The following is a 52,093-nucleotide window of genomic DNA, read 5'->3' as shown; positions in this document are numbered from 1 at the left end:
AAAATGTGGCCCTGCAGGGCCGCCTGTGGCCACTAGAGGGCACCAGGTGCTCGCAGGGCCGCGCACAGGTTCCTGGCCTGGGGCAAGCTCATTTCAGGCATCTGGTTCCTTCCCCTCCTGCAGGGAATTCCCAGGGCTTTCGGTGTTTGGAGAGGAAAGGATACTGGCTGGCTTGGCACTGAGGAGCCTCGACTGGCACTACTTATCATTTCCCGGGCGTGTTTAGCAGTTTGCAGCTCATGGTGTCCTTTGTGTTCTGGTCACAGATGCTCTCAGAGCAGCCAGAGTGGGCGTCCCTATAACAGATGTGGAAACAGAGGCTCAGAGAGGTGAAGTGGCTTTCTCGTGGCCTCAGGGTTAGCCGCGTGCAGCAAGTGCCCCATCTTCTGATTTGGGGCAGGAAGGGAAGAGTCCCCAGAGGCTGGTGGAGAAGGCTGCCTGCGGGGGAGGGGGGGGGGGCAGGGCTGGTGGACGGTGGTGAGCGCTGAGCCTGGGAGCCCAGAGTGCGCAGCCCCTTTTCGAGAGGGTGGGGGTGAGGGAGAAGGTTGAGACCCGGCACAGGGACACAGACGTGGGAAAAAGGCTGGGAATCCCGGCCGAGCCGAGCCCTTTGCCGACGTCATTTCCCCTGCCCCAGCCTGAGGGGTGGGTATAGAAAAACACAGAAACCCTGAGCTACGGTCTCAGGTGCGCAACATATGACACTGGGGAAGTGACACTGCCAGGAAAGCCACCGAGTGGCCAGGTGACCTGGGCATATCACTAAACCTTTCTGAGCCTTAGCCGCTTCATTTATTGAGAGAGGATCATAATATCTACCTCCAGTGGCTAAGCTAGAGACTAATACCCTCTATCTACCTACCTACCTCTGAGGATGACGTGAGGTTGCATGGCCATCGTGCCTGGCACGTGGGCATGCAGTAGAGAGCCCCTGCTGCGGTCCTCCACCAGCCCCCTCCAGTGCTTCTGCCATCTCCTCTAATGGGAATTCCCTCCTCCAGCCTAACAAACTCCTGCTCACCCTTTAATACCCAGGCCACTAGGACCTCTTTATGAACTCTTCTCTACCTTTCCAACATCTTCCAAGGCAGCCTCTTCCAAGCAGCCTTCCAAAACCCTCACCTCCACGCATGACGATGGCAGATGGGTCTGAATGTTCCCTCCAGCCGCCTGTGGGCTGCAGTCAATCCTCCATTAAATGATGACTTCTGGGCTGCAATCTCTGAGCTCATTGTTGATATATGTAGACCTGTTCCTGCCTTCCTGGGGTTGATAATCAGTGAGAGAAGCCACCATGAATCCAATAAACACATGTTTGTCACGAGCTGCGGTGGGCACAGTGAAGGAGACGTTGCAGAGCTTGCAAAGGGTGTCACAGAAGGGTCGTGTCCAGTCCGGGAGTCGCATGTCACAGATGGGTCGTGTCCAGTCCGGGGGCCCAAGAAAGGCTTTCCCAAGATGTAACATTTAGGAGGAGCTCCAAATGCTGGGAACTCATCTGTTTTTAAACTGTAGTTTGGAATTAAAACTGCATATAGAGGTGTTTTTTCCAGCATAGTTAATAATATGTTAAATACTGATTGGTATTTCTAAGTATACCAATAGAAATCAGGCATAAGCTCGAGTTCTTTATTCATCTTCCTTTTAACTAATTCTGTTTTTGAAATGATGGTTGCATATCTTAAATATTTTTAAATATCACGTTCTGCTTTCATAGCCACATTTGTAGTATTCGCTGCAAAAATAAATTCTATTTTGAAGAAGAAAAAAAAAGAGGAAGAAATAAGGGTGGGAGCCCAGGGAGGCCCCACCAAGCAGCGAGAACAGCATGTGCAAAGGCCCTGAGGTCAGAAGTGGCACAGGTGAGGAGCTGAAATGAGATGAGTAAGCAAGAAGGGGTGGGAGCGGGGCCGAGAGGTAGGTGGGAACTCGTAGGCCACAGAGGGATGCTGGTCTTTAATTGAAGAACTATGGCAGGCTGCAGCAGGTGTGCAGTTTGAGAGTGACTCAGGCAAGCCCATGTGTTTTATGTCCCTCTGCCTGCAGACTTGTGTCCTTGTATCCCCCATACCCAGGCCGGTACCTGCCACAGAGCACACACGCAACACATATTTGCTGGAAAGAAAAACTGCCCTGCCAATCATCTTTGTCCAGACACGGTCAGCCCCCTCCAAAGCTCCCCTCTCCTCTGGGATGGGAGTCACAGGCCTTAGTCCCGCAGGCCTGCCCACTAGGATGTGGCCATGCCTGCTCCTTCTTGTAGGTCTGTGTGCCACCTCCCTACATCTTCCCACCCTGCCTGGATGCTCTCCTTGCTCCTCATCCTCTCCCACTCCCACCACTTCCCTCCAGCATGTTACTCAGTCTTTCAGGGAAGGTTCACCCCTACTCCTTCTCAGAAGCCTTCCCACGTCACATATTTGTGGGCTGACTGACCTTGTGAATAAATAAGTGAATGAATGAGTGGATTTTGATTTTGACATAACCGACACTTCCTAGATGCCTATCAAAGCCTGACACGACACAAGTGCTTTCCCCATCTCACTGGCCCACAACCCTTCCGGTTGGTGTGACCATCCCATTTTACTGATGAGAAAACGGAGGCTCAGGAAGATCACACCAATTGCACAAGGTCCCACAGCTAGACTGCCACAGAGATGGGAGCACACACAAATCCCCTGAGCACTTGTGGCTTTTATTTGTCCCATCAGTTCATCCATCCATCCATTCAACAAATATTCACTGACTGTCCTCTCTGTGCGGGGACAAAGAGGGGTTTTAGGGGTTTGTGAATATAGAAAGATCCTTGCCCTTGCAGAGGTCTCGTGTTACTCGGGAAAGGCAGGAAATTAACAATAGGTGTGATCAAGAAATAAGGACATACCAGCCTGGCCAATATGGGGAAACCCCGTCTTTACTAAAACTACAAAAATTAGCCAGGCATGGTGGCATGCACCTGTAATCCCAGCTAATTGGGAGGCTGAGGCAGGAGAATCACTTGAACCTAGGAGGCGGAGGTTGCAGTGAGCCAAGATGGCACCACTGCCCTCCAGCCTGGGTGACAGAACAAGACTCCGTTAAAAAAGAAAGGAGAGGAGAGGAGAGAAGAGAAGGGACATTAAGTGGAGTGGGTAAGGGTGACTAGAGGTGCCAGTGGCGCTGGCAGGGGTCACAGCCAGCCTACCGGGAGGCTGAGACAATGGGTTTTATGGTTCTCTCCAAGATCTCTGCTGCACAGTCCTCTGGAGTCTTTAGCCTGGGAAATGCCCGTGCAAATGAAGGGGGCCAGCCCCTCCACACTTTTGGGTAATTCTCATCAGGTGGGACGAGAGACTGAGAAAAGAAATAAGACACAGAGAGAAAGTGTAGAGAAAGAAAAGTGGGCCCAGGGGACCGGCGCTCAGCATACGAAGAACCCGCACCGGCACTGGTCTCTGAGTTCCCTCAGTATTTATTGATTACTGTTTTCATTATCTCAGCAAGAGGAATGCAGTAGGAGAGCAGGGTGATAGTGGGGAGAAGGTCAGCAAGAAAACATGTGAGCAAAGGAATCTGTGTCACAAATAAGTTCAAGGGAAGGTACTATGCCTGGATGTGCACGTAGGCCAGATTTATGTTTCTCTCCACCAAAAATCTCAGTGGAGTAAAGAATAATAAAGCAGCATTGCTGCCAATATGTCTCGCCTCCCGCCACAGGGCAGTTTTTCTCCTATCTCAGAATAGAACAAATGTACAATCGGGTTTTATACTGAGACATTCAGTTCCCAGGGGCAGGCAGGAGAAAGAGGCCTTCCTCTTATCTCAACTGCAAGAGGCCTTCCTCTTTTACTAACCTTCCTCAGTACAGACCCTTCACGGGTGTCGGGCTGGGGGATGGTCAGGTCTTTCCCATCCCACAAGGCCACATTTCAGGCTATCACATGGGGAGAAACCTTGGACAATACCCTGCTTTCCAGGGCAGAGGTACCTGCGGCTTTCCGCAGTGCATTGTGCCCCTGGTTTATTGAGACTGGAGAATGGTGATGACTTTTACCAAGCACACTGCCTGTAAACATTTTGTTAACAAGGCACATCCTGCACAGCCCTAAATCCCTTAAACCTTGGTTCCATACAACACATGTTTTTGCAAGCTGCAGGTTGGGGCAAAGTTACAGGTTAACAGCATCTCAGGGCAAAGCAATTGTTCAGGGTACAGGTCAAAATGGAGTTTCTTATGTCTTCCTTTTCTACGCAGACACAGTAACAGTCTGATCTCTCTTTCTTTTCCCTACAGCAAAGATGGACTTGATGCACAAAAGAGGGATTCACCCTAACCAAGAATGAGGGTGCCCAGTGTCAGAGGCCCAGGATAGATAGGCTGCCTTGGTGTGGTCCAGCTTGACCTACACGATACCGAAAGCCTCTGTGCAGCCTCCGAGCAGGGGCCTTTCTGCCTCTTCCAGCATAGGCTGGGTGCCAGGAGTCTGGTTTGCTATCTGCCCCCACTCTGCCTGCAGCATTGCCTGCCTGGGCTAAGGTCATTCATGTGGGCGCACGACAGAAGTGACAGACTGGTGTGTTGGCAAGGATGATCACAGACGGGAAGTCCTAGTTCCTGGCCCTGCTTTTCCCAGACACTGACTGTGTGGCTGGAGTAAATGCCTTCTTCCTCTTGGGCTTCCACTGCCCATTTGTGCAATGATGAGGTTGCCCTGGATGCCCCCAGAAGACCCTTCTATTTTGGGCAATACTTTGACGTTCACATTGGAAATGATAGAACTGGCTCCAAAGTTTTATGTATAGTCATTCTCCTATGCATTTGTTTAGCCGATAAATACTTACTGGGAATCTACTATGTGCCAGGCTGTGTTCCAGGGATGGAGAAGCCAGGATGGACAGGAGAGACAGGGACCTTGTTCAAGTAGTGCTGAGGTCACATGGCCTGCTTCCTCCCCATTTTCTAGTCTCCCCTTCAGAACCAGCCAGGAACACGTATCCTACCCTGCTGAGTCACCACGTCAGTGCTCAGGTGTTCCCACAGGGGTGCAAAGCCAAGGTGCCCTTTCTGTTTGGGAAACCAGCTCTCCGTGAGTGCTCAGTTTCTCAAATTTTATTTACTCCCAAACCACTTTCATGATTAGGACTAAATTCCCCTCTCTTTTGTACATTATTTGCTCAAGGCCTATCCTTAAATCAATTCATGTTAGGAAAAGAAAATTTGTTTAAATAGAAAAATTAATATTGCAGTCATACATAGAAACTAGCACAACTTGCCACAAGTAGAAAGTAAAAATGCACACAACAAAACTAATTCAGTGATTAAATTCAACCAAGACTGTCACAGATTGCAGGTTCCCATCCTGTGGTTTGCTCACCCTTGTTAGAAAGGAAAGTCAGCAAGTCTGAGATGGTGGTAAAGATGGGCTGGCATCAAGCTGAGACTCACTCCTGGGGGAACTCAGAATGATCAAAAGAGAACTGGAAGAGGGAGGACTTTGCCACTGAGTGATTCCACATCGTGGGCAGAAACCACCTGAGATTGTTTACCTTGTGAACAGAGCAGTCATCTCCCTGATCCCTGGAGACCTCGGCCAAGGTTGGAATGTTTTCCTGATTTGTGTCCTTGACTGATTGGCTTTTCTTTCTTCTTTTTAAATTTTGGAATAATTTTAGCTTCACAGAAAAGATATGAAGAGAGTCCACTGAGTTTCCATGCATCCTGCAACAGCTTCACCTAATGCTAACATCTTCCATGACTGTGAGACGTCGGTCACAGCTGAGGAACCAGTGTTGCTAGCTTACTATTCACTAAACTACAGAATTTATTTGAATTTCACCATTTTTTTAAATGAATTTTTTTTTTTCTGTTCCAGGATACGATCCAGGATACACGTCACATATAGTGGTCTTTTATTTTAAAGACTTTGGAAAATGCGTCAGGTGGCTGGAGGTTGGTGGGAAGCCCTGGAGTTAGACAGGCTGAGGTCAAATTCACAGCTGTACCATTTATTTGGTTTGTGACATTAGGCACATCCCTTAGTGGCCCAGTCCTTAGTTTTGCATCTCTGTGATGTGGGAATAGTAATACTGATCTTTCAGGGTCTTGGGAGAATTCAATGCTATAGGTTACATGAACTCACTTGGCACCTGCTGGGCACGTATCCATAGAGTATTGGCTTTTAGAGGCCTCCAGAGCGGGAAGGGTAGTCCACTGGGTGGGCTTCAGTGGAGAGTGAATGTTCTTCCAGCACAGACAGATTTTCCATAGTTGTTTTCTTCACCATGATGTGAACAGAGGAATCACACATTCCTGGGCAAGGCAGAAAAAGGGGCCCTCCAGGATGAAGATCCCTGCTTGGGCAGGAATCCCATGTGTCCCATGATGTTGAAATAATGATCTCTTGCCAAAAAAAAAAAAAAAAAAAAAAAAACCCTGGACTAATTAACAGACAGACAAAACTCCTCAAGGCTTGGGGTCCTGTCTGGATCTATCTCCCTTCCCTATCTCCACCCTCAGCTTGGTTCAGATTCCTAGAAGTCAGGGGATCACACTGGGCAGGCTAGGAAATGAACAATGTTGCAGCAGAAAGGGTGGCAGGGAGCTGCACTTCCTGAGACAGATCCATGGTGGGGACTGTGGATCTCAGCTGGGGAGGCTTCTTGACAATCCGAAGGGTACCCTGTAGCTAAGATGGCACTCCAAGGGTAGCCTTGAGGCACCCAATCTGCTCCACTGTTAGGAGAAACAATGGGTGAAATATTAAAACAAGTATTGAAATAGAAAAGTACAAAGATGTAGCCAGATTTTAAAAATAGTATGAATATCTCCAATAAACCAGAAATGGAGCAGAAGCATAACAATGTGTGAGGCAGGCAAGAGATCCTGTAGCCAGAGTCCTAAGAGGATCCCAGAAAGGCCTGGACATAGCAGGAGAGGCTCCATGGAGGAGTATGGACTTGGGACAAGGCTCCATCTTGATGGGCCCATGGGGATCTACTCTTGGCTGGTTGCTATTCCAGCAGCCTTGGTTTTATGAATCTGGGGAGAAATGGGTCTTTACTTTCAAGGTGGCCCTCAGGCCCCAGGAACTGAGGACCTCAGGGCTAGAGGAAACCCTGAAGAGCTTCTCTCTGGGGCAAGGACAGAGGGTGGAGTGAAGGGTGGGAAGAGGAAGCACACAGCCCTCCCCACTCTCAAGTCTTCTCATCTTTCCCTGGAAAATCTGATTAGGTAGTTCTGCATGGGACCTGGGAATTTGCATTTTAATGAGAGCCCAATTAAGCTTGGTAAGTTCCATACTTCTTTAGGCTGCCTCTCTGTGTTTTACCAACTATGAGTCTTTACAAAAGTCCCTGGGTGTGGGTGAGCCAATAGTGCCCGGCCCTCAGGGTTCCCAACATCCCTCCCACTTGCTCCTTCCCATGCAATCTGCTACCTCTCTCCCTATTACTTACTGATCATAGTCCTGACCCTGGAGGATGCCTCACAAAGTCCAGACTGTCTAATCAGGGAGACCGACATATAAGAAGATAAACTGCTCTGGTTTGCTCCAGGTGTTTGTAAAGGGAGGGGCAGACTTTCTGTGGGATCTAGAGAAGACTTTGTGCAGTGGGTGATTTTGAGCTGGAGCTGGCAGGATGGGAAGGAGTGTGTCAGGCAAAGAGAGTGAGATGGGTAGTCCAAGCCAACTGAGATATGTGTGTAATCATAGAGAGTAGAGGAAGAAACAGCAGGATGGCATTAATTTCAATTTATTGTATTTTGATTTTTATTTAGGTACAGTTCACATAAAGTACACAAATATTTCTGCCCACTATTTCTTCAAAATTTTCTGTTCTCCACTGTCCCTCACTTTTTTTTGCCTAGAACTCCAATTACACATATGTTAGACTATTGATGTTGTCCCACAAGTCACTGGGACTTGTTTTTTACTATTATTATTTTCCAGCTTGCTCTTTAATTTGAATAGTTCCTATTGATATATTTTCAAGATCACAGATCTTTTCTTCTATAGTACTAAATTTGCTGTTAAACCCAGCCAGTGAATTTTTCATTTCAGATATTAAGTTTTTAATCTCTAGAAGTTTGATTTTTCTCACATTACAGTAACATTTTTATTATTTAAGCATATTTTAAGTAACTGTTTTAAAGTCCTTGTCTGCAAATTCCTTAATCTCTATTATGTCTGAGCCTGTTTATATTGCTTAATTTTTCTTCTGGTCGTGGGTCACATTTTCCTAGTCCTAGAATGTCTAGCAATTTTTGATTGGATGCCGGACATCATAACATTACAATTTTGTTGTCTGGATTTTGTTGCCTTCCTTTACAGTGTTTGACATTTGTTTTAACAGGCAATAAGTTACTTACAGATCTGCTTGAGCTTGTCAAGGCAAGTTTTTAAGCTTTGTTATGGTGGGTCTAGTGCAGCTTTAATTCAAAGTTAGTTTAGCCCTAATGCCAAGATGTGATACTTCTGGGTCTCTACTGAATGCTGCTCCAGGTCTCCCCACTTTGGGTGGTCATAACCTTAATATATCCTTGTGCTTTGTGAACTCTGGAAAATATTTTGTTTATACCTTCACAGTAGGTTTATTTTTTCGTCTGTGTGTGTGTGTGCGTGTGTGTGTGTGCATGTGTGTGTGTATGTGTGTGTGTGTGTTGACCAGCCATGTGGAATTTCATTTTACGCATGCAGAGCTTAGTACTTAGCTTTGGACTTAAAGAGACCCCTATGCACATTTCTAAAGCTCTCCTCTAGTACTTCACTGAACAACTGTAGCTTCCTCAGTTTTCTCAAACTCTAATGTCTGTCTCCTAAGCTCAGCAAGCCTCCCACACCCTCCTTGGGTTTTCTTCCACACGTCCAGAAAGTGTCCTTAGGCAGGAAATTGGGACAATTGTAGAGCTTATCTCATTTTTTACCTTCCCTGCCTGTTCTCTAATGTCTGAATTGTTTTATATATTTTTCGAGTACCTCAATAGTGTCATAAATTTTGTCCAGTTTTCTATCTGTTTACAACTGTTTGCAACCAATATCAGTTACTTTGTTTTTGCCAAAAGTGTAAGTCAACTCAAACTTTACATATATCCCTGTGTAACTTTACCTTAAGTAGCTACAGGACTTTTCATCACCCTGAGTTCCCCTTGCTTATTACCAGTCAGGATTACTCTTCAGAGGTAAATGGATTATTTCATTTTATTTCAATTCATTTATTCTTTTAGCAACCACTTACTGGACCATGAGTATTGGCCAAAGAGTGGGTATACAAGTAGACAAAATTAAGGTAGACAAGATCCCTGATTCATGAATTGTTCAGTCACACAAATAAATGTGAAACTATGACAGTGATAAGTGTTTCACTGAGAAGTTGATGGTACTATAAAAATAGCTGCTAGGCGAAATTTTTCTTATTTGAGTGGTCAAAGAGAGTTTCCTTGAGGAAATGACACGAACTAGGGCCTAAATAATGAATAAAAATTAACCAGGGAAAAATCAGATGAAGAGAGTTGGAAGGATATTCCAGGAGTAGAAAACAACAAATATCAAGTGTGAGCATAAAAAAAAATCAGCAGAATGGGCTAACATGGATGTCAAGGGCAAGGGGCTTCATGATCCGTGATGAAGTTAGAAGGGCCAGCAGAGCCCAGGCTATGCAAGTTAAGACTTCAGTGTTTACTTTGGGAAATGGGAAGCTATTGAGACATTTTAAATAGTAAGTGACACAGTCAGGTTTGAGTTTTAAAAGACTATTCTAGCTGTCATGTGCAGAGTGAATTGGAGGAGCAGGACAGGGTATGCAGAGAGAGTGGTTAGGAAGCTCTGTGGTAGCCCAGGCAAGACACAATGACAGCCCAACTAGCCTGCTAGAGTGGAGGCAGAGAAAAGTGGATGGACGTGAGCAACATTTAGGAGGTAAAGTTGACAAAAATGGGGATAAGTTGGCATGAAGAAGAAGGAAGTGCAAGGACGCCTCCTAGGCTCAACTAACTAGGTGAATGGTGGACCCAGTGACAGAAATGTTGAAAAGAGGTTTCGGTTGTGGCTGTTGCTGGGAGATGGTTCTTGGGAAGGAGTCTGAGTTCATTGTGGTTCATATTGCATGTAAGGTTTATTTGCAACATCAGGAGGAGATATCAAGTAGGCAGTTAGATATGTAGAGATCAGAGGAAAGGATTGAGCTGGAGAATAAAAATAATATATCATTTGCATGTCTAGCTAGCTGGAGAATAAAAATAATATATCATTTGCATGTCTTAGTAATGAAGTCGTGGGTGTCATGGCATGAGATCAGCTGGAGGGAGAAGAGAGATTAAAGTGAGGAGAGAGCTACAACCAAGTAAGCAAGTGCCAGGGCTCACCAACCATGCAAGGACAGGGCAGGAGAAGAGGAACCCGCAAAGGTGGGTAAGGAGGAGGTGCAGAGAGATCGGGAATGTGGTGTCACTGAGCCAGAGGGAAGGACTGGATCAGAGCATGGTCTTCAGTGTCAAATGCAGCTGGGAAGTCAAGTAAGATGAGAACCTAGACACATTAGTTGGCTTTTAGTAGCATCTGGGTCACATTTTTTGGTTACGGAAGCCAGGCTGGAGTGGACCAGTGAGTGAGCTGGAGGTAAGGCCACAGAGACCATGAATACACAGCTCTTGAAAATTTGGGCCACAAGGGAGGAGTATGGAAATAGGGCAGCTGCTAGAAGCAAATGAGAGGGTGAAAGGAGTGTTTTTGTTGTTGTGTCGTTGTTGATTTCTTTGTCTTAACGAGCAAAACTTGAACAGTTTCCAAACTAACAGCAAGGATCAGCTTGAGAGGGAGTGTTTAAGTGCAGAAAAGAGAGGTGGAAGGGTCCTGAGATGGAGAGAAGAGATACTTTCTAAGGCCCAGGAAGGGGGACTGGACCTCAAAGGAGGGCAGATCCTCTGCTTTGTTGGTGGAGTGGAGGTGTAGGGGAGAGAGAGTGGCGACTGGGAAAGTAGGGATAGGCAGAGAGGATGCCCTTTGAAGGAAGTTGAGACAATTCCTTTTCATAGGATCTCTCTTTTATGTGAGATAGGAGGCAAGGTTGTCTGCTAAGTGTGTATGTGTGTGTGTGTGTGTGTGTGTGCGCAGGTAGGCACACACGCATATGTAGCAAGGTGGGCATCCATTCCACCCTGGAATAAAAAGGTTAAGGACATGGAAAAGGTGAAGATTTTCCCTGAAAATGGGAGAGTGAGCTGATGAGTTACATGTTGCCAGGTGGATAAAGGCTGGTGGTTGGGAACCCACAGTGGACGAGGCTGCCTTGCAGAACCCCTCTTCCAGCAGCACTTGGCAGGGAAGGAGCAGACAGGTAGGTTCTACCACACATGAAGCCTTGCCACAGGGCTGGGACATGAAGACACAGGCCTGGGGGTGAAGCACATTAGATTAAAATGAAGCCCTTGACACCCAAGCTGGTTAAAGAGGCAAACGAAGATAGGGGATGGGGTGGAATTGAGGAATGAAAACAGCTGGGTCCTGAAAGATGAAGCTGGGGAGGTGAGTCAGGGCCCAATAAATAAGCCTCTTGAATGTCAGGGGCTTGAGCATTTTTCCTGAGCTCAATGGGGAGCCATTGAGGAATTCCAGGTGAGGTGAATGATACACCAGATCAGCATCTGGAAAGGTCACCCTATCTGCAGGGTGGAGGAGCGCTTGGAGATGGGAGTGAGTGAGAGACAATGGAAGGTGGAATGCAGGCTGTGGTAGCTGGGAAGGAGAGGCCCAGAAGAGGCAAGCCCTGGGGACGGCAGAGTGTCCCTGTCACCCCAACGAGCAGTGCACCCTGGCCGAATGCTCACATAAACCCAGGCCACAGCCAAAAGAGGGGCAAGGGCCTCGGCAGGGCTGGGAGACAGAAGGGGTGGCCAGAGGAAGACAGAAGTTCAGGGTGGGGAGAAGCAAAGTGGGGTGTATTGTGGATTTTAAGAGCTGACTGAATGAGCTTTGGCTATGGTTTTCCCCCAAGACAGCAATGACCTGGGGGCCCTCAGACATAGATCTCAGACTCAGAAGAGAGGGCCTTTTGAGACCACCTCTTCCTGAAGTCTTGTGAAAAGCAGAGACTTACCTGAAGTCACATGGAGGCCAGTACCATCGATGAGTCAGGACACTTACTAGCCAACTCCCCGACTTCAGGTGGGTCTCCCCTGCTCAACCCAAGCCCAAAAGAAACAAGACTTGGGGCGTGGAGGCTGCGTCTAATAGGCCACCTCTGCTGATGGGGATGGGGATTCTTTGGGAGGCACAACCCAGTGTGCCTGAGAGCCACCTGCCCCACCGCCAGCCTCCACAGAAAGGGGCACAGACCCCTGGTGCTTGTGGCATCCTGGCACCTGGCAGTATCTGCTTCCCCTCCATGTGGCTGATGTCCTCTTCCTTCAATCTGGTCCCCTCTGCCATGGTCATGAATAGCCAGGGACAATCCTATTCCTTCACCCTGATTCCAAGGGAGGGACACAAAATCATAAGAGCCACAAAAGAGATGCAGCTTTGGTCTCCTGCCCACCATGGGCTGTATGCCGCACTGGGCATTCTGCAGACGTTGTCTCGCCCTTCCTCAGAACTGCCTTCCTTACAGATCGGGGTCGACGCAATTCAGAAGATGAAGCAATGGGAGGACAATGCTGTTCTCTAAACAGAAAGTACTGCTCTGAGGTTAGGAGGGGAACCATGATCTTGCTTAGGCTCTGACTTCTGAGTGGCCGTCAAGATCAAGTGCTGCCACTTCATCATTGAGGCTAGAGGGCCTGCAGACCCCAAGTTAACACAGTAGACCCCAGCTTGTCACAGGGAAGCCTGCAGATGCCACACTCTTACACGGCTTCCTGAAGAGCCCCAGTCTGTCACAGAGCTCATCAAATAAGAGAAACTCGGGGTTTCAGTCCCATATTCCAGGAGGCCTCCTTCATTTCACCTCCCTGGTTTTTTGCTGTTGTTGCTTTTTTTTTTTTTTTTTTTTTTTTTTGAGATGGAGTTTCACTCTTGTTGCCCAGGCTGGAGTGCAATGGCCTGATCTCGACTCACTGCAACCTCTGCCTCCCGGGTTCAAGTGATTCTCCTGTCTCAGCCTCCCGAGTAGCTGGGACTACAGGTGCCCGCCACCAATCCTGGCTAACTTTTGCATTTTTAGTAGAGATGGGGTTTTGCCATATTGGCCAGGCTGGTCTTGAACTCCTGACCTCAGGTGATCTGCCTGCCTCGAAAGTGCTAGGATTATAGGCATGAGCCACTGCGCCCAGCCACCACCCCAGTTCTGAGGCTGGTGTAAATGCTTCTCCATCTCAGGGCAGCGCACCAAGTGTCTACTGAGCTCCTACATTGGACACTTTTCCATGCTGGCGGCGGAAGGGGGAAGGAGGACAGGAAGCAGGTGTGTAGAGCAATGAGGAACACAGACAGGTGCGGGGATAGTCTTGAGAATTCTCTGCTGCTGAGGTTCTCTGCAGCCATCCCCCAGTGGGTTCCAGGGCACAGAACCAAGTCCGCACATCCCTTCATGGGGCCCCCTCTCTCTGCAGCTGGTCTCTCCCACTCCCCAGCCCTTCCTGCTGGCTTCTGTGTTACTGAAATCTGTGTCAGAACCTTTTCTGTTCCTCAGAGCTGCCTGGCTCTTGTTCCCTCTGGGCCCTTGCACAGGTGGTCCTCCCAGCCTGAATCTCTCTCTTCTCTGCGTTTGCCCTTTACCTTGCTAACATTTTTCAAGTTTCAATCAGCTGCCACTTCTACTGGAAGCCTTTCTTATTATGGAATAGGTGTTCCCAATGCCTGTACTTACTTATCACACACACACACTTCTTGTGCCTAGTGGTGTTTGCTAATTGTCCGTCTTCCCAGTGGGCTCCTTAAGGACAAGGACCCTGTCTCTGTCCCTCATTGTAGCCCCAACACCTCCTATGGTACCTGCATAATAAGTGTACATGTTCAACCCGATGGACCAAATGCGTGAATTACACATTCAAAGAACCTAGAGATTATCTAAAGGCATGCGTGTGGTCAGTGACTTCTATTCTATTTGGTAATAGAAGTCGAGTAAATTTCAGAAGTGCCAGAAGAGAGAAGGGAGAGAGTGATGAAGTCACAACAGGAGAGGGGAGCCAGGGAGGGCCTCTCAAGCTGGTAATAGCTAAGTAGAGTCTTCCAGAGTGAGAAACAAGGGCTTTTCCATGAACAAAGGAAGGTGGCATCCAGGAGGGGCATTTGTAGCAGAGTATGCTATGCCTGAGCAAGGGGTGGGTGAGTGGGAAGAGAAGGGAGGGAGGTGGACCCTGGGCTGTTTGCTATTGGTGTTGACTGCAGAGGCTGCAGATAAATGCACTGGCCAGCAGTGGGGCTGAAGAGAGGGGAAGCAGTCAACTCTTAAGGTCACATGTCATAGGGTTTCCAGAGAACTCTTTAAGAGCCAGGACCCTGGCTATCTGTCCCCCATTGTAGCCCCAACACTTCTATCTCCCAGTAGATTGTCTCTGTGCAGAGTCAAATTGGTGAAGTTTCTTAAGAAAAACATTTTGAGCAAACATGACCAGAGGAGGGAGATGAGTACAGAAGCCTTCAGGATTGTCCAGGGGAGAGATAAGGAGGGTTTGGACCAAGGGAAGAGCAAAGAGATGGAGAGAAGCTGGGGCTTGCGATGTCTCGGGGAGGAAGAACGATGTGGGGAAGGAGGGTGGCCAAAGAGTGCAGAGTGACCATCAGTCTCCTGACTTGGAAGATGGCAGCATGGGTAAAATGGCCTTCTTGGAGAAAGGGAGAGATGGGGCACCCAGGGTGGGGGCAGCTCCGGAGGTCAGTTCAGAACAGGTTGGCAAAGAGTCCAGTAGGTGGATGGATGCATGGATGCGAATGTAACTTAGAAAGAAAACTCCACTTTAGTCAAACAGGCAAACACAAAACTACAAAACAGAAATTGCCCAATCACGTAAGTGGAAATGGACAGAAATGAACAGTTTTGCAAAGAATTACTCATTCAGTAAAAGGGTTCTTTATAAAGTTCATCTAAGTTAAATTATATCTGGTAAAATAAAATGTGATTCATTTACATATTTCATTTCCACAGAGAAATTGTTGGGAATGTGGCTGTCACATTATGCTTGGTCTGACATAGACAAGTGACTATGTGTGGCAATATTTTTGTTGCTTTCAGCAAAGTTTCTCTTATCTTTTCCTTCTCCATTTCTGGCAAAATAATTGTTCACTTATTGACTGAATTCTTGCTCCAGTGGATAAAGTCTTTCCTTCACAATCAGGAGTTAACACTTCATTCCAGTGCTCCTAGGAGAAGAGTTGGTGGCAGCCATTCACACTGTAGTATAAATGACTAAAAAGCAAAGTCTGATGAAGGGCAAGGGGGGTTATGAAGGCACTGTGCTTGTGAAAAGGACAATGGGGGGAAGGACATCCAGGTCTTGGGGGAGAAATCATAAAATTGGTGAGGAGAGAAAAGCCTTCAGACAGATGTGACCTATTGGAGCACACACCTGCTTTGCTTTCCCCTCTGGCTAAGCACAGACCCCACCTGGCCTTGCATTGGATTCATACACCTTCCTTCTCTAAAATGACCATTTACTGTTGTATCTCAGGGTCAACTCACAGGGTTGGAGCTCCTCTGTAAAGGTGTGTTAAAGTAAATGAAATCTTTCTGATGAAACTGAACAGGTGAGGGTGCTGTAGGCAGGGCTGGGGAGACCTGCGAGCAGTACTTGATAGAGTTGCTCAAATCAAATTCTCTCTGACTTCAACAAAACAACAGTAAAAGTAATGTATTGAGCGCTCACCATGTGCTGGGTCCCATGCTGCACAATTTGTGCCTTATCACACTCAGTCCTCTGAACAACTCTGTAAGGTAACTATCTCTGTTTTACGAAAGCGAAACAGAGAAGTCCAGAGAGGTTACTTGTCCACCACGAATGTCAGGGTTGTATGCAAGCCCAGCCCTGTTGGGGTTTGAAATTGCTATCAGGTCATTTAGTCTGAAGTCTCCTTGGTGCCAAAGCCATGTCAGCTGAGGCTTGAAGGGGAAGCAGATAGATGTGGCTAGAACTGCAGCTGATCAGTAACTAACTGCCAGTGCTCAGGGCACCTGAAGGAGCACAGCAAAAAGGACAGCCTTTTGCTCTAGGTTTCCACTTTTTTAAAGATATGAACACATTAGTAAATGCCTGTGTCTGGGAACAGGCAGCCAGGGTGAGAAAATAATCAGATCTACACAAAATGGATAAAGAATGTGTGGAGGGACCTCCAAAGGGTGAGAAACCACTTCTGGCTGCTAAGAGGGGACTTTATAATCTGGTCTCACACGCTCAATTCTTAAAAAATAAGTCCATGAAGCAGAAACATCAAAAAGCATGGGATTTGGAATTTGAGACCTGACTTTGAAGCCCACACAGAACACAGACAAGTCAACCCTGTTGTTTGGGGTAAGTTACACAGACTCTCTGTGGCCTGTTTACTCATTTGCAAGTAAAACAGCAATGGTAATACCTACATCACGGGACTATTGCGAGCCTCAAAGGAGATTATGTGAGAGAGCTCTGCTAACCGGCCTATCTGTCTTCATTCTGCTGCTGATGGCATGGGGTGTTGAAGGGTCTCTGATTCAGGGCCTGGACCCTCAGTTTACCCCCTCAGTGGTTCTTACTTCTCTTGCAGATGTATTTTGTTCCAAAATGGCATCTTCCCTTTGTGGAGTACTCTTTGCTGTTGGCCTCTGTGCTCCAATCTACTGTGTGTCCCCGGCCAATGCCCCCAGCGGATACCCCCACCCTTCCTCCACAGAGAGCACCCCTGCCTCACAGGTGTATTCCCTCAACACCGACTTTGCCTTCCGCCTATACCGCAGGCTGGTTTTGGAGACCCCAAGTCAGAACGTCTTCTTCTCCCCTGTGAGTGTCTCCACTTCCCTGGCCATGCTCTCCCTTGGGGCCCACTCAGTCACCAAGACCCAGATTCTCCAGGGCCTGGGCTTCAACCTCACACACACACCAGAGTCTGCCATCCACCAGGGCTTCCAGCACCTGGTTCACTCACTGACTGTTCCCAGCAAAGACCTGGCCTTGAAGATGGGAAGTGCCCTCTTCGTCAAGAAGGAGCTGCAGCTGCAGGCAAATTTCTTGGGCAATGTCAAGAGGCTGTATGAAGCAGAAGTCTTTTCTACAGATTTCTCCAACCCTTCCATTGCCCAGACGAGGATCAACAGCCATGTGAAAAAGAAGACCCAAGGGAAGGTTGTAGACATAATCCAAGGCCTTGACCTTCTGACAGCCATGGTGCTGGTGAACCACATTTTCTTTAAAGGTAAGGATTTGAGAAGTTGATTTTTATTTATTTATTTTATGATGATGATGATGATTTTTGCTTAGTGAAATACACAAGCCAGACAAACCCTAGACTGCAGGGTGGAGAAATGGGAGGGCCTGAGCTCTAATTAGCTTTGCAATTAGCTGGCTGCAGGACCTAGGATAGCTCATGTTTACCAGTTACAGTGGGGGCTCATTTAGTTCACTTTGGGTAGACAGATTAAGCGTCTTGAGGTGCGTTTACATTTGACTCAGTGGGAAACCCATAGGAAAAGTCTGGAACTACTTGAGAGAAAGGATCTCTTGCCACCAGCAGCTGTCCCACTGCCCCTTGAAAGTTTTAGAGAAGGAACATGGAACTCTCTGACAACCCAGTTTAAGAAGCAAATCCAAGAGTGTGAACACTTTCATAGGTGTAGAAATGTAGACAAGCTGATGTGATTGTCATTCGTATCCCATATATATATGAAGACTCCTTCATATATAACTGCATATAGATATAGATATAGATATAGATATAGATATAGATATAGATATAGGTATAGATATAGATATATGTTAGAGCTTTACAGTTTCACTGTATTGCAGAGAATGCACATCAGCTTTAAAGTCAAACAACTTGAATTTGAATTTCGCCTCTGCCCCATACTTGCTCTATGATGCTCAGCATGTGTCTCTAAAAGATTTACCATGTGTTGAGTGCCTGACCTGTACCAGTCTCTGTGCTGACTGGATAGTCTGATGATAAAGCCAACTTTATAGGGTTGTGCTTAAGATAGAAGTGCCTGGCATCTCCAGGCAGAGTTTTCATGGATGCCACCGTATCATCCCTCCCTTCCTCTGTCCCTCTCCTCCCCTTCCTTCCTCCCTCTCTTCATCCACCTGTTCACTCATTTATCCATGCACTAGTTTATCTGTCCATCCATCCAGGCATGCAACTAGCCAACCAGCCAGCCATCTATCCATTAATGTATTCATCTATCCATCTACCCATTCACCAGGCTATCCATCCATTTGTCCACCCATCAGTTCATCCATCCATCCATGCATCCATTCATCCACCTAGCTAGCCAACCACCTGTCCATTAATCTATTCATCTATCTATCCACCCTATATCTGCCAATTCACCAAACTATCCATGCATTTATCCATCTGTCATTCATCCATGAATCCATGCATGCATCCGTCTATCCACCCAGACAGCCAACCATTTATCCATTAACCTGTTCATCCCTCCACCCTGCATCTACCCATCCAGCAAACTATCCACCCATTTATCCATCCATCAGTTCATCCATCCATTCATCAGTTCATCCATCTATCCATCCATCCATCCATCCATGCAACCATTCATCCACCTAGCTAGCCATCTAGCTAGCCAACCACCTATCCATTAATCTATTCATCTATCTATCCATCCATCAGTTCATCCATCTATCCATTCATCCATTAATCCATCTATCCACCCAGCCAGCCAATCTTTTATCCATTAGCTATTCATCTATCCATCCACCCTCCATCTGCCAAGCTATCCACCCATTTATCCATCCATCCTGCAAAGAGGAAAGAGAAGGAAAGAAAACTGGTATGCTTTGAGCCCTTACTAAGTTACCTTCACTTTATGTTGTTCTATTTAACTAATTCTATTTTTAATTGAAATACAATTCACTTGTCATAAAATTCACCGTTTTATTGGTTTTTAGTATATTCACAAGTTTGGGCAACTACTCCGCTGTGTAATATCAGAGCATTTTTTTGTGTCACCTCAAAAAGAAACCTCATACCCATTAGCAGTAATTCCCCATTTCATTTTGCTGTCTTTGCCTCACTAATTGCACTTTGATATAAAGACTTCTTTTCTTCCTTTGTGCTAGCCAAGTGGGAGAAGCCCTTTCACCCTGCATATACAAGAAAGAACTTCCCATTCCTGGTGGGCAAGCAGGTCACTGTGCCTGTCCCTATGATGCACCAGAAGGAGCAGTTTGCTTTTTGGGTGGATACAGAGCTGAACTGCTTTGTGCTGCAGATGGACTACAAGGGAGATGCCGTGGCCTTCTTTGTCCTCCCTAGCAAGGGCAAGATGAGGCAACTGGAACAGGCCTTGTCAGCCAGAACACTGAGAAAGTGGAGCCACTCACTCCAGAAAAGGTGAGCATCTATGTCAATCTCCTGGGCCCTGAGGCAGGGGATGCACACATTCAAAGATGGGGGAGAGATTGTGCTAACAGCTGTTGGATAATCACTTCTGCACAGTCAGCACCAACTGCATGCAGGACAGAGAGCCTGGGGCTGTCTATACATGTTCACACTTGAAGTTCACTATCACCTGATGAGGAGTCTTAGTACCACTCATTTCACAGATGACGAAATGGAGGCTCCAAGGGGGTAAGTGAATTGCCCAAGGTCATGTAGCTGTTATATGCTAGCAGAGCTGGCTCTAGAAGCCAATCTGATATTGAAATCTATGAAATGATCCCGTAAAAGCAAGCAAACAAAAGCATTAGTGGTCACATATAAGAAAGAGGATAACAATATTACCAAATCCAAAGGTTGGTGAAAAGGTAAAGTAACCTGCTGTTTACAAAGTGCTTAGAAGAATTCCTAGAAGATAGTAAGTGTTCAGTAAATGCTAGCTAATAATGTTATTATTAGTTCTGTAATTAGTATGGTGAGTATAAAAAATATGGAGAATATCAAAAAGATTAATCATGAGATAAAAAAGGAATGTCAAAGTTTTATGTTCTGTCTCTTAGCAATATATTGTTGGCATTGTAGAATGATTTTAGCAGCATTCCCTGGTGCTCATAGTCTGGGAAGAGAGAAGGAAGACTGCAGTGTAACTGGAATTCAAGAAAGATATTGGGCAATGCTCCAGGGGAGGGCAGGAAAGGTGCTGAGGAGCTTCTGAGCAGAGAGATCACTTTCAGCTGGGACCAAGGGACAGCTTCAAGGAGGCAGTGGGGTTTAGCTGTACATGTGGGTGGCATATGAGCACACAGAGGCTCGGGAAGGGCAGCTTTGCTAGAGGACACAGCACTGGCAAAAACTCAAAGTTAAGAATGAAGAGATGCTGCCGGGTGTGTCAGCGACTTCTTCTCTTCTCAGGCTGCAGCTGGGGCTGGGGATAAGAAGAGGAGGTAGCACAGAATCTCAGGGAGGGAGGGACAGAGCACAGAGCAGCAGATGGAGCACAGAGAAAACAGGGAAAGGGGACAGTGGCAGGGAAAAGAGAGCTATCCCTGGCATGAGGGGTCACAAGACACCTGTCAGATGAGGACTGAAATGTGTCCATCCAATATTTTTGTGCTTTCATTGCTGTGAGTCACTAAGTACGTAACCTTGGGCAAAGCACTAAAAATAAGCTTTACCGTCTTTAAAATGGGGGAAGTGTTGTTGAGTGTGCCTGGGACAATGTCTGGCATATAATAAATGTTCAGGCTGGACTCACGCCTGTAATCCTAGCACTTTGGGAAGCCAAGGCAGGTGGATTGCCTGAGCTCAGGAGTTCAAGACCAGCCCGGGCAACATGGTGAAACGCTGTCTCTACTAAAATACAAAAAAATTAGCCAGGCATGGCCACGTACACCTGTAATCCCAGCTACTTGGGAGGCTGAGGCAGGAGAAATGCTTGAACCCACGGGGCGGAGGTTGCAGTGAGCAGAGACTGTGCCATTGCACTCCAGCCTGAGTGACAGAGTGAGACTCCATCTAAAAAAAAAAAGTTCAATACATGTGGGCTGTTTACTCTCGGTTCAGGGAAACCATTGCAGAGGAAAAAAAATATTGTGCTAAATTATCAGGTGGTGCTGTTCAATATAGTAGCCACTAATCCACCTGCAGTAATTCACACTTAAATTAACTGAAATGTAGTAAGATTAACACTTTAGTTTCTCATTTGCACAAGCCACTCTTTAAGTTGCTCAATAGCCACGCAAGACTACCGTACTGGAGAGTGCAGGTCTGGGATCTTCCCAGCACCACAGGGAGTTCTGCTGGACTTTGCTGCTCTAGGGCATTAGCAGGGCCTGCGTCAGGAAGTGCTGGTGAGGAGGTACTCTGGACAGTGAGTGGGTGGTTGATGAGCTTCCATTGCTACTTGATGTCTCCTGTTGGTTTCTGCCATAGACTCCCTTGCTGACCTCCTTTTCACCTCCGCACCCACTTCACTGGGGGGCCCGTCTATCTCCTTGCATGTTTTTAGTGCTGGACCTGCTCAGCTGGGAGGCTTATTTCAAGAGCAACCTGGGTTTCTTGGCTAGGGTGTGTTGACCTTTTTAGCAGCAACTAGCAATGGTTGGAGGAAGAACGGAGTCTCCAAAAATGGCATCTAGGAGCAGAGATGCAGACACCATGGTGACCTCATTGTTTCCTTTTCCCTACTCCACAGGTGGATAGAGGTGTTCATCCCCAGATTTTCCATTTCTGCCTCCTACAATCTGGAAACCATCCTCCCGAAGATGGGCATCCAAAATGCCTTTGACGAAAATGCTGATTTTTCTGGAATTACAAAGAGAGACTCCCTGCAGGTTTCTAAAGTGAGTTGAATGAGAATATTTGCAAAAAAGTCCAAGCTGGAAGCACCTGCAGAATTAATCAATGCTCTTATTTCATTGATAAGGAAACAGAGGCCTGAAATGTGAAGTGAGGTTCTTCTGCGGCCAGAAGAACCGAATCTTGCGGCCTACAGCCACCATCCCTCTGGCACACAGCATCTGTTATCCCTCTTCACACAAACATTCTGAAGGCATCCTCAGCAGGCAGCTGCTCCCCCATGCCTGCTGCAGGAAAGGAGGTGCTCCCTCAGGATCTGACCTCACCTTCTTCCTCTCTGAAGTTTAGGCCCTCACACAGGCATCACAGTGTGGCTGCCCATAGGCCATTTGCACCCTGTAGATGTGTTGTCTGGCCTTCAGTGTGTAAAGAGAGAGAGAGAGAGAGAGAGAGAGAGAGGAGTTTTAAAACGTAGTATATTAGATCTAAAAGTATAGATTTCTGATCCTCTTGAAACAAATCACTGACTCTAATTCCCACATGGCAACAGTGAGCCTATGTGTCCACATAGCAGCCATCACAGGAGCTGAGCTGTGAGTGCCCCTTTTAACCAGACAGTACCCTCCAGGTAATCTGGGCACCCCATGCTCTTACAAGAAGTCTCCATCAGTTAATTGGGGTTACCTGCCTAGCCCCTGCACACATATGGGTTACTGATCCCTGATCTAAAATTTTATTTTGATAGTGGATTATAATAGTCAGAAGTGATCTTGGGGCCACTTAAGGGGACCTTTGTCATTGGTTTTCAGAAAATGCTGAGAGGCCCCACTGCAACATGATGAGCATAATGGACATTTTCTCAAGGAAAGTGTATCTGTGAGCCTATGAAAAATAATGCCTATAGTCACAGGAGCTCAAGCCTCCCTGAAGCTTAGAAATCCAGGAACTTCAGGTTAAGAATCTCTTCCCTAGAAGACAAAGAAGGGATCTAACCTTAGTCATATCAAACCCATGTCTGCCATGCAAGAACTGCAGCAATTACTACTGCTGGCAAGTCCACAAGCACTTGCTTTGTATGATCTCCCTTAATTTACACAATAACCTTACGGGGCACGCGCAGTTATTATTACCTTTTATAGATTGGGAAACTGAAGCATGCAGCATCTAAATAATTTTGCAACCATAAGTGGTAGAACTGAGACTCACTCTGGTCTTCCTGCTCTGTGTTTGTAACCATCTCAATCCCGGTGTAAGGACCAATGGGCCATAGTCAACACCCACTGCAATGTATTCAGTAAACCCAATGCCAGGCATTTGAACCTTGAATCCTTTCAAGGTAGACATCACCATTCCAGGGCAAAAACACTCAATTTAGTTTACTCAGTTAAGTAAAAGTGTCTCTACTGGGGCCACTGATGTTTGTTTTTCCCTTGGCAGGCAACTCACAAGGCTGTGCTGGATGTCAGTGAAGAGGGCACTGAGGCCACAGCAGCTACCGCCACCAAGTTCATAGTCCGATCGAAGGATGGTCCCTCTTACTTCACTGTCTCCTTCAATAGGACCTTCCTGATAATGATTACAAATAAAGCCACAGACAGTATTCTCTTTCTAGGGAAAGTGGAAAATCCCACTAAATCCTAGGTGGGAAATGGCCTGTTAACTGATGGCACGTTGCTAATGCACAAGAAATAACAAACCACATCCCTCTTTCTGTTCTGAGGGTGCACTTGACCCCAGTGGAGTTGGATTCGCTGGCGGGGACGCCACTTCCAAGGCTCAATCACCAAACCATCAACAGGGACCCCAGTCACAAGCCAACACCCATTAACCCCAGTCAGTGCCCTTTTCCACAAATTCTCCCAGGTAACTAGCTTCATGGGATGTTGCTGGGTTACCATATTTCCATTCCTTGGGGCTCCCGGGAATGGAAATATGCCAACCCAGGTTAGGCACCTCTATTGCAGAATTACAATAACACATTCAATAAAACTAAAATATGAATTCATCTGTCAACAGGGTCCTAATCTGAAAATGATTTACTAGCAAACTCGTGGTGGCTGGGCTGTCATCCCATGACATCTCAGAGGCTGCATGATTTTTTCCTTCATTTATTCAGCAAAAACTTATTGAACACTTAACATATGCTAGGACTAAATCAGACAGACAAGATTCCTGACCTGTTAGGCCTAAATGGGGGAGACAGACCCCCCTACAGCAACAATGAAACCAACCCTATAAACATGGTCATAAGAGCTTATGGTAAGTGCCATGAAGGCACTGAACAGGATGACTGAGAGTGAGAAGAGGACAAGGGAGGGGTGTGAGCATGAAGGCTGTGAGTCAGGAATGAGTGGCATGTTGGAGGGACAGAGCAGGGACCTTGTGGCATCATGTGTGGCAGATGGTAGAAATGAGAACACAGAGGCTCAAGGAGGTCGGCTGGTGGAGGCCGTTGTTAGCCAAGGAGAGAGTCTGGGTTTGTGGGGAGCGCCAGGACACCGGCTGAGGAGGGCTAATGCATGGGCTGTGAAGGTCTCTCCGGGTGCCGTGGACCAGTTTTCCATCTCCTCGCGGCTGGCTGCCTTCCTGACTCCGACGACGTCGTGTGTGCACACACAGCCCTCCGGGTGCTCAGCCCCTTCCCTGCGGGTTTGTAACGGCAATGGTCCTGCTCCCATACTCTGAGTCCTGAGAGCAGCACAACGAGCAATGGGCCATGGTGGCACCACAGCAAAGGCAGCTCGTGTCCTTTGAGTCAGACACACCGTCCCTCCTTCCCTCGTTGCCTGACAGGCTGTGCTGGCACCTCTGTGTCACCCTCATTACCGAGGGCATCTCTGGCAGCCTCAGTAGAGTCCTTGCTCCCGTCAGATCCAAAGGCTCCTCTTCTGGGGGCCCCGGTGCCCCACCCACCTCAGATGTGCCAGGGGCCTCTTGTAGGCTTTCTCATGCTATTTTATAAGGAAATAAACAAAACAGAAAGGAGTTATGCTGGAGAGCTGGCAGAAGTCCCAGGGGAACCTAACCCCCTGTCCTCACGCTCCCACTTTATTTCACAAACAGAACAAGCTGCCACTGCACTCCAGCCTAGGCAACAGAGCAAGGCCCTGTCTCAAAACAACAAAAACAAACAAACAAACAAAAAACAAAAACAGAAGAGCTGACACTCAAAGAGTAAAAACAACTAACCTAGGCCACAGGGCCTTCCTATGCTGACTTAGAACAAGGACCAATGGCCAGTTATGAAGGGCTCCCGCAACGCTGCCTGGAGCAAGCTTTGTTTTATACACAGTGCTCTTCTCTCAGGCTCTCCATTATAAAGGCCATAGTGGAGAAGCCAGGCATCCTTTCCAGGAAGGAGCATACCTGCTCAGACATGGCTCCAGCCTCCTGCAGAGTAGATGTCCTATAGTAGCACAAAGGAGATAGTAGGTGTGAAGAAGTGACTAATGACACTTGTTGTTCACAACTAGCTCTTTCTAGAAACTATAAGGAGCCCCAAGTAGTCAGCAGTGGGTGACGGCTATCAGCATCCCTCCGACAGCCTTGCTTCTGGTGGTACTTTACAGTGAAAGCAAGCTTAGGTGGCATCCTGGTGTCCACTCAGACTTGCATTGGCAAGCAGATACAAAAACAGCCATGGGACATTTTCTATCAACTTGCTGAGGTCCCAGCTCTGTTTTTTGAAATGCCAATCCTTTGCATTTGTTTTTAAATGTACCTCACATTTTGTTTTGAAATCATTTCCACTGGGTATGGTAAGGTGACAGACAGAGTCACCTGCCTTTGAAAGAAGAGTTTATTACTTTGAGCACCCAAGAGGAAGGGGCCTGCCCCACCACACAGGGCCACATGGGGAAGCACCGGGGCTGGTCCAGAGGCACAGGAGTGAGAGGAACACGTGGCCAGAGACTTTAGTACTGCAGTGTGGGGAGTGGTTAGGTGGGACGTCCCTATTGGGCAGGAAGTGAAGTATAGAGGTTGAGGCTTGTGATTGGAGGATTTGTAAAATGATTCTTGCATGCCCATGAAAACACAGAGAGGGCATGAACATAATCAACTGTGGCTGTTAGTCTGGGCCATCATTTCAAGATGCAAAATCATCAGTCACAGAATATCAAGCATGAGTATTACAGCATCGTATGAAAGTTTCACTCAAGGCAGGAGTGGCAAATGCAGATGCATGGGCACCTACACCTCCACCCCATTTAGAGTATCAGGTTCGACCTACTGGGAAACTTTATGTTTTACAAGTGCCTTGATTGGAACCACTGTGCCAACCTCAATGACCTTTTATTTTAGGATGAGTTTCACTTGTACCATTAAATAATTGTACTTTTCAACAACAATGTTTTATTGTTTTTAATTATGAATAAGATGCATGCTCTTTGTAAGAAATTTGGAGAATACAAAAATCTACAAAGAAGAACTTAAAAGTCATCTCAGTTTTGTCATAAAGAGATTCTCTCATAAATAAATACTCATTTAATTCTAAGCTTGTTCTACTTACTTGGGAGACATGGGTGATCATGAGCCAATGATTCCACTTCACAAGTTTCTCAAAGTAGTAAGAAGAAAGATCTTTCTCTGTTTGTGAAATTTCCTTCCAATTTTTTTTCATCACCTATGCTGGAGTGCAGTGGCACAATCTCAGCTCACTGCAACCTCTTTTGCTTCCCAGGTTCAAGGGATTATCCAGCCTCAGCATCCCAAGTAGCTGAAATTACAGGCACTCGCCATCCTGTCAGGCTAATTTTTGTAGTTTTAGTAGAGATGGAGTTTCAACATGTTGTCCAGGCTGGTCTCGAACTCCTGGACTCAAGTGATCCACCTGCCTTGGCCTCCCAAAGTGCTGGGATTACAGGCATGAGCCACCGCACCTGGCCCCTTCCAATCATTTTATTCATACACAGATTATATTTTATTTGAAGCATCAACAAAATACTGGAATGGTTAGGTGTTGTGGTGAAGGCTTGGACTGGGGGATAGGATCCAAGTTCTGAGTGTGGCCCCATCCGTCCACTTAATGAGCAAGTGACTTAACCTCACAGAGCCTCAGTTTCCCATCTACAAAGTAGGGATGACTGTGCCTCTCTCACATTCTTGCAGTGAGGGTGACCAATAAAGAACATAGCCTAAAAGAAAAAAAAAAGAGGGTGAAAAGTGGCAGACAGAAGGCAAGACTAGATTGCAGCTCCCACTTGGACAGAGCACTGTGTGGACCTTTGAAAAAAATTTCAAAGGTTCAAGACTCACATCTTGAACATTTGCTTCAGAACGAATGCAGGAATAAACCAGGAAAGCCAAGACAAACTACAGACCCTCTGAAGGAAGCAGGTTGCTCCTGCAGAACCCAAGAGACGGTCCAAATATTGTGAGTGCCCAAGATGTGAAAGTGGGAAAGGGGGATTGTCCGTCACTGAACACACACCCTCACTGGGGCACCTGAAGGTCTAGATCATGGGAGAAGGATCTGACCTTATCTGGAGCTGAGTCAATTTAGAGAGCCAAGCAAAATATAGGGGTAGAGGAAGCAGCAGGAAAAGCCCTGTGGGTTTTCCACCCTTGGAAAGCTATTTCAGACTTGTCTCATGGGTGTTCTTGGGGAGGGCTGCCAGAAATACTGGGAAAAGACCACAGGGAGAAGGAAACCCCCAGCTGAACTTTGTAACAATTCCAACTGAACAGGAAGTCTCCCGGCCAGAACTCAAGGGAGGGCCTGAATCTGGTGTGCAGACTCCACAGGCAGATAGGCGTGAAAGCCCTACTTGTTCTCACAAGTGGGAGGCTGGTAGCCTGGGGCAAGTTCTCAGCCCTTCCTGCCCACTGCCTATAAACAAACTTGGTGCTGTTTGTGGGGACAAGGTGGGAGTGAGACTGGTCTTTTGGGTTGTATGGGAGCTGGGTGAGGCCTGTAACTGCCAGCTTTCCCCCACTTCCCTGACAACTGGCATGACACAGCAGAGGCAGCCATAAATCTCCTGGGAACAGCTCCATTGACCTGGGAACCACACCTCCATTCCCCACAGCAGCCACAGCAAGCCCTGCCCAAAGAGAGTCTGAGCTTAGACATACATAGCCCTGCCCCGCTCCCCCGATGGTCCTTCCCTACCCATTCTGGTAGCTGAAGACAAAGGGCATATACTCTTGGGAGTTCTAAGGCCCTACCCACAGCCTGGTTCTCCCTATACTACCACAGCTGATGCTGTGTCACCTTCTGGCAGGAGGCCAACCAGCACAAAAATAGTGCATTAGACAACAAAAACTAAGGATCTTCACAGAATCCATTTCAACCCCCTGCCATCTCCACCAGTGCTGGTATCCATGGCTGAGAGACCCGCAGATGGTTCACACCACAGGACTCTTTGCAGACAATCCCCAGTACCAGCCCAGAGCCTGGTAGACCTGCTGGGTGACTAGATCCAGATAACAATCGCCACAGCTTGGCTCTCAGGAAGCCACAACCCTAGGAAAGGGGTGAGAGTACTACATCAAGGGAGCACCCCATGGGACAAAAGAATCTGAACAGCAGCCTTGAGCCCTAGATCTTCCTTCTGACATAGGCTATCCAAATGAGAAGGAACCAGAAAAACAATGCTGGTAACATGACAAAACAAGATTCTTTAACACCCTCAAAAAATCACACTAGCTCACCACCAAACAAAAAAGAAATCCCTGATTTACCTGAAAAAGAATTCAGAAGGTCAGTTATTAAGCTAATAAAGAAGCCACCAGAGAAAGGTGAAGTCCAATTTAAGGAAATAAAAAAAAATACATAAGTAATGAGGGGAGAAATCTTTAGTGAAGGAATAGCATAAATAAAAAACAATCAACCCTTTAGGAAATAAAGGAGAGCACTGAGAGAAATGCAAAATGTTCTACAAAGTTTCAGGAACAGAATCAAAGAAGCAGAAGAAAGAACTTCAGAGCTCAAAGACAAAGTTTTCAAAGGAACCCAATCAAACAAAGACAAAGAAAAAAGAATAAGAAAAAAAGAACAAAGGCTCCAAGAAGTTTGAGATTATGTTAAGTGACAAAACGTAAGAATAATTGGCATTCCTGAAGAAGAAGAGAAATCTGAAAGTTTGGAAAACACATTTGGGGGAATAATTGTGGAAAAGTTCCTTGGTCTTGCTAGAGATCTAGACATCCAAATACAAGACGCTCAAAGAACACATGGGAAATTCATCACAAAAAGATAATCATCTAGGCACACTGTCATCAGGTTATCTAAAGCCAAGATGAAGGAAAGAATCTTAAGAGCTATGAGGCAAAATCATCAGGTAACATATACAGGAAAACCTATCAGATTAACAGAAGATTTCTCATCAGATACCCTACAGACTAGAAGGGATTGGGGCTCTGTCTTCAACCTCCTTAAACAAAACAATTATCAGCTAAGAATTTTGTATCCAGTGAAACTAAGCTTCTTACATGAAGGAAAGACACAGTCTTTTTCAGACAAACAAATGTTGAGAGAATTCACCACTACCAAGCCAGCACTACAAGAACTGCTAAAAGGAGCTCTAAATCTTGAAACAAATCCTGGAAACACATAAAAACAGAACCTCTTTAAAGCATAAATCCTACAGGACCTATAAAACAAAAATACAATTAAAAAAGCAAGGTATACAGGCAACAAATAGCACAATGAATGGAATACTACCTCACATCTCAATATTAATTTTGAATGGAAATGGCCTAAATGCTCTGCTTAAAAGATGCGGAATGGCAGAATGGATAAGAATTCACCAACCAAGTATCTGCTGTCTTCAAAAGACTCACCTAGAACACAAGGACTCACATAAATGTAAGGTAAAGGGGTGGAAATAGACATTCTATGCAAATAGACACTAAAAGCAAACAGAAGTAGCTATACTTGTATCAGACAAAACAAACTTTAAAGCAACAGCAGTTAAAAAAGATAAAGAGGGACATTATATAATGATAAAAGGCCTTGTCCAACATAAAAATATTACAGTCTTAAATATATTTGCACCCAACACTGGAGCTCCCAAATTTATAAAACAATTACTACTAGATCTAAGAAATGAGGTAGACAGCAACACAATAATAGTGAGGGACTTCAATATTCCACTGACAGCACTACACAGGTCAACAAGACAGAAAGTCAACAAAGAAACAATGAATTTAAAATATATCCTGGAACAAATGGACTTAACAGATGTTTACAGAATATTCTACCCAATAACCACAGAATATACATTCTATGCATCAGCACATGGAATGTTCTCCAAGATAAACCATATGATAGGCCACAAAACAAGTCTCAATGAATTTAAGAAAACTGAAATTATATCAATTACTTTCTCAAACCACAGTGGAATCAAACTGGAAATCAACTCTAAAAGGAACCTTCCAAATCATGCAAATACATGAAAACAAAATGACCTGCTCCTGAAGGATCACTGGGTCAACAATGAAATCAAGATGGAAATTTAAACATTCTTTGAACTGAACTATAATAGTAACACAACTTATCAAAACCTCTGGGATACAGCAAAGGCAGTGCTAAGAGGAAAGTTCATAGCCCTAAATACCTACATCAAAAACCCTGAAAGAGCACAAATAATCTAAGGTCACACTTCAAGGAACTAGGGAAACAAGAACAAACCAAACCAAAACCCAGTAGAAAAAAAAGGAAATAACCAAGATCAGAGCAGAACTGAATGAAATTGAAACAACAACAACAAAATAACAAAAGATAAATGAAACGAAAAGCTGGTCCTTGGAAAAAATAAAAAAAAAAATAGACCATTAGCAAGATTAACCAAGAAGAGAGAAAATCCAAATAAGCTCAATTAGAAATGAAATGAAAGATTTTAAAACTGACACCACAGAAATACAAAAGATCATTCAAGGCTACTATTAACACCTTTATGTGCATAAACTAGAAAAGCTACAGGAGATGGATAATTTCCTGGAAAGATCCAATCCTCCTAGTTTAAATCAGGAAGGATTAGATACCCTGAACAGACCAATAACAAGCAGTGAGATTGAAATGGTAATTTAAAAAATTACCAACAAAAAAAAAGTCCAGGACCAGATGGATTCACAGCTGAATTCTACCAGCCATTTAAAGAAAAATTGGTACCAATCCTATTGATACTATTCAACAAGATAGAGAAAGAGGGAATCCTCACTAAATCATTCTATTAAGCCAGTATCACCCTAATACCAAAACTAGGAAAGGACATAACAACAACAACAAAAAAAACTACAGACCAATTTCCCTGGTGAACATAGATGCAAAAAATCCTTAACAAAATGCTGGCTAGCTGAATCCAACAACATATTAAAAAGATAATCCAATGATCAAGTGGGTTTCATACCAGGCATGCAGGGATGGTTGTCAATAAATGTAATACACCACATAAACAGAGTTAAAAACAAAAATCACATGATCATCTCAACAGATGCAGAAAAAGCATTTGACAAAATCCAGTATCGCTTTATGATTAAAACCCTCAGCAAAATCGGCATATAAGGGACACACCTTAATGCAATAAAAACCATCTATGACAAACCCACAGCTAACATAATACCGAATGGGTAAAAGTTGAAAGCATTCCCTCTGAGAACTGCAACAAGACAAGAATGCCCACTCTCACCACTTCTATTCAACATAGTACTGGAAGTCCTCGCGGGAGCAATCAGACAAGAGAAAGAAATAAAGGGCATCCAAATCAGTAAAGAGGAAGTCAAACTGTCACTGTTTGTTGATGATATGATCGTATACCTAGAAAACCCTAAAGACTCCTCCAAAAATCTCCTGGAACTGATAAATTAATTCAGCAAAGTTTCAGGATACAAAATTAATGTACACAAATCAATAAGTCTGCTATACACCAACAGTGACCAAGCTGGGGATCAAATCAAGAAATCAACCTCTTTTACAATAGCTGCAAAAAAATAAAATATTTAGGAATATACCTAACCAAGGAGGTTAAAGATCTCTACAAAGAAAACTACAAAACACTGCTGAAAAACTCATAGATAACACAAATAAATAGAAACACATCCCATGCTCATAGATGGGTAGAATCAATATTGTGAAAATGACCATACCACAAAAAGCAATCTACAAATTCAGAGCAAATTCCCATCAAAATCTCACCATCATTCTTCACAGAACTGGAAAAAAAATAATTCATACGGAACCAAAAAGGAGCCTGCATAGCCAAAGCCAGACTAAAATGAGGCATCACATTACCTAACTTCAAACTATACTATAAGGCCATAGTCACCAAAACCACATGGTACTGGTATAAAAATAGGCACATAGACCAATGGAACAGAATAGAGAACCCAGAAATAAACCCAAATACTTACAGCCAAGTGATCGTAGACAAAGTAAACAAAAACACAAAGTGGGGAAAAGACACCCCATTCAACAAATGGTGCTGAGATAATTGGGAAGCCACATGTAGGAGAATGAAACTGGATTCTCATCTCTCACCTTATACAAAAACCAACTCAAGATGGATCAAGGACTTAAATCTAAGACCTGAAACTAAAAATTCTAGAAGATAACATTGGAAAAATCCTTCTAGACATTGGCTTAGGCAAGGATTTCATGACCAAGAACTCAAAAGGAAATGGAATAAAAACAAAGGTAAACAGGTGGGACTTAATTAAGCTCTTTAGGGCTTTTGCACAGCAAAAGGAACAGTCAGCAGAGTAATCAGACAACCCACATAGTGGGAGAAAATCTTCACAATCTATACATCTGACAAAGGACTAATATCCAGAGATAGTCCAAAAAATTAACAAGAAAAAACAAACAATCCCATCAAAAAGTGGGCTAAAGATATGAATAGACAGTTCTCAAAAGAAGATATACAAATGGCCAACAAATGTGAGAAAAAATGCTCAACATTACTAAAGATCAGGGAAATGCAAATCAAAACCACAGTGTGATATCACCTTACTCCTGCAAGAATGGCCATAATCAAAAAATAATAGACGTTGGCGTGGATGTGGTGAAAAGAGAACATTTCTGCACTGCTGGTGGGAATGTAAACTAGTACAACCCCTATGGAAAACAGTGTGCAAATTCCTTAAAGAACTAAAAGTAGAACTACCATTTCATCCAGCAATCCCAGTACTGGGTATCTACCCAGAGGAAAAGAAGTCATTGTATGAAAAAGATACTTGCACACACATGTTTACAGCAGCACAATTTGCAATTGCAAGATTGTGGAACCAACCCAAATACCCATCAATAAATGGGTGGATAAAAAAACTGGGGTGTATATATATATATGATGGAATACTACTCAGCCATAAAAAGGAACAAATTAATTGCATTCACAGCAGCCTGGTGGAACTTGAGACTATTATTCTAAGTGAAGTAACTCAGGAATGGAAAACCAAACATTGTATGTTCTCACTCATAAGTGGAGCTAAGCTATGAGGATGGGAAGACATAAGAATGATACAATGGACTTCGGGGACTCGAGAGAAAGGGTGGGAGGGGGGTAAGGGATAAAAGACTACATATTGGTTTCAGTGTATACTGCTTGGGTGATGAGTGCATCAAAATCTTACAAATTACCACTAAGGAACTTACTCATGTAACCAAATACCACTTGTTCCCCCAAAACCTATGGAAATAAAAAAGTTAGAAAAAAAGAATACAGCCTGGATCATACAACCACAGACACAGGCATCAGCTGCAACCACACCACAACCTGCTGCCGGCATCAGAATATTCTCAAACAGAGCTGGGCTTAAGTCACAATCCACCATTTGTTTGTGGGATAGGCAGTCAGGGCAGATACTTTGGAAAAAAAGAGCCCTTCCTGTTTGCTGTGCATTGTCTTCATACCAGTTCCCAGAATTGACCTGACAAATATTGACCAGGCTGCTGCGATCCTCAAACACCATTTTCCTGTGGGTAGAGGTGATGCAGTGCTGAAGACCCGGGCCCCTGCTCAGTGCCTTTGCTCTGTAAGTACTTTGCCTGTGCCCAAAATGAGGGCAGGGCAGCAAATGCCTCACTCCCTTCTCTCTCTTTCTCTCTCTCTCTCTCTGTGTGTGTGTGTGTGTGTCTGTGTGTGATTGTGTGTGTGTGTGTGTGTTCCTGGCTTTGGTGGTAAGGATGGGAGAAGTAAGTCCCTGAAGAAGAAATGCAACCATGTACTCCTTCTGAGTCTTAAAGGAGAGACTTCAGGTTTTCAATCACCTTTTATGGAAAAAACTTGGCCCTCAAGAATTTTGAGAGAAGAACCCGAAATAGTCCTGCCAGTTAGATAAGAAAATGAAACAATACAACCCAAAGCACAATGACAGTGATGCTGTAGCAAATTTACTAGAAGCTGTCCTGTGAAAAGGGTGCTTAGAAGCTCTGGTCTGGAATCTGAGTCTTGCTCCTGCTCTCACCAGGTGGCTTGTCCTAACCCTGCATCTGTCGTCCCCTGTGTACAGTAGGGCTAAAAATCCCTGTGCTTTGAGGTTCTCATAAGGATTAAATTAAATAAGACAAAGCAAGTGTTTCTCAACAAGGGCACTACCGGTATTTGGGCAGGACCACTCTTCATTGAATGTGACTGTTCTGGGTGTTTCAAGAGCTTTCGGGAGCCCGGCTGTTCCCCAACTAAACTCCAGCAGCACCCCTCTACCAGGCATTGAGCTGATCCAAAATGTCACCTCTATCTCCTTTACACACACCCCTCCCCCTGCCTTTGTCAGGAGCCAGTGCTACAATGCATGTAATATCCTATCACTTCATAAACCCTTAATAAGTGAGAATATTATACTTTATGAATATAGCTCTTAATTTTCCTCTGGGATCTTTCTGGAAGAGGAATTAAGAAATGAATTGGGCATCATTACCCCCAGGCTTGATAGAAAGGGAAAAAAACTGCCATTGAGTACTTTTGGCATGCCTGGAGCTTTGTACGTTGACTGTCATATAATCCTGAAATGGCCCCACACCCAGGAGGTGGGCAATATCATTTGCATTTTGCAAAGGGAGACACTGAGTTTCAGACAGCTGCTTTTGCACAGTATCAGGCAGTGAGTTACTGCACAGCCTTGATTCCAAGGCCCCCTCATTTACAATTCAATCCCCTTTGGGAAATAGGTCATTTGCAAGTCAGGGAGTCCTTGGGGTGCAGTGGAGTAGAAAATGGTGCTGAGTTCAATGGGATAAAAAGAATAAACCAGAAATAGTCTCATCACAGTCATTTTATTTTACCCAGGGGTAGAACAATTTTTAAATTGATTTGCATCTTCCAAATTTTCGATCAAAAGAAAATCTGAAGAGTATGGAAGCTGTCATTAAGTGAACCAACATTGGGAGTTCACTGGGGCTGTCATTAAGTGAACTCACACTGTGCTGGAGAAAGGGAGGACATAGCCTTGGGGGCGTGCCCACAGTACTTTGACCAGCAAACGCATTTCAACATAGCAGATAATGAGACCACATTCGTCCCTCCTGACACCTGGCCTTTGTCGTTTGGCAGGCTACTTAGGGCACCAGGGGCTACAAACCATTTGCAAAAATATAATCTCTCTTGCACTGTCACAGCATTTGCAATTGATCCAGAAGTCATTGGTTTAGGCAAAAAATTATTAAAGGTGCCAGTTAAGACACAAATGTTATCAGGACAAACTAATGAGGAGTGATAGAGGTGGTCAGCAGTGCACAGCTGCTGTGCAATGAATGGAACGGTGGAAGAGTTGGATTTGAAGGGAGAAGAGAAGGCTGCCCTCCTTACTGAGAAAATCAAGATTTGGGAGGGTCCCAGTAGCAATGTGGTCATGAGTCTTCTGCAAGAACCTGAGGATGTGTGTAGGGTGGGTGGGGGGATGGGACTGAAAGGGAAAGGAGAGCATGGAACATTGGGCAGGGGGAGTAGAGACAACACTGTTTGCACTGCAGTTTCCCCTCCGGCTCAGGCTGCATTCCCAGCCCTAAAACAAGGGGTCTTCCTGCTCCTGTACCACTTTGATCCCCTGGAAGCGGAATAAAGGCTCTTCTGGCACATTTTATAACTTAAAATAAAGCACAAGAGATATCACATTAGTTTTCAAGGGCCATCTTAATAAATACTACATGCCAGGTAGCTTAAACAACAGAAATTTTTGACTCACAGTTCTGGAGGTTAGAAGTCCAAAATCAAGGGGTTTGCAGGGTTGGTGCCTTCTGAGGCTGTGAAGGAGAATCTGCTCCAGTCTCCTTTCCTAGTTTTGCCTCTCTCCTAGTTTGCTGGCCATCTTTCACTTTCCTTGGCTTGTAGAAGCATCACCCTGATCTCTGCCTTCATCTTCACATGGCATTCTCCCTGTGTGTTGTCTGTGTCCAAATTTCTCCTTCTTGTAAGGACATCAGTCATATTGGATTAGAAGCCTGCTCTAATGACCTCATCTTAACCGATTACATCTCCAACGACCCTATTTCCAAACAAGATCATATCTGGAGATACTAGGTGTCTAGACTTCAGCATATGAATTTTGGGCATATATAATTCAGCCCATAACAGACATCATCCCCACAGCCCTGAAGCAATAAAAAAATATATAGAGTTTTCAGCCTCTGCATGTGACAAGGGGTATCCCAGATATCAGAGGCTGGACGGAGACATGGAGACAGAGTTGCTCTCTCTCATCACTCCGCTAGGCTCCATCAGTCCTGCTACTTTGCTACCCACTCCTGGGCTGTCCTCATCCACACGTCCAGACGGCCGATCCTCACATTGCCACTCCAGCTGATGAACGACTGGAAAGGGGGAGGGCACTCTTCTTTCTCTTGGGGCCTGACCGAGGCTTTGTACATCATCCTTTCATTTCCAATGGGCAGGATCATAGTCAATAGCCATGCTGGATGTGAGGGAGGCCTAACATCACTGGCAGCATGGCCAGGACATTTGCTCCAAGCATGTTCTTCTCAATTTGTCATCACAGATGTAGCTATTGAGTGTCACCTAAGCTAGTATCAATTAAACCCATAACTCTAGGAAATCTGAAATTTTGTTTACTTCTTTCCCCCACTAAATACTGAGGACCTAGTGCACCTCTTGGACAAAGCAGATACTTGAAAGGTAATGAATGATTGGAAGAATGACTGGAAAGAAGAAAGAAAAGGGAAGGAAGGAAAGAAGGAAGGAAGGAAGGAAGGAAAGAATGAAAGAAAAGAGGGAGGGAGGCTAGACTATGGAAGCTGTTTTGTTGTGGTGGTGGTGGTGGTTGTTTTTAAAACAGGTTCTCACTCCATTGTCCAGGCTGGAGTGCAGTGGTGCAATCACAGCTCACTGCAGCCTCGACCCCCAGGCCCAAGCGATTCTCCCACCTCAGCTTCCAGAGTAACTGGGACTATACGCACATGCCACCACACCCAGCTAATTTTTAAAAACATTTTGTAGAGGGGGGTCTCCCTATGTTGCCCAGCCTGGCCTCAAACTCCTGGGCTCAAGCGATCCTCCCACCTCAGCCTCCCAAACTGCTGCGATTATAGGTGTGAGCCAACATGCCTGGCCAGAGTTGCCATTGTTGTTGTTGTTATTGCTACTGTTTTATAGTCCAGAGACTTTTATTCAACAAAATATTAGAAACCTACTATATGTAAAGCAGATAAAGAGTTGCTACCTTCACTGAAGCCTTGGAGGAAAGTGTCCAGGAACCTAATCGTCCACAGCCTTGTCTTCTTCAGTGCCCCTCATGGCAGCCCTGTGGGGCACATTGTGAAGGTGGGATTTGTGGTATGAGCAATAGAGAATCATGACATTATTTATGGAGAAAAGTGACATGTTCACTCTCTTGTTTTCAGAGAATGGGTCCAGCTTGGCTTTGGCTACTGGGAACAGGGATCCTGGCCTCTGTCCACTGTCAGCCCCTTCTTGCCCATGGAGATAAAAGTCTGCAGGGGCCTCAACCCCCCAGGCATCAGCTCTCAGAGCCAGCCCCCATCTACCACAGAATCACACCCACCATTACCAATTTTGCATTGCGTTTGTATAAAGAGCTGGCAGCAGATGCCCCCGGAAACATCTTCTTCTCACCAGTGAGCATCTCCACCACCCTGGCCCTGCTCTCTCTTGGGGCCCAAGCTGACACCTCAGCTCTGATCCTGGAGGGCCTGGGATTCAACCTCACAGAAACCCCTGAAGCCAACATCCACCAGGGCTTCCGGAGCCTCCTCCACACCCTTGCCCTGCCCAGCCCCAAACTCGAACTAAAAGTGGGAAACTCCCTGTTCCTAGACAAGCGACTAAAGCCTCGGCAGCACTATTTGGACAGCATCAAGGAGCTTTATGGAGCTTTTGCTTTTTCTGCCAACTTCACAGATTCTGTTACAACTGGGAGGCAGATTAATGACTATGTGAGAAGACAAACATATGGGCAAGTCGTGGACTGCCTCCCGGAGTTCAGCCAGGACACGTTCATGGTCCTTACCAATTACATCTTCTTCAAAGGTGAGGCTTGCTCAGACAGAATTATTGCCACCGCCTCTGCAAGTAAATGCTCTTACAGCGGAGAGCCAGCTAATAGGTTCTTTGCTAACCACTTGGGGAAATCTATGAATAAGATAGAGCTTTCCCACCCTTGCGTAGCCACAGTCCATATGGGTTGGAAATAAGTACAGATGCAAAATAACTCAGTGGGATGGTGATGTTGTCCTTGCGTAGGCATTGGGTGCCACAGAGTTCCCAAAAGAGACACTCATCCAGACTTGAGAAGCTTCCTGGTAAAACAGCCACCCAAGCTAAGACATGAGAGTGAGTAGTATCCACTCAGATGAAGAAGCTTGGGAGAGGTGGGGCAAAGAGCGTTCAGGTTGAAAATCTAAAGGTCTAGGGAAAAGAGATACCATTGCATTTTGAAAGAACTGAAACATATTTAGTTGGGATAGAACATCAAACACAATAGCAGAATAATAGGAAGAAGCCAAGAGCTGCAATGTAGAGGGAAACAGGGCCACGTTGAGAGCTCCCAGCTTTATTCAGGGAACCTTAGAATCGCCAAAGAGTTTTAAATGTGAAGTGATAGGATTACATATGTTTTAGGAAGATCAAACTGGCTACAATTTGGAAGGTGGTTTGGAAGGGAGAAAGGGCGAGAAGGGAGAGACAAGTTGGGAGGTTTTCAAAGTGGTCCAAAGTAAGTAGCACGGTGGCCTTGAATAAAGTTGTGGTTTTGGAGGTAGAATCAGCAATACTTGGTCATTGATTGGGTGGGGTATGTAGGACAGGATGACCCAGTTCTCCTGTTATCAAGACCAGTGCTTGCAAGAGGTGTTTGTGGGGACAGATTTATAAGAAGTAAGAGAGAAGATACTATACGTGTGAATGTAACCATGACCCCAAAATTCTGCATTTCTAACTACATCTTAATGGGCTTTTGCCAATGCATGACATTTTATTAATTGAATTCTTTTTTCCTTTTTCAGTTTGAAGATTTAGGGAGTTGGGGTGGGTGAGTGAAGGAAGGCGCTCTCGAGTGTCTCTGTAGAAGGTTGTTGTCTAGAGGCAGTTTGGTTGAGAAGGATTAATTCAGTGTTTGCAAGCAATCTGAGCTGCTCAGTCAGTCATCCCAGCTCTACAAATTAGTATGTTTAAATAAATTCACAAAGACTCAGTTTGATCATCCCTGATATGGGAATAATAATACTTATTTCTTATTAATTTTTATGACAATTTAAAGAGATAATGTCTAACACATGGAAGGTGCTTAGTAGATGGAAAAATACCTTTTGGCTTCTTAGAAGCTAAGTTCCTCTGAAATGGAACAAAATCATAGGTTGTTAGTGCTCAAACACTGGTGACTTGTCCTAGAGACTGTGCCAGGCCTAAATTCTGGTCTCCTGGCTCTGTATCCATTCCACTTTTTTGCCATATACTTGCATAGCCAAGAGGAAGTGTGGTTTTGTGTGCGTCTACCCAGAGTTGCTCTCTTGAAAAGGGTTCTCATGGCCTTATGGGTTTTGTGTCCTAAGCCAAGTGGAAGCACCCTTTCAGTCGCTACCAGACCCAGAAGCAGGAAAGTTTCTTTGTGGATGAGAGGACCTCTCTCCAGGTCTCCATGATGCACCAAAAGGAAATGCACAGATTCCTCTATGACCAGGAGTTGGCTTGCACCGTCCTCCAGATAGAATACAGAGGAAATGCCCTGGCGCTGCTGGTCCTCCCCGACCCAGGGAAAATGAAGCAGGTGGAGGCCGCTCTGCAGCCAGAGACCCTGAGAAAATGGGGCCAATTGCTCCTGCCCAGGTAAGTGTCACAGCAGAAAGATGCTGGCTGACCTTGCTCAAGAACCCCAGCAGGTCTTGATCAACTCCAGCTGCAAAAGCCCAACATCCATCTCAATTAGGCTCACCATCTTGTCCTTTACTAACTGTGTGATCTTGGCAATTTTCTCACCTTTTTTGGGCCTCTACTGTAAAACTAAGAACATGATACGGGCCTCATTGGGTTGCTCAGTAGATTCATTGAGTTTCTACCCATAGAGAATGTAGAACTTACACTGGTACGTGGAGCATAAGAAGTGCTCACCAGGCATTGACTGTCGTTATACTTTCCTGGTGTCTGTCTGGTCCCCATCTCCTTTCCTCTTGCTTTCCTCTCTCCCCACCACACCCTCCCATAACAATTCACTAACAGAAGGTGGTTAAGTACAGCGAAAAAATCAGATCAAAGACAGTGAAAAATAATCATGGCTGGGTGCAGCAGCTCAGACCTACAATCCCAGTGCTTTGGGAGGCCAAGGTGAGACGATCACTTGAGGCCAGGAGTTTGAGACTAGCTTGGGCAACATAGCAAGACCCTGCCTCTATGCAAAATGAAAAAAAAAACATATATAGCTGGGCATGTTGGTGCATGCCTATAGTCCCAACTACCCGGGAGGATGAGGAAAGAGGATCACCCGAGCCCAGGAATTTGAGGTTACAGTGAGCTATGATTGTGCCACTGCACTCCAGTCTGGGCAACAAAACTAGATCCTATCTCTAATAAAAAAAATTATCATTATATTGTTAAAGGGTGCTTCTATTTTAATTAAAACATGCTTAAAAAATTAAATATTAAGAACATTGTAAACATTAAGGTTCCTGTTTTATGTGATCTCTAAACTATTTCCCATCTCACTTGCCTTTTGGTTTGTAGTTTTATCACAGCAACTCCAGCTTTTTCTAGTTTCCCTAGACCCCCTTCACCAGCTAATACCTTCTTGGGGGTGCATCTTCTTTGATGGGGTAGGTACTCTGAGATGAAATCTGGTACTGAGTTCTACTTACCGCTTGCTGCATAACAAGCCACCCCAAAACTTAATGACTTAAGACAATCACTTTCTTGGTTCTATGGGTTAACTAGGCTCAGCTGGGCAGTTTTCATGTGTTGGGGTAGATGGTAGCTGGAGCTGAAGCCACTGAATTCTCCTCACTTATGTGTCTGGTGCCTGTGCTGGGCTGGCTGGAAGAGACTAAGGCTGGGAGGCATCTCTCTCTGCATGTAGTATCTCCATGAGGCTAGCTCAGGTTCAGTAGCTCAGCATAGTTAATACTGGTATACGGCAGCTAGGGTCTCCAAGACAGAGTATTTCAAAGGCAGGAAATGAAAGCTACCACTCTGGTAAGCCCTAGGCCCAGAAATCAGCACAGTGGCACTTCTGCCACATTGTATTGGTGGCAGAGCCCATGGGTGGGTAGAGAGCCAATGGCTGGGTGGTGAAGAGCCCACCCAGATTCAAGGGGAGGGTGCATAGATGCCACCTTTTGATGGTCATCTTGAATCCACCACAACCTGGGAGGCACCAGCCACCCCACATATCCAAAGGTGGCTTCTCTCAGCACCCCATTCACACTGAGGTACCAGGGATAGAGAAGGCATTTTGTGTTTGGGCAGAGATTAAAGCACCAAATAAGAGTCACAGGCCAAGGAGAGAGGCCAGGATTCAAGGGATTATTCCTGTTGTCCATGAAGCTCCACGGCTCTAGTCAGTTGCTAATTTCAGCCCCATAGTCCCTGGCTCCTTTGTGGTGAGCCTTCTTCTTGCCCCCATCACAGAAGGGAGTGCCATAGACTCTTCTAGACCAGTAGATTTTCCCTCAGGGAGGGTTTGGTTTGACTTCTTCCCACTTTGACATTCTAAAAGCAAAACTGACCCAAGTTACTCCTCTAAATCTCAGATATTCCTTGTGCCAGAGAGTTACGATATCTTAGTATTCATTTTTATGGACTTTTAGATATAAGAACTTCAGACTCTGCCATGTTTCATTCCATTCAGATGTGAGGCAGGTTAGCTTGCCAAGGGGAACTGCACCTCCTGGCACACCATTCGTGTATGTATTCATTCACAGTTGTTGAACACCCACTGTGTTTTGGGCTCTCTGTCAGACCCCTGCCCCACTAGACTCTACTCCACCCCCCAGCCCACTGGCACGGGGCTTGCTTCCCACCCAAGTGCTGCCTATGGGAAACTTGTCAAATAGCCCTAGATGTCCTCCTACTTCAACTAGGCATCCAGAGCCTCATATTGCCCAGGAGTCAAACCAGCCACGATTCTCTAACCTGAATTCGATGTTCTGAGGCAGAAGTGTTCAAGTTGATTATGAACTAGTCATGCTTTCTGGTGCCTGCGTAGCTGTCAAACCATAATTAAAAAGAAGAATAACACCACAGAGGAAGGGCAGATTTGCTGTGGATCCAAAGAAATTTCTGAACTTAACCCAGGGAAATGTGGCAATCAGATGGTAAAGATACCCCAAACGCAGGAGCAGGAGTTCATTTGTGCCCTATGCCCAACACACATGATCTCCCATCAGATCCTCACAACAGCCCCAAGGAGGGGGCATCACCATGCCATTTAACACAAAAGGAGCCTGAAGTCGAGATGGGTGAGAGACAATGGCTGCTTGTATTAGGGGATGCCAGGAGGTGGATTTAGGACCTAGTTCAGAAACTGAGCCAACAGAACTTGCTGATGCATCAGATATGGAAGTGGGAAGATGTTGACAGTATTTACCTTATGTGGTCATGATGTGGATTCCATCAGTTCAGCCTTGAAAAAACATAGCAACTATCTGACATCTAGAAAGCCCTCTATAAATGTGATGAAGATGACAAAGACATGTAGCTGTGCCTGGAGTCCTCTCAGATCCAGCCACAAGATATTCCAGGAGGTCCAAAGAGAAGGAAGCTGTGGGTATGGGTAGTGGCATGGTCTGCCATAGTGAACAGTGCCATGGGAAGACTGGTTGCCTCTCACGCTGGGAAATGCCTCTCTCCCATGGCTCAGGCTGCCAACAGACAGAGCAAGAGTGGCACATATGAACAGGAGAGCACCATTTCTCTGTCTGTTTCTCTCTCCAGTCTGTTGGATTTGCACTTGCCAAGGTTTTCCATTTCTGGAACATATAACCTGGAAGACATACTTCCCCAAATTGGCCTCACCAACATACTAAACTTAGAAGCTGACTTCTCAGGAGTCACTGGGCAGCTCAACAAAACAATCTCCAAGGTAAAGTGGTGAATATGGATGTGTGTGGGCATGTGGGGGTAGGGAGGAGATTTCTCCTTTGGCATGTGGGACATTTAAAAGTCAAGTTCCCTGTTCTTTGTCCTATGCAGACTATTTAATACCACAGTCTTTAAGGCATTTCTTCATGGGCTTTTCCTTCTCTATCTCCCCTTCCTTAGGTCCCTTCTATTCTTCATGGCAGGAATACAGTGTCTTCCCCTTGAAGGCCCCTGAACTGATGCTGTCTTCATCCCCTCTTGTCCTCTAGGTGTCACACAAGGCGATGGTGGACATGAGTGAGAAGGGGACCGAGGCCGGGGCTGCTTCAGGCCTCCTCTCCCAGCCCCCATCTCTGAACACCACGTCGGACCCACATGCCCACTTCAACAGGCCTTTCCTCTTGCTCCTTTGGGAGGTGACCACCCAGAGCTTACTCTTCCTGGGAAAAGTTGTCAACCCAGTTGCAGGGTAACCGTGCTGGGAGGCCAGGAGTTATCTTATCTCGTCCTGGACCAAACAGATAGGCCAGAACCAGCCTGCATCCCGGGGCTGCTATGTGGTTCAGTTAATCAGTGTGCCAAGATTCTAATAAAGTTGACCTTGGGTTCTGTGAACACTAAGGAGCAATCCTTACAAGGGAGGGCCAGCTTCTAGCCACTCACTCACAATTGTCCCAAATCTGGTGTTAGTTGTGCTTAGAAAGTTGAAAATGAGAACGACCATCGTGTTACAGCCTCCCAGGAGATGTCCACGGCTGCTGCCACCATTGTAGATATTTCCTGAGCGTCCTTTGGGTAAGGGTCATAGTGAAAAACACAGAGGGCATCAGCAGGAGTAAGCCAGTCTTTCCCTTCACAGTGGCCGACATGGGCTGTACAGACAAGAGAGGTTGTCCTAAAATGTCATTGCCCAGACATCAGGGGCTAGATCCCCTCAAGAGGAGGTTGGACCTGTGTCAGGGCTCCAAATTACAGCCCATGTAGAAAAGCTGGTATGCAGATGGGCCGGCGTAATCATGGGTCAACCTGGAGGGAGGTCAAGTTCAAGCAGCAAGAACAGTGTGTCAAAGCCCAGGGCAACACGAAGACCAAAGAAAGCAGGAAGGCAAACATGGCCGGGAGGGATGATGGACATAGGGCAGGGTCAGCGGGGTGAATTGGGGGCCATATTCAATTGCGATGGAGCCTCCATTAGAGATCAAAAGGCCTACTCTCCCATGTGTGCCCCTCCAAGAGGCATTCATTTGAAAGTAGTGGGGAAGCAGAAAGAGATGCCCAGCTGCATGTGTGTACCACTTGGATGACAATACCCATCACTACAATGAACTCCGTGCCCAGACGCCCGGGGGGTAGGATATAGGTGGTGCATGTCTAGGAAGGAGCCATCCCAGAAAGTGCTACAGTGGTGGAAACCCCTGACCCTACTCCAAGGAGGTGAGGCTCAGATCCTGAAGACCAGGTAAGCTTTAAATAAAGAGAAAAGGGTAAGATAGTCTGGGAGAGGGCAGGGGAGAGATGCGATGGGCAAAAGCAATGGGTAAAGAGAGGAAAAGGTATGTCCCAATAAAATGACAGAAAACCAGCTTTGCAGCCATGGAAACTTCAGGTAGGGTCATGGTGGAAGGTAGTGCTAGAGAGGTGTTCAGAGATAAAAGGCTGGAGGCTTTGGGTCCCCACGGAGTGGGTGTGAGCGTGGTCTTACAGACAGTGGAGAGTAGCTGTAGGCCTGTGGGCAGATGTGGATTTGGACAAAGTAGTGACGGGGAAGTCATCTGTCAATTGGGCATAGATAAGAAGGAGTAGGGTGAGGCCAGGATAAGGCCCAGCCAGGATGGCACCGTGAGGTCCACTCGACCACTGACCATGCTGCATGCAGGGCTATCGGAGCACATGCATCCACTGCTTCAACGCAGACTTATTAAACACCTCCTATGCCAGGCATTGGGAATGCAGCAGTGAACAAAACAGATGATAGGTCCTGCCTACATGGGGCTTACATTTTAGCAGAGGAAACCAGGCAGTAAGCAAAACAAGTAAGTAAAATATGTGCTGTATGACAACAGCAAGAACAAGGTCTTTGTGGTCAAGAATATGTCTGGGAATGTCTCTATTGTGTACATGAAGGGACAGCTGACCCCTGATGGTGACAAAGTTGATTGCTCAGTGGCAAAGCTGGATTTAAGCCCAAGGCTGCAATGTATCCACATTCATCCTTCTTGATTAAAGAAAACTGCAACTGAAAGATCCCTCCCTGTTATCTCTTCTAAGAAAGTGGCACTTGACTGAGACCAAAGTAGTCAGTGGTCTAAAGATATTCATTAACCGTCATGGAGGTATGGACAAACCCTTCAAGGCTTCCGTCTTCTGCACCCAGTCCTGCCTAGGGAATACACTGTTGAGACATGTCTTGTGTTCACTGCATGTTAGACACCATTATAAGCAGTTGATAGATGTCAATAAACTTTCTATTTCCAACAGTCATGAGAGGGAGGCATTGCTACATCTTTATCTTACAGGTGGGGAAACTGAAGCACAACGTGCTAGCATATGCGGAGCCTGGATTTGAACCCAGGCTGTTCATCTCCATAGCCCACATGTTTCATCTCTATGCCACACTTCCTTTTGTGAGCACAACTCAAAAGCCCTTCAGCCACACCTCATTGGCTGCCATACCACAAGGATCCAACTCCCAGGGTCATAGGAAGTGGGAGAGGGAAGAAGCCACATGAGCAGTAGCATCTGGGGAAGACTTTCCAGGGAAAGACCCAGAAGCATGGATGGAAAGTTGGTGGCTTAAGAAGCACTGATTGAGGACAGGGATGTGCCCTTTGTTGTTTATTTCCGTATTCTAGTACAGAGACTGGAATAGGATAAGTAAAAAAACCTTTTCTACCTTAATTCTGTGAGGGGAAGTTGTGTCACATGGCAGAATTCCATGACAAATACTCAGAGGCAGGAAAGATAGCAGCCTGGTGAAGGACATGATATAAAGGTGCACTAAGTTTTGGGAGAGAACTTAGTGGGAGAGACCCCGCTCTACTCCAAGCTGTGTAGACAGCACTCTCTCTCTCTTTGGCCTCTTCCCTTCCCTTCTCCTTGGGAAGCCAGTTGAGGCAGGCTCCCTGGACTCTAGTGACATCTTACACCCTTCAGCTGGCTGGACAACCTTGGACACATTGCTCAACCCCTCTGTGCCTCAAGTTCTTCCGCACAATGGAACATGTAAACCTTGCTTTACAGAATTGTAGAAATCAAATGAATACATAAATGTGAAACATTAAGCACTTGATATCCACTAGGTGCTCAATGAAGCTTCCTTCTGGCCCCATCTTTTGGTTCCTCCAGCCGTCAAGGGTTCTCTTTCCTCCCACAGAGCAGAGCTCCATACCAGGTAATGCCAAAATCCCCCCAGTGGTCACTGGCCGCATAACTACCTCCTAGCGAAACCATGAAGGCAGCACATCAAAACCCAAATGTGTTGATGGAGAGGCCTCAGGGGCTTTATCTGGGCACTAAAGGTGACATCTGCAAAACAGAACCATTCTTGCTGCAGGAACATTAGCTATGACACTGTGGCACTAAGTGGTATACTAAGTGGGCACTAAGCTGGCCCAGGGATCCGGGCTGAAACTGCAGAGGCTCACGTGAAGGAGAGCCATGTGATTTTCTCTAGAAAAGCATCATTGTTGGAGATTGTTCACTGGGTTGCTTCTCCTTTTCCTCCCTAAGATAACTCCTTGAATCATCTGTGAATTAGGTAAGAGTCTCCCTAAGCATACATTTCAGATGTATTTACACTCCAAACCAACCTTTTAACCACCTAGAAGAATGGACCATTTTCAAGATAAGTCAACAGCCATCTAAAATTTATATTTTCAGAGATCTTGCGATGTTCTCTCTGGTGGAATTGAACCATCTTTGTAATGCCATAGAGTCCCAGGTATACTTATTTTGACCCTGGAATGGAGGTAAATGGCTTTCAATGTTGGGACTAATGCCCTGGCCAGTTACAGACTATATGAACACACAGGTCCAAGTAATGAAAATATCACTGGGGACACTGGTGTCTGTCACTCCACCTCAAGGTTCCATGTGTATCATAGAGACCATGAAAATATTCACAAAATTTCTATTTCCTTTATTCTAGCCATGAACAGAGCTGAGACCTTTAAAGTTTTCTCTGTATGGGTGGGTCTGTTTCTAGACTGTCATTTACAATTCTATTGAATGATTTGTCTTTCCTTGTGTCAATACTACACTGTCTTATTTAACCTAGCTTTATAAGTCTTGATATTATGTCAAGTCCTCCAGCTTTGTTTTATAGAAGTATTTTATTTGCTTATGTTGTTTTGTTTTGCTTTCAATGTTTGTTTTTTTATCCTGCCCACTCCACCAATTCTGGTTACAGTGGCTGGTGACTCTGTTTCTCCAGCTGCCCCACCCCTTCTCTTCCCACACTTATATAAGCCTCAAGTCCTATATTAAAACTTTTTATTTCATGAAGTATTTGGAGTGTCTCTGTTTTCCTAACCCATATGAAAACATCTTTGTTCTGCCTTCATGCTTGAAGGATATTTTCACTGGGCACACAATTTTAGATAGCCAGATGTTCTCTTTCAGTGTTGTAAAGATGTCACCCATTTTGACTTTCATTGTCTGAGTTAAAAAGTTATCTATAATTACTATTATTATCCTTTGCAAGTAATCCACTTTTCCTTTTGGCTGCTTTAACATTTTTCTCTTTGTTTTTGTCTTTCAATTGTTTTCAAATGATATTCCTAGGTATAGTTTTCCATGTATGAATCCTAATTAATCTTAATCTTAATTAATGTTAGGGTTCATACACCTTCTTGAATATGTGGCTTGATGTCTGTTATGGAAAATAGATACTATCTCTTTAAAAATTGCTTCTATTCCATTTTCTCTTCTTTCTCTGGGACAATCAAACGTATATCAGATGTCTTCATCATGTGTAATGTCTCCTTCACTCTTTTCTGCATTTTCTATTCTTTTTTCTTTCCATGTGTAATCTGGATGTTTTCTACATGCCTATCTTAAACTTCTAGTCTTTTCTGTTGTGTTTGATCTGCTTTTAAATAAATCTATCAAATTCTTAATTTCAGTTATTTTAATTTTTAGTGCTAGGGTTTTTATTTTATTCTTTTTATGCATTTTTGTTCTCTATGAAATTGTTTATATTTTCTTCCATCTTATTACACAGAATGATCAAGATTGTTTTAAACCCTGTGTTTGGTAACTCCAATATCTGGATCACCTGTGAATCTCTATAGTCTATTCTATGTTTTTCTCTTGGTGTTTAATCAGTTTTTCTGTTACCTGGAATGCCTGGTCATTTTCACTGAATGCCACAAAGTGTGTATCAAAAATTATGTGGCTTTGGGTAATACTATCTTCCTCAAGAGGAGATTTTATTTTCTTCTCAGGCAGATAGAGTATAAAAAGACGACTTTGATTCAGCCAAGGATGGATTTCAGTCCTTTGGGGGTCTGGTTTATTTCTTTTGGGCCTTACCCCTATAATGTTGTCTTTGGGAGATGTCAACTAAGAGCCTGGGCTATTTGTGAGAGCTCCTCCCCATTAACATGTTTATATACCAATTTTTGTCTCTTTAGTTCTGTGAGGCTGCTAAAATCTCTGCTCTTCTAGCAGGTGGCTTTTGCGTGATTATTTGGTATCTCATTCCATACATGCATCACTTATGAGGCAGAAAATTACCTTGAAGGGAAATTTCATGCAGGACATTGTATCTGCTTCATCATGATTATCTTTTATCTAGAAACTTGATCCCTTGAATCCTAGCTACTTGTTGACTCTGAATTCCAATTTTTGTTTCTCCAGCCCATTGACACTGTTAAAGGCTCTAAGCCAGCAACCCTCAACCTTTTTGACACCAGGGACTAGTTTCATGAAAGACAATCTTTCCACAGACTGGTGCTGCAGGGAATAGTTTCAGGATGACTCAAGTACATTACATTAATTGTGTACTTTATTTCTCTTATTACATTGTAATATATAATGAAATAATTAAACAACTCACCATAATGTAGTAGTACTAGTGCGAGCCCTGAGCTTATTTTCCTGTAACTAGGCGGTCCCATCCAGGGGTGATGGGAGACAGTGGCAGATCATCAGGCATTAGATTCTCATAAGGAGCACACAACCTAGATCCCTCACATATGCAGTTCACAATAAGGTTCACGCTCCCATGAGAATCTAATGCCACTGCTGATATAACAGGAGGTGGAGCTCAGGCAGTAATGTGAGCAGTGGGGAGCTGCTGTAAATACAGAAGAAGCTTTGCTTGCTAGCCTGCAGCTCATCTCCTGTTGTGAGGACCAGTTCCTAACAGGCCACGGACTGGTACCAGTCCGTGGCCTGGGGAACTGGGGACTCCTGCTCTAAGCGACTGTATTCTGTTCACCCTTTATGCCTCAGACTTAAAACCAGCAAAAGTCCTAGAGGAAAAAGGCAGCAGCAAATGTAAGCCTCACCTCAGTGCCGTTCTCCTCTCTCTGGAATCTCCTCCCAATTCTTAAGTTATAGCATTCCTTATTGTGCTCCAGTACCTTCAGCCATCTAAATTTTATATTGTATTTGTTTTTATAATTTTCTTAAGGAAGGGTTAATCTGACAGTAGCTTCTCTGTCATAGTTAGAAACCAGATATTTTCTTAATAGAGCAAAGAAACCCCAATCTATAATGCTGTGCCGGCTGTACTAACCCCATGTGACAGTAATTTCATGTGTCACCTGACTGAACCATGGAGTGCCCAGATCTTTGGTTAAACACTATTTTAGGTGTTTCTGTGAGGATGTTTTTGGATGACATCAATCTTTAAATTAGTGGACTTTGCAAAGCAGGTTACCCTTGTAATACAGGCTAGCCTCATCCAACCAGTTGGAGACCTGAATAGAACAAAAGGCTGATCTTCCTCCATGTGAGAGATAATTTTCCTAATAGCCTTCAGACTGGAGCAATGGCTCTTCCTAGTTCTATAGCTTCTGGCTGTCAGACTCAAATTGAGATATTAGCTCTGCAGATTTTGAACTTGTCAGCCTCCAAAACTGTGAGCTAATTCTATGTACATATAATATATGTAATATATATGTTAAATATATATATATTATTGTGTGAGATGATCTTTGGTAGTAAGATATGTTGTTTTCTCTTTTCTGGATCATTCAACATTGTAGAATAGGGTTTATATCTTGTCTTTATTCATGGATGTGTTAAAAACCAGTGTGCCATTAAGACTGTAATATGGCAGCGATCTGGAAGCACTCGTGTCCTACTCCAAATCACAGCACCACCTCTCCAGGAGTTTCCCAATGGTGATGTGTGAACAAAGTGAAAAAGGCAAATGGGAGTCCAAGGTTTGTTGTTGTATTCATCCATTTTCATGCTGCTGATAAAGACATACCAGAGACTGGGCAATTTACAAAAAAAAAAAAAAAAAAAAAAGAGTTTTCATGGACTTACAGTTCATGTGGCTGGGGAAGCCTGACAATCATGGCAGAAGGCAAGGAGGAGCAAGTCACACCTTACATGGATGTTAGCTGGCAAAGAGAGAACTTGTGCAGGGGAACTCCTCTTTATAAAACTATCAGATCTTGTGAGACTTATTCACTATCAAGAGAACAGCATGGGAAAGACCTGCTCTATGATTCAATTACCTCCCACTGGGTCCCTTCCACAACACACAGGAATTCAAGATGAGATTTGGGTGGGGACATAGCCAAACCATATCAGTCGTGTTGCTGGCTATGGCTTTGAACCAAGATCATTCACAAAACCTTGGCCAGCTGAGCTGAATCCCCTGACATACATCTGAAACCCAAGGAGCCTATTCTCCACAAAACCCAAACCCAAATCTTGGATCCTCCTATTAAGATGGTCTAAAATAGAAAGCCAGTGTCAGGTGGAGGAATGAAGGAGTGTGAGATAAAAATGTAACCAGAAAACAGAGTGAGAAAGAATACGTTTGCCCCAGTGCTTCGTGCTGACTGTGTGATGTGATGGTTGCCCTGTCCTGGCTGCTTGTGTAAAACAGAAAGTCCTTCCCGCAAAGTCAGAGGAAGGAATGACCGAGCATGCTTGAAGGGCTCTGGCCAGGACTGACTTACTAGTGTATTAACAGTTATATGGGGATGTTAGAAAGTGATGAAGTGGTTGAACTTTCTTCTGTGTGGAAAGAGAGCCAGACACGAGAGCACATCTTTGCACTGACATTTCAACCCATGGGATTTGCACCCATGGGCAAAATTCCAAAATCTGAGTCCTGAAATCAGTTTGTAGGCTACCAATTTAAAATACATTTAAAAGTTCAGACTACTAAATGTTTAAATAATATAAAGATAGCCTGGGCTAAGAAGTCCATTGACTTCAGCATCAAATAGAGTAAGATAAATAAGGTGATGGGCGTGGTGGCTCATGCCTGTAATCCCAGCACTTTGGGAGGCAGAGGTGGATGGATCACTTGATGTCAGGAGTTCGAGACCAGCCTGGCCAACATGGTGAAACCCCATCTCTACTAAAATACAAAAGGTGGTACAGGCCTATAGTCCCAACTACTTGGGAGGCTGAGGCAGGAGAATGGCTTGAACCCGGGAGGTGGAGGTTGCAGTGAGCTGAGATTGCACCATTGCGCTCCAGCCTGGGTGACAGTGAGAGACTCCATCTCAAAAAAAAAAAAAAAAAAATACACACACACACACACACACACACACACACACACACACACAGTATCCCTGAATCACGTGAATTTAGGGTAATGCCTTGATTAGCTTCCTGTTTGAGGGAAAAAATGTTTCT

The 52,093-nt window shown here is 45.2% G+C and overlaps 2 protein-coding genes and 1 long non-coding RNA gene across 4 annotated transcripts; 2 read left to right on the top strand and 1 right to left on the bottom strand.

Annotated features, from left to right (window-relative positions):
• The first annotated feature begins 16,646 nt into the window (after window positions 1-16,646).
• Window positions 16,647-23,739, top strand: SERPINA9 (serpin family A member 9). The gene is made up of 4 exons (XM_024231835.3): window positions 16,647-17,291; window positions 19,169-19,442; window positions 21,682-21,829; window positions 23,223-23,739. Exons 1-4 carry the CDS (start codon window positions 16,664-16,666, stop codon window positions 23,424-23,426), a joined length of 1,254 nt encoding a protein of 417 aa, XP_024087603.3. The 5' UTR covers window positions 16,647-16,663; the 3' UTR covers window positions 23,427-23,739.
• Window positions 23,740-23,877: 138 nt separating this feature from the next.
• LOC129049828 (uncharacterized) lies at window positions 23,878-27,396 on the bottom strand. 2 transcript variants are annotated; one of them, XR_008513198.2, is made up of 3 exons: window positions 26,296-27,396; window positions 24,975-25,191; window positions 23,878-24,736 (listed from the first exon to the last, which is right to left on the bottom strand). It is a non-coding gene; the product is annotated as an uncharacterized LOC129049828 (long non-coding RNA). The 2 variants fall into 2 exon arrangements; XR_008513197.2 differs by having other exon boundaries at window positions 23,878-25,191.
• An 8,912-nt stretch (window positions 27,397-36,308) lies between these two features.
• SERPINA11 (serpin family A member 11) lies at window positions 36,309-46,703 on the top strand. Its single transcript, XM_009249450.3, has 4 exons — window positions 36,309-38,224; window positions 39,745-40,018; window positions 43,115-43,262; window positions 43,531-46,703. The coding sequence occupies exons 1-4, from the start codon at window positions 37,582-37,584 to the stop codon at window positions 43,732-43,734; spliced, it is 1,269 nt and encodes a 422-aa protein (XP_009247725.1). The 5' UTR covers window positions 36,309-37,581; the 3' UTR covers window positions 43,735-46,703.
• The last annotated feature ends 5,390 nt before the right edge of the window (window positions 46,704-52,093 follow it).

The sequence above is a fragment of the Pongo abelii genome, chromosome 15 (assembly GCF_028885655.2).
Source record: "Pongo abelii isolate AG06213 chromosome 15, NHGRI_mPonAbe1-v2.0_pri, whole genome shotgun sequence".
In the NCBI taxonomy this organism is placed as follows: domain Eukaryota; kingdom Metazoa; phylum Chordata; class Mammalia; order Primates; family Hominidae; genus Pongo; species Pongo abelii.
The sequence above is the reverse complement of the archived record's forward strand: the minus strand, read 5'-3'. Positions and strand labels throughout refer to the sequence as shown.

Excerpts from the sequence above, each read along its gene's own strand:
- SERPINA9 (XM_024231835.3), top strand. The coding sequence starts at position 16,664 with ATGGCATCTTCCCTTTGTGGAGTACTCTTTGCTGTTGGCCTCTGTGCT. Across the intron at positions 17,292-19,168 it reads GAACCACATTTTCTTTAAAG|CCAAGTGGGAGAAGCCCTTT; the intron begins GTAAGGATTTGA and ends CCTTTGTGCTAG. Across the intron at positions 19,443-21,681 it reads AGCCACTCACTCCAGAAAAG|GTGGATAGAGGTGTTCATCC; the intron begins GTGAGCATCTAT and ends CCTACTCCACAG.
- SERPINA11 (XM_009249450.3), top strand. The coding sequence starts at position 37,582 with ATGGGTCCAGCTTGGCTTTGGCTACTGGGAACAGGGATCCTGGCCTCT. Across the intron at positions 38,225-39,744 it reads CAATTACATCTTCTTCAAAG|CCAAGTGGAAGCACCCTTTC; the intron begins GTGAGGCTTGCT and ends TTGTGTCCTAAG. Across the intron at positions 40,019-43,114 it reads GGCCAATTGCTCCTGCCCAG|TCTGTTGGATTTGCACTTGC; the intron begins GTAAGTGTCACA and ends TTCTCTCTCCAG.